Source organism: Marmota flaviventris (genome assembly GCF_047511675.1).
Source record: "Marmota flaviventris isolate mMarFla1 chromosome 8 unlocalized genomic scaffold, mMarFla1.hap1 SUPER_8_unloc_1, whole genome shotgun sequence".
Classification (NCBI taxonomy): domain Eukaryota; kingdom Metazoa; phylum Chordata; class Mammalia; order Rodentia; family Sciuridae; genus Marmota; species Marmota flaviventris.
Window position 1 is genome coordinate 149,931 of NW_027287685.1, and position 72,089 is coordinate 222,019.

A 72,089-nucleotide genomic window follows, 5' to 3' on the forward strand; every position below is an offset into this window, starting at 1 on the left:
TGAATTTGGGCAGAGAACGTGGATTTGGGCAGAGAACGTGGATTTCCCCAGAACTTGTCTTTTTTTTTTTTTTTTTTTTTTTTAGATTCAAACAGCAACTCTTTATTCCCGAACTCACACCAGCCGTCTACAATCACGTTCTGGGGAAATCCACGTTCTCTGCCCAAATCCACGTTCTCTGCCCAAATTCACCTCCACTGGGCTTCTATCTCCAAAATATACTGTCTGAATCACGTGAGAACTCAAGGGGAACTCAGGCAGCAGGATACGCCCTATTCCCAGGAGGAATAATCTTAAACCTTAAACCTGGAACCTAAACTGGGAACGCCCTAAACAGGATTATCTTAAAACCGGGAACACCCTAATCTGCCTTGGTCCTTGAGCAAGGTCACCTACATTCAATGTCGCTGCAACATGTCAGCAACATGGGGTACGCTGGCAAGGAAATTGTCATACCTACTTGGCTAATGGCTCCCAGCACCAGACTGCACTAGGTGTTGTTTTTGGTTTTTGTTTTTGGTGCCAGGGTATTGAATCCAGAGCTTGGAGCATGCTACACTGAGTTCAACCCACAGCCCCTGCCCCAAGTTTGCAGCTTCACTTTGTGGAGATGCTTGCCTGGATGTTTTGCTTTTTAAATTTTCTTTTGGAGACTTTGGCCCTGGATGGATATGTTTGGTTTGTATTGTTTCCTAATTGCACTGCAGAAAAGTTTTTCATGACTTATTTTCTTTATTTTTATTTAAATGACTTCTTCTTCTTCTGGTTGAGTGTCAGACACATGGCTTCAAGTTTCCTTAGTAACATTTGTGCAACAACAGAGCCAGGAAGGAAATGTGGTTGTCAGGTCCCCCCCCCCTTTTTTTTTTTTTTTTTGTACCTGAGATTTACTCAGGGGCACTAGACCACTGAGCCACATCCCCAGCCCTATTTTGTATTTTAGTTAGAGTCTCACTGAGTTGTCTAATGCCTGGCTACTTTGCTAAGGTTGGCTTTGAACTCTTAATCCTCCTGCCTCAACCTTCTGAGCTGTTTGGGGGCAGATGGTTCACTATTGCACCTGAGCATATGCCACCACTGTGACAGGCCCTGGCTTTGTTTTGTCAGCTTTTTCACTGTTGTGATAAAAAGATCTGAGAAGAATGATTAGAGAAGAAAACATTTATTTGGGGGCTCTCAGTTTCAGAGATGTCAGTCCACAGGTGACCAACTCCCTTGTTCTGTTGCTCTGTGCCCAAGGTGGGGCAGAACACCATGTGTGGTGGAGAAAAGCAGCACAGGTCACTGAACCAGAAAGAAGTGAGAGCAGGGGTGGAGTGTTGAGAGGGAGAGCACAAAGTAGCTCCACTTAACAAGGACAAAACCTATACCAATACCCAGGGACCCACCTCCTCCATCCTATATTTACCCCCCAGTTAATACCTATCAGAGGACTGATGCATTGATTAGGTTAAGATCTTCATAACCCAGTAATTTCACCTCCAAACTTTCTTGCATTGTTTCACACATGAGCTTTGGGGAGGGGGGTGGCAACTACTACCTAAACCATAAAAAGCCTGAAAGCAGAGCAACCTGCCATCAGGTCATAAGAGTGCAGTTTCCCCCTTCTCCTCCTGGTAGTGGGGACTGAAATCAGGGGTGCTATGACACTGAGCTACTACCAGTCCCCAGGCCTTTTTATTTTTTTGAGACAGGGTCTTGCTTGGAATTCCTACATCCATTAATTGGCTCAAGTGCCAGAACCTCTCAATAGGGTCAATAGGGAATGGAATTGAGAGTATCCACTGCATTCTGAGAAGCAAGGAGAACACTGACATAAAATAGATGATCAGCACAATGTCAAGATGTCAGGAAGTGGAAATTACAGAGATGATGATCCTTCCTTTGCGACTGCTGCAAAATGTCAGGGCATTAGATAGACCCCAGTCTCCAGCACATCCTCTTCTCCATTCAAAGTCACACTTCTCTGTGTTGCCTCTGTTGATGTGGGTTCCATTATTGAAGAATCATACACATCCCTATTGTGAATTGCAAAGTATTACTTTTCTCCATGTGTTGCACTCCACTGAAGGATAACTCTGTGTTTTCAGTATTCCAGGGAATATTTTTGTGAGTTTGTCCAAAGAAGACCTAGGCTAGGAAGTGATGACACAGACATATGTTGGGGACACTGAAATGCCATTATTTAAGACCTTAGTTTACTTTTTTGCACCTTATTTCTCAGAAGGTACAGATAGGAAAGACTATCAGTAAACAATGGAAAGGAATTATTTCCTCAAAATTATTTCTCCCTTTCCTCCTCAACTATTTTTGGTATTGACATCAATAAGACCTCTCACTGGAAGGTGAAGAATTTATGTAATATTCTTTGCTTTCACCAAGAGAATGACAGGCCCCCATTGGCAGTCTCTTTTTGTTTGGTACAGGGGATTGAACTCAGGGGCACTTAGCCACATCCCCAGTGACCCCCTCTCCACCATTTTTTAAAATATTTTATTTAGAGACAGGGCCTCACTGAGTTGCTTAGTGCCTGGCTAAGTTGCTGAGGCTGGCTTTAAACCCTTGATTCTCCTGCCTCAGCCTCCTGAGCCACTGGGATTACAGGCATGCACCATGGCACCCAGCTCCCATAGGCTCTCTTGCAAGAAAGAATTTGGAGTACAGTTCAATGATTGTTCATTAGCAATACAATAATCCAAAAACATTTAAACCTAATGTTTGGAGTATACATTTGAGTGTGAAGCTCATTTGGTAGCCAAATCTGTTGGGGATAAGTTGAGGCCATTGTTTTTAAAATCCCAGCTTACATGTACATGAGTAGGAATGCTTGGTTATAGGACACTGTCTTGTTTTATTTAGCAGAAGTACACGTATACAAGTATAGAGTCTTCACGATTTGCATCCCATGGAGCTGCAGTGGATTGGCCACTTAAAGCTGGGCAAGTATCCATTATTGCTTCATCACTCTCAACACAGGGACTTTAAAGAAGTTTTGCTAGAATTCTGGTGGGGAACCTTGTTAAGCTGGAAGTTTGCACATAAGAGTGGATGCTTAGTGGTGGTGAGGATTGTGTGGGATGGACCCTGGGCAGGTGTGCTTTGTACTCTCTCAGCCTGGAGTCCCTGAGTCAGAAACTTGGTCTACTACAAATCATTGTTGGCTGGATCCTCTCTGGTTTTTAGGGAAGCAAAAGAGACTCTCCAAAGAGGAGGAAGACACATACCAACACATGATTTGACCCTAGTTCACACAAGACCCAGGAGCCTGAGTTGACACCTCAGGTTCTTTGGTCCTCAGGGATGAATGAGTGGGACTCCTGAGACTAGAATTGGCAGGTCCAAGCAATGCAGGAGGAGGCTCAGTTACACCTAGCTGGCTACCATAATCCAAGCTGCCTGGAAACACCCCTTCATCAGGAATCTGGAGGCCACTGGCTTCAAATTCTTTATAATGCAGAATTTTTCACCCTGGAGGGTTTCCCTCTGCCACCTGTGAACACAGGTATGAAGAATCATGATCTGAACTGAACATGCTGAGGAAAGTGCCAGCATGTGCTGTGTTTTCACATGTGATGACAAGTTTTTCACCCTGAAGAAGTACAAATAATGAAATCTCCTGGGCCATCATGTGCCCAGCAAAAAGGTATAGAATTCTTACGGAAATCAGTGTGCCATGACAAAATTTGTTTAGTTTATATTCCAGTCAAGGAAGAAGGATGTTTTAATATTGTCAATATACTTCCCACTGCATTAATATTAACACTTGTGAAATCCAAAAGCACCTTGAAAAAATTCATAACAGGCATCTAGGCTTTAACAAATATCCACAGAAGCACCTGGGAATAAATGACTGATTCACCAGATTATTCTCCTGGCTCCACTAGGGCATTACCTTTATTTTCTGGACTACTTAAATGAGGAATGTCCATTTTACTGATCCAATTTGTGATGTATGACATAATGAAATGGACTTCAAACTGCTTCAATAAAACAGTTGCCAAAAGAGTTCAAGTTGTGGTGTTATAGCTTAGAGTCCATGATGATGCCCAAACCTACTTTGTTTCAGCACCCACACGGGTTCACTCAATTGCACATAGTTTCAGGCTAGGAGGAGTCCCAGCGCCTTACAGCCCAGATCTTTGTAAAGGGTTTCCTAAGAGTCTCAACTGAGCATGTGCAGGAAAATGCCCACCTGCTACTTGTCACAAGTCTTACCAGCAAGAATAGGCAGGACGTCTTCCCAGTGTTTCCCCTGCCTTCCTTGTTTGGGGGGCACTGGTCACAAGTCCCAGTGTGCCCCTTGCTTACTACAAATAGTAGACATTTCCTAGGCCTTCTGCCTGTGCCTAGTGGCTTTACAGTCACTGAGGGGCCATCCTTTGGGGTTCGGTTACCCTTCTGCCTTGAAAACTCACAGGCGGTGAAAACACAACCTGTGACAGAAAAATCGAGGTCCAGCCCTCTCAATGAAAACCTCCTGGAAGAAAAGTAGCCTTGGGAAAATAGCGATGCTAGGAACAAGAAAGTGCCTGCACAGGGAACCACCAGGTCTCCTGAGGGAGACAAGGTTTGGGGGGCACTTGGAGCTGAGCCTCAACCTGGAAATCCTCTAGGTGCTGCTTCCCCAAGGGCTGGTGAGAAACCCAGCTCCCTGTAGGACTAAGAGAGTGCAGGCACCAGAACTTGGCTGCGCACCAGCCGCCCGGAGGCCAAGCTCTATTTCCTGGCTGTTTTGCTACTGTGATTAAAAGGAGTCAACCAGCACAATTATAGAAGAGGAAGAGTTTATTTAAGGCCTCACAGTTTTCAGAGGTCTTGGTCCATGGAAGGCTGGCCTCATTCCTCTGGGCTTTGGGTGAGGCAGAGCTTCCCAGTGGCACAAGGAAGCAGCTCATGTTATAGTCTGGTGGTGGTGGTGGGGACTCCACCCGCCAGATAGGGACTTATAACCCATATCCACACCCCAAGGGAATGGCTTCCTCAGGCCACATCCCACTGGCTTCCAGTTACCACCCAGTCAATCCCTTCAGGGATCCATTCACCCATTAAATCCAGGCTAATTAAGCTCAATTCTTTCTCCTCCAAACCTCGCATTTTCTCACACCTGAGCTTTTGGGGCACACCACACCTAAACCATAACACCACCTCCAGAAGGAACAAGTCTGGAGGCAGAAAGCCCCCGGGTGACACTGAGGGAATCCCTAGGAAAAGCATAACATTTACTTAAGTACAAACAAGTAATAAAATTATTAAAACCCAATACGAAAACACAACAAAACGCACAGCAAAATTTACCAAAAGAAAAATTTCTTCAAAATGAACAAAACAGAGAGAGCCCTACAAGGAAACTGCAAACCATGGTTTGTTGCATGGTGTGATCTTGGACATCATGTCCCCGTGTGATGTATCTGAGAACTTTTCTGCCTAAACCTATATTTCCTAAGATTAAAAAGACACCAGTATTGGCGACACTCACAAGTCCCAATAGCTGGTGTTGCCTGACTTCTATGTGAGTAAAAAAATCACAGGCAGCTGCATGCAGAGTCAAAGAGGAACTCTCCATTGCAAAACCAAAGTTGTTAGGAAAAAGAAACTGTGGATAGTGCTACAGTGGCAATTGTTGAAGTGGCCATTCAGAAAAATGGCATTCGCCTATACTCACGATTGTACCCGACTTCACCCACAAAGCTGAAATGGAGTTTGCTTTCAGGAATTTGAAACTTGCTTCCACTTAAATGGCAGGTGCTGCTGCTAAACCCGAGTTCTTCGGATTAAACACGGAGGCTGGAATAAACGCTAAGAAATGGCCAATCCACCAAAAAACCCGCACACAGCAAAACTGGCTGAGTCCAGACCTAGAGAAAGTGGGCAGGAGAGAATGGTGCTCTGGGATTCCCCAAAGGACCTCAACTAGCCTTGCTGCCAGGGACAAACTTCCACTTTGGCGCTAACCATGGTGCTGTTACCTAGTATCTGGAAATCCAAAGAAAGGAGCAATACTGCCACCTAGGCTTGGTACAAATATGTGCTATGACTGGAAAACTGTCAGGCCAAACATTCACAGGACTTCATCCCAGAGTTGTCTGAACTTTTGGACCCCTTCCCTCCATTCCCTAGACTGAACTGCAAAAGTCTTACTTTTACACCTCTGACTTACCACAGGCAGATGTTTTACTTTCTCAGATTCTAAGGGAATATTTTCAGGAAAGGACAAACATGCTAAGCAAAGTATGTTCCCAGAGAAACTGATGACCCAGATCAGTTGTAGACATGCGCATATGCCTTCAAGGAAGTCCTTCAATTTTCAGCTTTGGGTTTTCAAAAAAAATTTATTCATTTTTTTTTTAAGAGTTGAACACTACAAACACAACCAGGAAGAACCAGAAGTGAAGGACAGTCCCAAATGTAATACCTGATGTCATGCACAACTTTAACGGCATCCATTGCAAAGTTCATTATTGAAATTTTGGTGAAACATGAAATTTTGGTGCAATTGAAATATCCCTTGAATTCACACACCGGCAGTTCTCTGTAACCCAATTTGCAAACTGTCACTCATAGAATTAGCAGTAGAGGTCTTCAGTTTTTTCCCCGTTCCTCTTGAACATTTTGAAAGAAGATTGAGAGTAGACAGCCATGCTTTTTTAAATATTTCAAAGAATTCACTGATGAAACTACTGTGCCCAGAACTTTTACTTATTCGTGTTCCTTCCCCCCCCACCCCCACCCCCAGTGATGGACACTTAACCCAGGCGGGGCCTCAGACTAGTGCTGGATACCACTCACCTCTATCCCCAGCCTCAGCTTGTGTTTGCTTCCTGATTGAATGGCAATCAAGTTGTGGATTTGTTCAGGTGTTCTTGTTGATTCAGTGTTGGTAGCCCTCTCTACTGGTAGCATTCCTTCCACTTGATGGGATTTGGACGTGCCAATGATTAAGAGCCTTCTGGGTGTGTCTAGTAATCATTGGCATGTGGGATAGCGACTGAAGCACAGACCCTCCCTCAAGTTGGGCAGCATCATCCAATAGGATGGTGGCTTGCTTGGAATAAATGTTGAAAGAACAAGGAAGCAGCAGCAGATGCCAGTGCTTCTCTTCTTGATGGCTGCTGCCATCACTTGAGGACATCTGACTCTTGCTTCTTCACTCCTGCAAAGTGGACTGTGCCAGGGATTGTTCAGGGAGTTTCCAGAAGCCTGGGATAGTAATTAATTCATTACTTTATTTATTTATTTATTTATTTATTTATTTATTTATTCACTGTACCAGGGTGTAATGGTCCTTTCCAATGGCCAACTTGATGAGATGAAGAGATGCAGAGGATCAAGAAGCTCATGGGTGTGTCAGTGAGGGTGTGTCTGCATGTGATTGGCATGTGGGATAGCCAATGGAAACAAAGACCCTCCTAAGCATGGGCCGCACCATCGAACAAGATGATGGCTTGGATTTTTTCCTAGACTTTTCTAAAGTTTTTTTTTTTTTTTTTTTCTAAACCTCGTCTTTGTCCCCTCTGAATAGACAGAAGTACATTAAACCAAGAACCCCTTCCTTTTCCTGTCTTTAAAATATGGAGAAATTGACTGCCAGACTCTTTCAAAGTAGGAAAATATCATTCTGTATAAATTATTTTTATTATCATATTTTTAATAATATAATATAAAATTATTGTATAGCACTTTATGTCATATATTGGTATTTTTAAATGATAAATATTTTATTTCTCATAACAATATTATTGTATATTTATATATAATAATTAATATAAAATTTTTATTTTAATGTATAATATCCTTATGGTATTTTAATGGTATAAGTTTTAAAACCTAAATTAATACAAATTAAATATAAAATATTCCATTAATATATTGTTATATCATTGTTCTATGAAACTGACATAAACATTTTTATGTTTTCACACAACCTGCTGTGAACATAACTCTCTGAACATGATATAGTCGTGGGAAGGTTTCTGCAAGATTATTTCTCTAATGGGACAGCATTTCTTCATAGTTGCGTGTATTAATTATTTAAAAGAGTATTTGAACCATGGCTTTTTATTTTTTAATTATTTTTAGTTGTAACTGGACACAATATCTTTATTTAATTAATTAATTTATTTTTATGTGGTGCTCAGTATTGAACCCAGGGCCTCGCATGTGCTAGATAAGCACTCTACCAGTGAGCTACAACCTCAGCCCCTGAATCATGGCTTTTTTTAAAAACCCTTAACACTTATTAGAATCAATGAATCTGTTGCCATAATTCCCTTACTCTATTTTCTCTAATTAATATCAGCACTCTTGCCCTTTAATTATAACTCCCATTGCATTTTTAATATTTTTTGTTTTAATTAGTTATACATGACAGTAGAAAGCACTGATGCACTTTGATATATCATACATCGATGACATAATTTCTCATCTTTTTGAGTGTATATTTTGTGGAATCATGTTGGTCATGTAGTCATATATATATACATACAGTAATAATGTCTGTTTCACTCTACTATATTTCCTATCTTCACATCCCCTCCCCTTTCCTTCCATCACTTTCCTCTACCTCATCTAAGGTAATGCTATTCTTTCCTAGAGCCTTGTCCTTATTGTGAACCAGCATCTGCATATTAGAGAAAAACTTTAGCCTTTGGTTTTGTGGGTTGGCTTATTTCATTTATTATGATATTCTCCAACTCCAACCAATTACTGGCAAATGCCATAATTTCACTCATTTTTAAACCTGAATAATATTGCATTGAGTATAAATACCACATTTTCTATATCTATTCACCTATTGAGGGACACCTATATTGGTTCCACAGTCTAGCTATTGTGAATTGAGCTGCCATAAACATTGATGTGGCTGTGTCACTATAGTATGTTGATTTTAAATCCTTTGGGTATAAACCAAGGAGTGGGAGAGCTGGGTCAAATGGTGGTTCCATTCCCAATTATCCGAGGAATCTCCATACTGCTTTCCATAGTGATTGCACCAATTTGGCATCCTTCCAGCAATGTATGAGTGTATCTTTCCCCCCACATCCTCACCAACATTTATTGTTGCCTGTATTTTTGATGGTTGCCATTCTGACAGAAGTATATGAAACCATAGAGTAGTTTTTATTTGCATTTCTCTCATTGCTAGAGATGTTGAACACTTTTTTATATATTTGGTGATCAATTATATTTCTTCTGTGAAGTGTCTGTTCAGCTGCTTAGCCCATTTATTGATTGGGTTATTTTTTTTTTTTTTTGGTAGTAAGTTTTTTGAGTTCTTTTATATCCTAGAGGTTAATGATTTATCGGAGGTGCATGTGGTAAAGATTTTCTCCTAATCTGTAAGCTCTCTCCTTACATTATTAATTGTTTCTTTGCTGAGAAGAAGTTTTTAATTTGAATTCATCCTGTTTATTGATTCTTGATTTTACTTCTTGCACATAGGAGTCTTATTATGGAAGTCAGATTGTAGGCTGACATGGTGAAGATTTGGGTCTATTTTTTCTTGTATTAGGTACAGGATCTCTGCACTAGGGCCTAAGTCTTTGATCCACTTTGAGTTGATTTTGTGCAGGGTGAGAGACAGAGGTTTAATTTCATTTTGCTATATATGAATTTCCAGTTTTATCACTGGACTAACTGTCCAGTCCAGGGAGGGAAAGTGTATGGGTGGTGCTAGCTGGGGTGGGAGGGAGGGAGAGAGGAGTTGGGTAGAAAATCGGGGCCAGGGAAGAGCTATTCCATGGCTTCACTTCTTAGCCTGTGCACAGCATTCTAGTGGCTATACCTGCTGGGTCCCTCCTGCTCCCCCTCATCCTGTAGTTGTTCATCAAGAGAGTGGCCGTGTGTGTGTCCTTGGCTGTGTAAAGGTGTCTTATACCTCTGCAATTAGGCACTTTGTGTGCTTTCTCCACTGCCCTTGGCATTGATGTTGTTTCATGAGTCCTTCCCGACCCACCTCTGAAGATGCAACTCAGATGTCTCTATACCCTGGAGCTTGGTGGCCATTCTCCCTCCTGGGTGCATTGCATTGAAAGCCTACTGTGTGCTAGGTGGCAGTTATTTGAGGGATGGGTGTAGAGATGAGTAGGTATGTCATGCACTTGTGTTGATCAGCAACCTGCAATCAGAATAACACCGGGAGACACCCAGGAACACTGTGAAAAGAGGGGTCAGTCCTGAGTGGTGTAACAGACTGGAAGAGACTGGGAGTTTGGTGAAGCCCATGCTGTAGAGTAGAACATGCCACTCTCTGTGTCCTGTGTGCTTTTGGAGAGGTACAATTTTTCAGAAAGGCCCAGAAACCTGAAAGTAGGATGTTAACAGAATGATGAAGAAACGGATCTAGTTCAAGCACAAGGTGGCATGACATTGACCCCAAGGGGGTCAAGATTAGAAAGACCCAGAATGTCAATTGTGGAATGTAGTTTTTCAAGTAGTGGAAACCTGGAAGCCATGGTCAAATTTTTGTAAAAGTGTGATTTATTGAGGGTAATTACAAACAGTAAAATTCACCCTTTTTAGTCTCTAGTTATTGATTTTGACAAATGACATCATGTACTCTCCACCAAGATCAAGGTTAACCAGTTTCATTACCCCAGAAAATCCTTTCATCTCTTGTCAAGTTCTCTCCCTGAGTCCTTGTGGTGTTTCTCTTTCCAGAATCATGCATAAATGGTGTTGTGGGCTTTCTAGTCTGGCTTCATTCACTGAGCACAACATATCTGAGATTCATCTATGTAGCTGCTCATATCAGTAGTTTATTGTCTTTTGTTTCTGTGTAGTATTGTGTTTCCCTACAGATTATTTATACATTCACCAATTGAAGGATTTTTACTTCACATCTAGTTTTTGGCAGTGTTTTTGTTGGTCTATTTTGTTTTGTTTTTGTAACAATGATTGAACCCAGATGTGCTTAACCACTGAGAAACATTCCCAGATCCCCTCAGCCCCACATCCCCCGCACCCTTATGTTTTCTTTTTGAAAAACTTTTAAAATTTTGAGAAAGGGTCTTACTAAGTTGCTTGAGGCCTTGTTAAGTTACTAAGTTACTAAGTTTGTGAGGCTTTGAGCTTGCCACCCTCTTGCCTTTGCCTCTGCCTCCCAAGCCACTGAGAGTACAGGCACGGGCCACTGTGCCCAGCCAGTTTTGGGCAGTTACAAATAAAGCTGCTACAATAACCATTGGTGCACAGACATGCGGACATAAGTTTTCATTTCTGTTGGATAAATTGTTAAGGGTGGCATTGCTGAGTCATAAGGTAAACATATGTGGGACTTTTAAGGAAACAACTGCACCATTTCTACTTTCTACCAGCAATGAATGAGAATTCCAGTTGCTCCACAACCTCACGAGCTTTTGACACTGTCATTTGTTACTATTCTTTGTTTTCAAATTGTAGCCTAATAAATAAGAAATGGTACCTCACTATGGCTCCAGTCTGTATTTTCCTAATGACTAATGATGTTCAGCATATTTTCATGTCTTCTCAGCCATGGGTATATTGTTGGTGAAATCTTTGCTCCAATCTTTTGCCCATTTAAAAAAAAGTGTTGTTTTCTTATTGGGTTTCAGGAGTTCTGTATACTGGATTCAGATGTACACTTTGTAAATATTTTCTTGAAATTCATGGCTTGTCATTTCATTTTCTTCATAGAATCTTCCAAAGAGAAGGAGTCCTTAGTGTTGCTGTTTTTCCAGCACTGGGGATTGAGACAGGGTGCTGAACCACTGTGCTTCTTCCCCAGCATTCATTGTTTTTAACTCTTAATGGAACCTCATGTCCTGTGTGAGGAACAGTTTCATTGCTTTCTTCCCCATCTGTGTGTCTTTATTGTTTTTTTCTTTGAGCTTTGACTAGGAATGATAGGAGTGGGCATCTCTGCCATGGGATTCCTTTAGTATGGCAATCACTTAATTAAAGGCTCTTTCAGCAAGACTGGTGGGCAGCATCAGTGGGGGAGGGGAAGCTGAAGACCCGGAGACAGCTGAACAACAGAGGAGCCTGTCTGCTCATCACCTCCCATCCGTTTAGTCACCAGCCCACCACTGCCATATGTGGTTCCCTCCCTCCTGTGACTCCTGTGCTTAGCCCTTATTTCTCAGCCCTGTGGTCTGCCTGTCTTCTCCTCTCTCCAGCTTCTAGTATCACCATTGAGTTTGCCTGGCAGTTTTTACCCTTCCCCCATCCTGTGGTTCTTCCAGCCGCAGGTTAGGTCATTCGCCATTGCCCTTCCTCATCTGCTCAGAGTGAGGCCCTCCAAGTCCAGGGTCCCCAAGTCTCAAGAAACCTAAATGCGGTCTGCACTTTGGGATTCTTCAAACAGGGCTCCTTTCCATTACCTGTAGCACCCATTTCAGGCACTGATCCCATGCTCCAACTATTACTCCCACCATACTCCATTCCCTGACTGCAACTCCTCCTGGAGTCACTTGATTGGTGGTTGGTGACAAAGACTCTGGTGAAGATGGTGAAGACCACATAAGTTCAAATCCCAGCTGTAGAACTGACCAGCAGGGAGACCTTGGGTCTGCTACTTAGCCCCTGGTCACTCAATTTCCTTATCTGTAGAACAGGGAATTTTGGGTTAATTTATGTAAATCACATAGAACAGTGGCTGGAACCAAGAAGTGCCCTAGGTGCTGCTGTTACTATTACTACCTTTCCTTCCCGTGGTCATCTACACATGTTTGTGCCTCTTCTTAAAAGCCATACAAATCCCACCCATGACATCCCAGGCCTCCACTCCACCTGTTGTACCTTCAGGGCCTTATTTCCTGAAAGAGTTGACCTTGTTCACTAACTCACTCTTCACTTCCTTGCCCAGGTCCACCCAGCCCTTGCTGTCAGGATGATGCTCTCATTAATGGCCAAAGCCAGCAGACATCTTCAGACTACTCTTTCTGGACTGGACACAGCCTCTGAAACCATAAGTAGCTGTCTCAGCACTTCACCCTCTGGGCTTCTCCTCTTCATGTATCTGGGTGCTGTGAGCTGGGTTGCCTACATGGTTCCCATGATACCCTCTCTCTGCTCTACCCTGGCCACTCCCCATGGTGCTCAGGGCCTTGTGTTGCAGCTGCCCTCACCACTGAAAGTAGGCTGGCCATGCTGTTTGCAGGGTGCTTTCCATTTCCAGTGCAGTGACTGGGTTTTATTTTTTTTGCTACTTGGTAATGAACCCTGGGGCACTTTACCAGTGAGATACATCCCCAGTCCCTGCTACTTTTTATTGTAAATCAGGGTCTCACTAATTTGCTGATGCTGGTCTCAAACCTGCCTCAGTGTCCCAAGTCACTGGGATTACAGGTGTGTGCCACCATGCCTGGTTGGACAGAAGCATTTTTGAGGCCCTGAAATATTTCTGATGGGGGTGCATCTCAGTGGTAGAATGTGTGCCTAGCATGTGCAAGGCCCTGAATTCTTCAATCCCCAGCACACAAAGAGGACACATCTGAATCAATGAGTGAAGCCACAAACAGAAGAATCAACATTTGAGGATAGAAAAAAAAAGAGAGAAAGGAACACAGAGAGGCCTGGTTCCCTGATCTCCCAGGATAAGGGGAAGAAGGAGAGGCAGCAGGAAGTTGGTCAAAAGATGGGGCAAGAAGAAGATGCTGCTGGATTTTGGTCCTGTGGAGTGTGAGGGTGTTTGAGACACACAATTGGAGCAGGAGCACCAGGAGTGGAGCCAGTGGGAGAGGCTGGTCTGGGTGCCTCAGAGCTGTTGGATTCCAGTTTTGTGTGATATGGTTCCATGTGGGGAAAGGAAGGTATTCAAATTTACTGCTCAGTTCTTAGAAATTTATTAATTATCATTCCTTAAGCATTTTGTATACCTTATGTACAATCAATATTTCCTATGCATGATATATATCTAATCAAACATTCTTTCTCTAAATTTAAAAATTCTGCAATTTTTTAATACTCTGACATTAATTTATTTCTTCTGGTACTAGGGATTGAACCCAGGGGTGCTTTACCACCAAAGCGGCATCCCTAATCCTTGCTATATTTTGTTTTGAGATAGGGTGTCACTAAATTGTTGAGGGCCTTACTAAGTTGTTGAGACTGGCTTTGAACTTGCGATCCTTCAGCCTCAGAATCCCAAGTGCCTGGAATTCTGTGTGTACCACTGTACCTGGTGGTATATTCATTTCTTAAGTGCTGTGAACACCATAAAGGAGGCAGAACCTCATAGAGGACAATGATTCATATTGCTTTTTGGACATATTCCAGAGCTGTTCTGGAGTGGAATTGTCTTTCCTTCAGTGGAGAAGAATGTTGGATAGAGGTGCTGGATAGAGGTGGATAGAGGTGCTGCTGGGCCACTTGCCATTATAACAGAGTATTTGCTACCTAAAGCTCATGAAGTTGGATTGAAACTCCACCTGATCTGGAAGGAGGAGGAGTCGAGGGTGATGGATGAACTCAGGGGAAAGAGAAAGTAGAATAAGGGAGAGGAGAAGACAGTGTCCAGGGAAGGACATGACCTTTGAGGTTGACCTTTCCTGCTTTGTGTACTGAAGGTCTTCAGCTCAGATTTTCCTGGAAAATCTGATTTTTGACTAGTAAAATATGTCTTGGCATCCCCTGCTGTTACTAGTCTCCCAGATAGTTAAATTCAATGAAGTAGATTTTTAGAAAAAATCAAGAGATAAAAGACTAAAGTGGGAACAGGGTGGTGACACCATCTTTGTGTTGAGCAGAGCAGCACTAGAAAGATCTTAAAAGGTACCTGGAAGGATGAGGTGAGAGGACAGGTGTTGCCAATGGAGACAGAGCAAGAATCCTGCAAATGGAAGCACAAGGGGATGAGGAGCCCTGAGAAGGCAGGAGAGGTGGGTGCTGTGTCAGCACCGTCTGGGGAAAGCTGCTCACAAGTGGGTCGTGGGAGGTCACTCTTCCTTGGAGCCTGGGAAGGCAGGAGGCCCTGGACACTCTTGGAGCCTTGCCATACTATCTACATAGTATGTGATAAGAATGGGCATTATAGTATAAAACCTTTCAACACATAGTCGTTAGCTGCAGGAAACCATTTTTAGCTTAGGAAATGGTATTCCAAATTTCAGTGTAAACTACTAGCAAAGTTCAATTCCTTTTTATGGAAACTATCTTATTTCTGTTTTCAAACTCTTCCACCACAGCCTGAGTTAAATATCTGGAGTGCTTTTTTCCCCAGTCACAAGTGTGATTACCAATATTGTCAATTCTTACAATGATCTGATGAGACACAGTCTGACATGTATCTTGCATTCATTGCAAGAGCATCACCAAGGTGATCCTGCATGATGTTGGAGTCAGTCTTGGCCATCTCCCCTGTTCCCAGTTTGGTGATGATGTCTCAGACTATCACCTATACAACAATCTTTTTTGGGGGGGGATGCACTAGGGATTTAACCAGGGAATGATTTATCCTGAGATTTGTCCCCAGTCCTATTTATTTTTTATTGAGTCAGGGTCTCATTAAGTTGTTGAGAACCTGAGTAAGTTGCTGAGCCTGGCCTCAAAATTATGATTTTCATGTCTCTGCCTCCAGAGTTGATGGAATTATAGACATGTGCCACCATGCCCAGCTATACTCTATATTTATAAACGTTGAATCATTTTTGCATTTCTGGGATTAATCCCAGAGTCAATGATACATAATATTTTTAATATGCTGCTGAATTCAGGTTGTTAATTTTATTTAAATATTTATTCTTTAGATGTAGTTGGACACAATGCCTTTATTTCATTAATTTATTTTTATGTGGTGCTGAGGATCGAACCCAGGGCCTTGCACATGCTAGGCCAGCACTCTACTGCTGAACCACAATCCAAGCCCCAGTTGTTAGGATTTTTAAAAAAGATTTTTGTATTTAATACTCATAAATAATATTAATCTTAGTTTTCCCCTGTGATGTCTTTGTTTGGCTTTGGTATCAGGGTAATATTGGTCCTGTAAAGTAAGTTGGGAATTGTTCCTTTCCCTTCTACTTCTTGGTAGAGGTTGAGAAGAAGTTGTGTCTATTTAAAGTTTTGGTAGAATTTACTAGTGAACCCATACTTTTCTTTAGAAGAGCCTACCAGCTTGTCTACCTTGTTGATTTTCCCCTTTACTACTTTTAGCTGTTTTAGATTCTTTTTAGTTTTTGGTTTTTAAGTATTTAAGTGCAATTCTAGTATCAGTTCTATTGACCTTATGAAATACTTCCTCTTGCAAGAATTCCACTTGTAAAAGTTGTCATTGCAAAAGTATTTTATATTGCAGCTGAGATTGGTGGGAAAGAAAGATGCTAGTTTGTTATAGTTGTGCTTTGTTTCTTTGTTATTAATATTTTGTATTTTTTTAGATATACACTACAGTAAAGTGTATTTTGACATATTATACATACATGGAGTATAACTCCCCATTCTGGTAGTTGTACATGATGTGTAGTTTCACTAATGTTGTGTTTATATATGAACATCGGAAAGTCATATCCAATTCATTTCACAGTCTTTCCTTTCCCATTCTTCCTGCCTTCCCTCCCTTACCCCTCATATTGTGTTCTAGCATCTGTATATCAGAGGGAACATTCAGCCTTTGATTTTCGGGGATTGGCTTATTTTACTTTTGCTTTCAAAAATATTTTTTATATATTTTTAAATTGTAGATGGACACAATACCTTTATTTAATTTATTTTTTTAATGAGGTGCTGATGATCAAACCCAGTGCCTCAGACGTACTAGGCAGTGCTCTGCCACTGAACTACAGCTCCAGCCCCTTGCTTTCATTTTTGAGATGGAGTATCACTATACTGTTCTGGCTAGCCTCCAACTTGTGGTCTTCCTGTCTGAGCCACTGAGTAGCTGGGATCATAGGCTAGCCACCATGCTTGGCTTAAGATGTGAATTTTAAATGAAAGAAGATGTTTGAGTTGACAAGTGAGTATTTTTATGTTATGATTTATACGTGTGTGTGTGGGGGGTGGTTTATTGTGGTAAGGTAGACCCAACCCAGGTCCTGCCTCACATGTGCTTGGCAAGCGATTTATCACTTACATATGACACGAGTCCTTGTATGGGGATTTGTTTACTACATAACGTCATAACTCTATGAATTCAGATGATAACAACCAAGAATTCAAAAAGCTTTTTGTATTTGAAAACTACAAAAAAATTAAAATATATGGTGCTAAGATTGATAGATTAATGAAACAAAACATCCACACACAGACACTAGAATTTAATATGCAGGATGTTTACAAGGAATGATTTGGGGATAAACACCCATGGAAGGAAGGGAAGGTGATGGGAGGATGCAAGACTGAGCAGAGCGGAGTCACCTGAGGTAGGGGCACAACAAATCTCAGGAAACCCAAAAGTCACATGGCCCTTCAAAATTGTCCTGCTTTGGGGTAGAGTGGCTGGGCCTGTATGCCTGTAGTAACCACTCCTTGGATACAATCTGTCCTTGGAAGGAGGGGAGGCAGGACCCAGATTTGCAACTGGGGTCTGTATGCCGGTAGTAACCAATCCTTGGATACAATCTGTCCTTGGAAGGAGGGGAGGCAGGACCCAGATTTGCGGCTGTCTCCCACCCACACTCCAGCAGCTGGGTGGGTAAGTTCTTCATACTGGAGGGGAATCTGGGAGGCACCTTCCAGGATCCACTCCACAGACCTTAGTGTATATGGAGAAGTCCATGTCTGTTTAAGTGTTGGTCATGAATCCTGAATTGAAATCTACTTGATAAGTGATGCTGGAAACATTGATTGTAACCATGGGTAATACACATGAATTACACTGTTATCTCATCTTACCTGACATTAATTTCAAATAGATTAAAGAATTGAAAGAAAAAAGAAACAATATACCTAATACTTATCAGCTTGAAGGTGAGGGAAATGCAAGTAAACTTAGATGATGCCAATAAAATGATTAACAGATTTGATCACATAAAAACACATTTTGCATTCAAAATTTTACACAAAATTAAAAGGCAAACAACAAAACTGAGAACATGTTTGCAGTAAACACACTGAAAACATTAACATGTATTTATTTATATTTGATTGGTTCTTTATGTTATCCTATCCTTTCCTCCTCTTTTTCTTTATTTTACTCCACCTTCTGCATTTGACAGAAATCATTTGACCTTTGAATTTCTAAGTTTGGATTTTTTCACTTAGCATGATATTCTCCATTACCATCCATTTACTGGCAAATACCATAATTTTGTTCTTTTTTTAAAAAGTGATCCTGGGGAGGAAAAACATGGCAGCGGGTGGGGAGGGAGCAATCCCGTGACTTTCTCAGCTATGCTGGCAAAGAGAGACTTCAGAACGACTGGATGATGTCTGCTCAGGAAGACCAGCAAAGTTGGGCTGAGGTGGAACCTAAGCGAGCAGTTTGAGCTTCTCAGAGGCCACAGTGTGCTTGGGCGTGGGTGAATCCAGGCCACCCTGTGTGCGGAGGTACTGGCTGGTTGATTGGCAACCCGGCGCGACTCAGCGCTACAAAGACCCTCGAGTGGAGTAGAGAAAAAAAACTTCGGATCTTTTGAGCATCTTTTGAGGTGGTGCCAACTGAGCCTCCATGGGCCAGCGGACTGAGAGCTGAGGTAGGATTTAGGAGAGGCAGACCAGACCCAGCCTTCCCATTGGACAGCCCGGCAAGGAGACCGGAATCCACCCTGGCAGAGAACTGATGTCACCAGAGTTCAGTGGATGGATTGCTCTGCAGCAAAATTGGCAACCACAAGTGTGTGACCCTCAACCCTCCCTCTCCATACAGCTGGGAAATCTCAAAAATCTCTCCCTAGCTCTCCATGAGCGTGATTATCAGAGCCGAGGGAATCAGGAGGGACACCTGACCTCCAACTCCCCCTCCCACTAGTGCTAACAGTTGAGGAGGCCTTTTTCTGCCAGCTCCCGGGGGCGTGGCTACAGGAGAGAATCAGGCAAAATAGGCTGATGGCCCCCAGCCCCCACACTCCACAACCTTGGGGTCTGAGTGAATGGCAAACAGAGAGAGTGCCCAGTTGTTCAAGAGAACAGGGCACCCAGGGGGCTGCAGGCTCGGAGTATAGCTAGTTCTGTGGAGACCACCACTGGGAAGTGGGGCCTGGCTGGCAGGAGATGCGGGAGGGGGGTTTGGAGACCAGGAAAGGCACTGGGCAACCAGGATTGGAGACCCACCCAGTGGGAGAAGAGTAGCCGCCTCACAGGGATTGTTTCCTGTGTGTTGAAGGCAGAAGCTTGGCCTGGAGGGCACAGCTCCACCTACTGGAAGAGAAGATAATCGAACTCTAATACTGCATTTATCTTTTTTTTTTTCTTTTCTTTTTATTTTTTCCCCTTTTGTTTTATTCTTCTTATTTTTCTTTCTCTCTTTCTCTTTAGTGACTTATTCCTTCTCCTTCTCCTACCTTTCCTCCCAAGCATTACGACTTCTATTATGTGTAATTTACTAAATGCTTATTGGTGAATGTTCTGAGGTGGTCTATACTGCTCCCAAGTCCCTAGCTACCCAAAAATACTCTGGTCCATTATCCTGTTTATATCCCCATTCAGTAGAGCAATCTTCCAAAGTTGCTAAGATATACCAACCCCCATACCATCACATAACCTGAACTAAACATAAACTCCTAAGACCAAACCGCAGATTGCTATATGCCTTCAGAATCTGTATGCCTTTTATGAAACGAATGAATTTGCTTTAAAGTACAATAAAACCCACCATCTTTAGACATAGTCTCCCATCACAAAGGAGATCCCAGAGATAGACAAAACTAAAACAAATCTATAGGAGTAAATAGAAACACAGCAGTCAAACACAGCTGGAAATTAATGTGAACATCATGAAAAAACAGGGGGAAAAAAGGATTACAAACAATGCAAGACATACCTGACTCAGATGGAATGGAATCTTAAAGAGGTCATTATACAGCAAATGCAAACAATGAAAGAACACTTCGACAACAAATTACATAAACAAATTCAAGAAGCAAAAGAACAACTCTACTGGGATATAGAGGTTATAAAAAAATTTAAAAAAATCCTAGAAATTAAAGAAACTATAAACCATATTAAAAACTCAAATGAGAGTAATACTAGTAGAGTAGATCAAGTAGAAGTCAGAACATCAGACAATGAAGATAAAATATATCATCTCGAACAGAGTCTAGTCAATTCAGAAAGTCTGGTAAGAAACCACGAGCAAAACATCCAAAAGATATGGGATATCATGAAAAAAAAAACAAACTTAAGATTCCTTGGGATAGAGGAAGGTGTAGTAGTCCAAACCAAAGGAATGAGGATTCTGTTGAATGAAATAATTTTAGAAATCTTTCCAGACATGAAAAATGAAACAGATGTCCAAATCCTAGAAGCCTACAGGATGCTGAACATACAAAAACCACAATAGACCAAATCCAAGATACATTATTATGAAGATATCCAACATAGAGAACAAGGAGAGAATATTAAAAGCTACCAGAGAAAGGAGGCAGATTACATTCAGGGGTAAACAAATTAGGTTAACAGCTGATTTTTCATCACAGACACTGAAAGCAAGAAGATACTGGAACAACGTATTTCAAACGCTGAAAGATAATGGGTGCCAACCAAGAATATTGTATCCAGCAAAATTAAGCTTCAGGTTTAATAACAAAATAAAAATCTTTCACAATAAACAAAAGTTAAAAGAATTCACAGCCAGAAAACAGCACTGCAAAGCATTTTGGGCAAAATAATACACGAATAGGAAATGAAAAACATCAATCAAAAACCAACAGTGGGAAGTACCTCAGTAAAGGGGGGGGGGACTAATCAAAGAGGGAAAAACAAACCAAATTAAAAATAAATAAATAAATAAATAAATCAACAAACATGACCGGAAGTACAAACCATATATCAATAGTAACCCTAAACATTAATGGCTTAAACTTACCAATAAAGCGACTTAGGCTGGTAACCTGGATTAAAAAAGAGATCCAACAATATGCTGCCTTCAGGAGACTCGTCTGATAGGAAAAGACATACACAGGCTGAAGGTGAAAGGTTGGGAAAAATCATACCACTCATATGGTCCTCGGAAGCAAGCAGGAATGGCCATCCTCATATGGAATAAAATCGACTTCAAGTCTAAGTCAATCAAAAGGGATAAAGAAGGACACTATATACTGTTAAAGGGAACCATTCACCAACAAGACATAACAATTATCAATATTTATGCACCAAACAAAGGTGCTGCTATGTTCATAAAACAAACTCTCCTCAAGTTCAAGAGTCAAATAGACTACAACACAATAATTATGGGTGACTTCAACACACCTCTCTCACCATTGGACAGATCTTCCAAACAAAAGTTGAATAAAGAAACTATAGAATACAATAACACAATTAATAACCTAGACTTAACTGACTTGTAGAGAATATATCAACCATCATCAAGTGGATATACTTTTTTCTTAGCAGCACATGGATTCTTCTCAAAAATAGACCATATATTATGCCATAGGGCAAATCTTAGAAATTATAAAGGAGTGGAGATAATACCATGCATCTTATCTGATCATAAAGGAATGAAACTGGAAATCAACAATAAAAGAAGGAAAGAAAAATCCTACATCACTTGAAGAATGAAGAATATGTTACTGAATGATCAGTGGATTAAAGAAGACATAAAGGAGGAAATCAAAAAAAAATTTAGAGATAAATGAAAACACAGTTACAACATATGGGAATCTATGGGACACAATGAAAGCAGTTCTAAGAGGAAAATTAATTGCTTGGAGTTCATTCAACAAATAAATGATCTCACACTCCATCTCAAAACCCTAGAAAAAGAAGAACAAAACAACAGCAAATTTAGTAGAAGGCAAGAAATAATTAAAATCAGAGCTGAAATCAATGAAATTGAAACAAAAGAAACAATTGAAAAAACTGACAAAACTATTAAATTAAAAAGTGATCCAGCAACTAAAAAAGAGAAACCCATACTTAGGTCAAAAATACAATGAGCCACCACTTCAGATCCACTAGGATGGCTATTATCAAATAACCAACCAACCAACAGGAGGAAACAAAAAGTATTATCAAGTATGTGGAGAAATGGGATCCCTCATGCATAGTTAATGGGAATATGAAATCGTAGGGCTACCATGGAAAACACTATGGCAATTCCTCAAAGAATTGAGCAGGTAATTCCCATATGATCCAGAAATTCCACTCCTGCAGATGAAAGCACTAAATGCAAGGACTTGAACAGGTGTTTGCATATCAATGTTCACAGCAACATTATTTATAGTAGCCAAAATGTAGAAGCAACTGCAATGTTCATTGGCAGATGAATGGATAACAAGATATGACATAGAATGGAATGTTATTTATTCTGTTCAATTATATAGAATGGACTATAATTCAGCTTTAAAAGTAATGAATTCTAACTTATGCTTCAATATGGACAAACATGAAAATACTATTATGCTAATGAAATAAACCATACCCAAAAGGATAGCTTGTATGATCTACCCATTTATCTGAGATCCCTAGAATTGTCACACTTACAGAGACAGGAAGTAGAGCAGTGTGAGTAGAGGGAAGGAGGAGGTGATGAATGGGCACAGAGTTTCTGTTGGGGTGATGAAAAAGTTCTGGAGGTGGATGGTGGTGATGGTTGCCTAACAAGGGAAAGGTACTTTATGCTGCAGAACAAGACACTTATAAATGGTTAAAATGGTAAATTCTATGTTAGGTATGTTTACCATGATAAGAAAAGAAAATCCCAGCACATCCACACCAGAATGTGTCCAATCTTGCTTCTAACTTGTGATCCTTCTGCCTCAGCCTCCTTAGTTGGTGGGATTACAGGTGTGCACCACCATGCCTGGCCATTAAAACCTTAAAATAAAAATTTAAAAAACAAAGGAAAAAAAGAAAAGGAAAAGAAAAAAGCCCAAGGTAAAATATTAAAGCACAGTCCAGGAAGAGAATCCTGTAGATGACTGAATTCCAGTGATCCCAGAAGAAAAGCCAGATTTCCCAGGTTCACCATCAGTCACTGGGAGACTGAGCACACTCTGATGAACAAGGGGTGGAAGCCAGAGGAGGTTAAGGTAGAAGTAAATAGCAAGGGCAGCAGACAATGGATGTGCATTTAAGGCTGTTGGTAAAACTCTAAACTCTTTTCTGTTCTTGTCTTGCTCCTTGCACACAGGAAAAACATTTCTTAGCTCCTTGGACTTAGATGTGGTTACTGCTTCTCCTTCTGTGGCAAGAGGAGGAAGCCTGGCTTTGAGAAGATGGTGGGCACTTCAGATTAAAGTAGCTTGTATCTCTGGGTGCCTGCACCAAGGACAGTTGCTCTAACGAGTAACTTTAGTCTATAGAAGACCTTGCCTGAATGAAGAAAGATTTGAGGCATTTCTGTGCTCAATGTGGGGCTGTTTGACATAGCAGCATAACGCAGCCTATTTTAACTAACGCAGACAGAGCCTTGCTGAGAGGATTAATAGGATGAGGAAGGGCTTTTTAAAAAAAACTACCATTATGCTATTGAAATAAACCATACCCCAAAGGATAGCTTGTATAATTTATCCATTTATCTGAGATCCCTAGAATAGTCACACTAACAGAGACAGGAAGTAGAGCAGTGGGGATAGAGGGAAGGAGGAGGTGATGAGTGGGAGAGTGAGCACACCTGAAGAACACGCAAGAATGAAAACAACCTTCCTAGTTATCATTTCTACCTCTCTATTTGTTCCTATTCCCTGAGAGAAGCCACTTGAATTGTCACACTCCCTAGGAGAGGCATTCTTAATTATAGGAAAGGCTTGAAAATTTTTGTGTACTGAGAATGATCTGCAAGAGATGGAGAAGAGGGCTTTCCTGGTCATGGAAATTTAACAGATGACAGCAGGTACACAATCCCCCCCAAAAGAGGAAAGGTTACTTTGCCTTAAGAAGAGAGACACTTCTTTCTTGGTGTCTTGGTCCATTTTGTACTTCTATAACAGAATACCTGACACTGGGAAATTTATAAAGAAGAGACATTTGTTAGGATTCTGGAGGGTGAAAGTTCAAGGTCAAGGGGCACTTATTTTGCTAGGGCCTTCCTGCTGTGCCATCCCACAGAGAACAGTCAAGAAAGTGGGAGAAAAAGATCAAGAGAGAAATAGGGTTGAAGAGAATGTACTTCTGTGATACTCAGCCCATGTATGCTATAATGGCTTTAGTCCCCTCATCACCTCTTCAAGGTCTCATGTCCCAACACTGCCATATTTGGGAATGATCTTCCAACAGCTGACTTTGGAGGACACATACAGATCACAGTACTTGGGTACAAGTAGGAAAGGAGATGAACAATGGATGAGAGCAAGAGGGAAAGAGAGCTGATGGCTTTTGTTTGTGATCTTCATTTCCTCTGGAAATAATGGTGCCCGGTTAGAGGCAGGACAAAGTGATGTGACAGGACTTGAGACACAGGGAAAATGTTTGGGGGAACTCCCAGGAAATCAGTCAATGGTGAACAAAGCAGAGAAGCCTGTGCCAATAGCTCAGCATCGATTTGTAGGGAATCTGATGTGTGAGAAACTGTGGTCTGGTGAGCAACAGATAATCCCTCCAGCCTGCTGGGAGGAGGGGTGGGCCCTGTCACTGAAGCTGGTGAGGCTGAGCTGGTAGGGCCATTGGCAGGGATATGATGAAGGAGATCACTAATCAGATGGGAATAATGACCTTTAAGTTCCCTTCCAACCTTGAGATTTTATGATTCTTTAATTCCGTGTGTTGTAGGGAACTTAACAAAATCAAATGACTTCCATCTTATTCAAATTATAGTGGCCTGCCTTTCAGCTTCCTAGAGGGAGTGGATTTAAGGACATTGAGCACTCAGAGTTGATTATGCGGATGCCACACTCTCATTCCAGGTTGGTTCTCCTAAGTACCAGGGTAATTATGAGGGCACATCTGCTCCTCATCGTGAGGACTGATGAGTTAGCTCAGTATTTATCTCTCCTGTGCAGACGTGATGGAGAAGCCTAACAGGGAGCAACATTCTGATGAATATTCTTTTGATTTGCTAATGACTTTTCAAACTCTATTATTAAAGTTACATTTTCCTTGTTGACTCTGGGTTGTTAAAGTTTTGTATCCTTTAAATTTTTTTTATAGAGCTCTTATATCTTACAAGCAGCTTTGTAAAGTTGGCAGCAAGCTAGATTGGAGATGCCCTGGATTGCCCTCACTGCAGAGGTACCACAGCCTCTCCTGATAACAGCACTGCATCTGAGTACTGTATATACCATTTGTTCTGGAAAGAGAGAGGAAGAAAAACCTTCCTAATGTCATGAGGTTGCTTCATACTGGGACCAAGCTGTGGATGACCCCAGCCTGGCTCAGAATAACCTTGCAACAAGGCTCACTTTGGAATTTTTTTTTTTATGATCACTGAACATTTTGCAATTTTATTCTACTTTCAGTGACCCCTGCCCTTGCCAACTACTTCCATCACTCAAACAACAGTCCACTTGCTGACCAGCAGAAGATGGATTTTTTTTTTAGGAGAAATGGGAGGCATCGGCTCATTAACAAGCCCTCCAGCCCCATGAGGAGAGGTTTAAGCCCTCTTCTTTCAAAAGTGGCTTGTCACTTCTCCCAAACCCTGACATGTTTCACACAGAACAGGGCCGCCAAATCTCTCCAGAATAAGAAATGCTGCCTTCAGTCCTCATCAGAAACTAGGAAATAGCAACAATGCATGAGTCCCTCATCCAGTGGGAGTCAAATGTTCTAGGAGTACAGGGATTTTTGCCCTGTTGAATACACAGTGAACTTGGGTACATTATGATAAAGAATGAAAGGGCACAACTGTTCATCAAAACCCCAATCTGCTGAAGTCAGGGCCAAAAAGAGCTCCTCATTTCTGGTGAAGGTCAGCCCCACAAATGTGGCCTGAAGTATTTCATTACACCCTCTTGACCTTCTGTTCCCTCTGAAAACATTGGGATTGAATGAGAATCTCTCTACTGATATCATCCTTGGCTGTTTTGACAATGGATGTTAAATGACTCAGTAAAAGAGCCACAATCTACATGATTCTTTAACCAGAATCATAGAAGGAGGACTGAGTAGCTAAATGGGACTAGAAAAGAGATGTATTGGAGTTCTGGTAAAACTAGAGGAACCATGACAGCCACCAAAATTAACCTTTCATGTGTTTTTTAACTATCTGTGAGATTCTCCACCAGCCTACATCCGTACAGTTATCTTAAGGAAGAGTAACTTGTGTTTGTCAAACATATCCTGGACAGACAGAAGCTAGAGTGGTGATATGAATTGCCATAAGGCCCAGGAAGAAAAAGGACCATGGGAAATGGTGAATAATATAAACTCTTCTGCAGCACATACCTGGATAAGACATTACCAGAGTTTTTAAAAATAAATGGACAAGTGCATAAGCCAGAAAGGAAGAACACCAGCACCACAAGCAAGAAGGGAATTGATAGCTGTTCCAGACATGACTGAGATTTGCCTATTCCTGGAGAATTTGGGAGGAGCTGCTGGGAGAGATTGATGATGGAGGACCATATGGTGATCATGATATCACAGCTCCTGAAACTCAGGTGTAGGGCTTCATACCCACACAGGGCTTCATGCCCTCACAGTAGCAGGAGAAGAGTCCTGGGCCCTGTAGAGGGAAGTCAGCTGGAACTAGACCTTTTAGCTGGTATGCTGGAGGTCACACCCCCAGGGAGAATATAGATTAGGAAAAGTCCTGTGCACTGGTACAGCTGGGTGACAAGGAAGCATGTCTGTGTCTGCCAGGGCTCAGGGTGAAAAATTGTCCCTTGAGAAATCAAAACTCAGGTCCTGTGTGTCATGTAAATTTAAGTTAGGATTTGTTATTCAGAAGTGTGGGAATCTCCCAAGCTTTAATATAAGATGGGTCCTGGGCTGCTATTTTCAATTTGCATGCAGAAGTAAACAAAGCAAGCTTTGGAGTAACTCTTTCACAAAGTAGGATGAAAGGAGTTTTGCAAAACACACAGCTACATTGAAGCTGAGGAGAACACACACCATGTACAAAAGAATGAGGACACAGCAAACTGAAGGACTAGAGTTCCAGAAAATCAGGGGAATAGAAAGATAGATGAAGAATGCAAGTTTGTCTACAATTAATGAAGAAAGATCTTGTCCTGGTAAAGAAGTGACTATGTACAAGAAGACTACAGTACTATTTGTAAGAGAAAGAAAAAAATGGAAACAGTCCACATTCTTCTTTAGAAGACCGATTTAATAAAAAACAAAAACACATGATCCGTCTACACAAAGCACTGTTAAGAATACTCCCTGTCTTCTGCATACCAATGTGAAGAGAAGGGTGTGTTGTTAACTGAAAAAAGCAACCAAAGAAAACAGTATATATTGTTAGTCACTTTTTATCTAAGAAAAGGGGGTAGGAAAGCAACAAAAATTTATATCTGGGTCTGTATTTATATTAACACTGAAAAATACATATAAACTAATAAATATTGTTGCCCACAGAGATTGAGGTATAGATGTTGTATGAGCAATGTGGCCAGGAGTGAGACTTTTCAATGTTTATGTTTTATGCTATTTTGATTTTTGAACCATGAGAATGAGTTATGTATACAAAACTTAAAATTTTGTTTAATGAAGGAAGAAATAAAATTCCAAAATAATAATTAAGCTTTGAAAAATTATAAGCAGATTTGAAAAAGGAGCAAATATAACTGATGGAAAAGTTGTATTTGAATTAAAAAAAAATTCTAGATGAGTTAGAAGACTAAATAAGGTTTCAGAGAAAATTAATAAAGTAGAGGGCAGTTCCAAGAAACTTACTAAAATGAAGCACAAGGAAGTTGAAAAGATGGAACTCACAGGAAACTTTAAGAATTTCAGAGATCAGAAGGGGAAGTGAAATGTAGGAGTCCAAGAAAATATAGAAACAACAAGGGCAATAAAATATTTACAGAGATAATGGCTGCATATTTTTAAGAATTAACAAACCTTACATAAAAGAAACACAGGCGATCCCAGGCAGGATAAATAAAACAAGGTCCACAGGAAGAGACATCAAAGGAAACCTCAGGATAGCAAGAACAAAGATAAAAATTTAAAAACAACTTGTGAGAAAGACAGATTGCCTACAAGGGAGAACAAGAAGGTGGAAGACTTCTGGACATTATCCTAATCATCCAGTGGAATAATAGTTCAAGGATGAGAGCAAAATAAAGACATACACAAAGTCTAATAGAAATTTCCACTCAAACCTTAAATATTTCAGAAAGAAGGAAAATCAAATGGGAAGAAAAAAGAGTAATGCAGGAAACAATGATGAGAAGGAAAAAATGGTGAACAACAACAGGAAATCTAAACAATCAATGACTATCAAATAATAGCAAGGATAGAATATTTGGAAAATCAAATGAAGTCAAACTAAAATAGTGGAAAAACTATTATTCAACATAGAAACAGAGGTAAAGTTCTAAGTAGGGCTAGAAATAAATGGTGTTTACCTTGGGACCAAAAGGTAAAGGAACATCCAAAAAGTCAAAATTAAGATAAAGGACATTTTAAAGCAATATTTTAAAACCAAAACTAAAACAAAAGTCCATGATGCACAAATATTAAAATTTCAATAAACACAAGATCAATATGACCGATTGTTTTTCCTTTTGTCTCATATTCCAATATGGCCTGACATGGTTCTGATTCTAAGGTTCTTACTTTTTTTCTGGGAAAGGCTTTAGAGTAATTAATGACCTTTACACATTGTATATCAAGTATGAGTCTTAAAAATTTTTAAGTGAAACAAATAGAATAATACAAACATAATGAAGAAACATTAAGCTGTTAAATAGGTCAATAAAGAAAAATTCACTCAGTTCAATGGAAGCTAGAAAAGAGGTGGAAAAAATCTGACAAAAAATAACACAAACAACATGATAGAAAAAAGTAAAATTACCTCAATTAATACAGTAAACATAAGTGAAATGATCCTAACCAGTTAAAAGTCAGAAGCTCTCAAATTGGATTTAAAAATAATTAAAAACCTAAAGGCAGCTATATGCTATTGATCAAAGGCAAACTAAAACACAATGGCACAGAGAGATTAAAGCAAACAAATGAAAAATACTGCATCAGGCAATTATTACTAAAAAAAAATAGTGAGCTAATAAAATGGATAGCATTTTGTCAGAATATAGGTTCCATGATAAAAAAAATAAAATCAAACTGATAGCAGATGAAACAGACTTTAAGATATAAAGCATTTTTAGGAATTGTGAGTCAGAACATAAAGTGAAGTGGGCAATTTACTGGAAAAGAAATAACATTTTTGACCTTGCATGAACCTAATAATAAAGTTCCAAACTGTATAACTCAAACTCGTCAGAATTACAATGAGAAATTGGCAAAGACACAACCAAAGTTTTTATTTTAAAACATGACCTGAATATTAAGGTGACATTGAAGGTCCTCCACAAGTCCAAGTGGGACTAGATGTTGGAAGGGACATTATGCAACTCTCCTGCCTCTAGTTAGGGGCTCCATCTTATGTGCAGGCTCAGTTGCTATGAGGGTTCCAAGGAAGCAGAGCCACCAAGACTGCCAGAGGGCTTCATCTGGCAGTCATCTCTGAAGTCACATATCCAGCTGCCATGCTCCGGGTGGCCTTTCTGGAGCCTGGGAAACACAACCAGGAAATGGTGGTACAGAAAACTAAACTGTGATCCCTGGGAACCTGGGTGTGAGATACCATCAGGAGATGAGCTGGGCACTGAGACCTGGTGGGCTCAATAATTGGAGCCATCACACAGGCCCAGTTAGCTTGGCTCTACACTGTCTAAGCAGTGCTCTGGGCAAAAGGCACATTTATGAAATGCCCCCATTCATTTCCTGCCAGAGATCCTATCTGAATCCAGGGTTCTGGCCTCCTAGAGATTTAGCAGTTCTTATAACACACTCCCTCCCACTAAGAGGCTGAGGGAGTCTTGGGGAGGAAAAATCCCCATTTGGCAAAGCCAACTCCATTGCGGCTTGTTTCCCATATATTTTCTTAAGTATATCTCTTTGCTTGCTTAAACATCTGGAATAAAGTATTCCCAATAATGTATGCCCAATTTAATCCTGCATCATTTCCTATCACATATTTAGGTTGATCTGAGAGACTGGACTTAAAAGTGCTAAAAATGATCTGAGTCACTGTAAATGCTGCTGTCACCAGTCACAAAAAAAAAGCAGCTGGATTCTGAAATTGCAGATATAAAGTTGTCTGAGATGTTTCCCCTCTCTGCTAGGTGCTCTCACTGAGACTGCTAATATTCCCAGAGGTGGAGGCAGGGTAGTGAGTAATGTCTCCGTTTTTGCAAGGTAACTTTGTAGGTAACCACTCATGTCAACCAGCTCACAGAAATGGTTAATAGCGTGTAGTATTGCTCTTGGCCACCTATCCTATAATGACAGAAGGATCAATAAAATCCAGTCATTAAAATGGGGTTGGCTAACTAGTCCCTGGCCTGGGCCTTGGGAAATCCTTCATTGTATAAATCTGGTAGAAATTCTCCAGATTCACAGTTGAGAACCAAGGTTCAGAAGTCAGAACTTTGACTGACAATCCTGAATGACCCCTGAGTTTGAGTGCTGGGATGACCATGTGCTTCCCAGCCTCAGCCTGGGTTGGGCACCAGCTGGAGGAGACAGATATTTCCCCACTTTGTCCCATGGCTTCCCTGAGGCAGCACAAGCAGCAGAGGGACCAGGATTGCAAATCCAGGGCAATGCCCTGTGGGACTGCCATGGAGGCTGGGTATTGAAATGGAGGGACAATGAGTGTTTCTGAAATTACAATATTAGGTATGGGAAAATAGACAAAATTAAACAGGCTTTCTCCAAAACAGTACCTCCAAGAAAAGTGATATCACCTGCCCAATTCTGCTTTGATCTTCCTGTATCTTGTAGCTCTATTGCTAAGTGAAGTAAGCCAACTCCAAAAACCAAAGGCCAAATGTTCTCTATGATAAGTGGATGCTGATCCATAGTGGGGTTGAGGACATAGGAAAAATGGAGGCACTTTAGTGGAGCAAAGTAGAGAAAGTAGAGTTTGGGAGGGGGCATGGTGGTAGAAATGATGGTGCAATGATATCGAAATCATTACCCTAAGGAGATGTATGACTGCACATATGGTGTGACACTACATCCTGTACAACCATAGAAATGTAAAGTTGTGCTGCAATTGTGTACAATGAATTAAAATGCATTCTGCTCTCATATATACCTAATTAAAAACAAAACAAAACAAAACAACAACAACAAAAAAAACAACTAAGGCTAGCATGGCCTGCTCCAAAGCTCAATAGACCTGGTTATTATGATTCCAGTACCACTCCTGACCTTCTCCCATGTCCCAATGCATGTCATCCCTCCTTCCTGTGCTACAACAGAAATCAATATAAAAGTTGATGGTATATTGTGACCCAAATATTACTGCATTCTCAGTAGAAACCCAACTGGCCAACAGAAATCTGAAAAAGAGGCTCAACATTCCTAATCATTAGAGAATTGCAAATTAAAACTATAATGAGACACCATCTCACAACTATTGAATAGATATTATTATAAAGACAAAAGAAGCAGGCTTGGTGGCACATGCCTTTAATCCCAGTAACTCAGGAGGCTGAGGCAAGTGGATTACAAATTCAAGATAAACCTCAGTAGTGTATTGAGACCTGGTCTCTGAATAAAATTTAAAAGTGCTACAGATATATCTCAAGGGTATCCTAGGTTCAACTCCCAGTATAAATAAAAGAAAAAGAAAGAAAGAAAAAAGAAGATTGAGGTCTGGTTAGGATGTGGAGAAACTGGAATTTGTATACAAGGTTTGAGGGAATGTAAATTAGCACAGTCATTATAGAAATCATTATGGGAAATTTCTTTAAAAATTACATATAGAGCTCACTTGGTAGAGTGCTTGCCTAGCATGCACAAGGCCCTGGGTTCGATCCCCAGCACACACCCACACACACACCCACACACAAACACACACACACACACACACAAAATAGAACTACCCTATGGTGCAAAATCCCACTGCTTGGTATATATTCAAAGGAAATGGCATCAGAGTTTAAAAGACATCTGCGTGCCCATGTTTATTTCAGCATTATTTTCATAACCAAGAAATGGAAAAAGTTGTGTCTATCGGTGGAGAAATGGGTACAGAAAATGTGGTTTAGGGGACACTATTCAGTCTTTAAGCCAATAAGAAACTCCTGTCATTGGTGTAAAATGAATGAGCCCAAAGGACATTTTACTAGGCAATATAAGGCAGGCATATGGCAAATATCACATGACCTCACCTACATGTGGGATCTAGAAAAGCTGAACTCATAGGACCTAAAAAAAGCATACTACAAGGACAAAGCCACATCAATGTTTACAGCAGCACAATTCACAATTACTAAAGTGTGGAACCAACCTAGAAGCCCTTCAGTAAACATGGATAAGAAAGAGTAGCATATATACACAAAGGAATATTACTAAGCAATAAAAGAGAATAAAATTATGGCATTTGCAGGTAAATGGGTGGAGTTGGAGAAGATAATGCTAAGTGAAGTGAGCCAATCCCCCCCCCAAGAAAATACAAATGCTGAATATTTCTCTGATATAAGCTGACTGACTCATAGTAGGGTAGGGAGGTGGAGCATGGGAAGAAAAGACAAACTCTACCTAGGGAAAAGGGGTGGGACAGGAAGGGAGGGGGCAGGAGGTTAGCAATGATGGTGGAATGTGATGGACATCATTATCTAATGTACATGTATGAAGATGCGAATTGGTGTGAACATAGTATATATAGAAGCAGAGGTATGAAAAATTGTGCGCTATATGTGTAATAGGAATTGTAATGCAGTCTGCTGTCATTCATTTTAAAATATCAAAAAAAAAAAAAAAAAAAAGAAAGAAAGAAAGAAAGAAATAGATAGCAGAGTTGTGACTGCCAGGGGCCCAAGGGTGGCTTGGCTCTGCTCTGGTGAGATGCTGGTCACAGGAGATCAAATTACACTTAGATGGGAGGGATGAGTTTCAAGGATCTAATATACGGTATAATGACAACAGTTAATAACAACATACAACAGAATGACTACAGTTGGTAATGTTATATACACTTGAAAATGATTCAGACAGTAGATTTTAAGGGTTCTCACCACAAATAAGTATATGAAAGAGTGTATATCTTCAATAGCTTGACTCAGCCATTCTTCAGTATATACATGGTTCAAAATATATTGTATGCCATAAACATGTACAAGTATCATCATCATCATCATCATCATCATCATCATCATCATCATCATCATCAGGGATTGAACCCAGGGTTGCTTATCCATTGAGTCACATCCCCAACACATTTTATTTTTTCATTTTGAGGGAAACTGGGAAGTTATTTAGTTGTGTAGATTGTTACCTCCTTCCCCAAACTGGAACTCTGTTCAAAGAAAAAGAAAGAAATAGAGATAGGATGAGCAATGAGCACTGCCTACTTCAATTAGCACTGGGCCTGAGAGTGGATAACCATCACCAAACTTCTCTCCATGCCATCTCCCCAGGAAACATAATACATGGTTTTTGTATTAGCCTGCTTTCTCTGGCTCTAACAAATTACCCAAGAATGGGTACTTTATAACGAGATGGGGTTTATTTAGCTCAGAGTACAACATTTGGCAGCCCCTGTAACTAACCTTTGGTGAGAGTGCTCACAACATGGTGAATGGCATCATGGTGAGAGGAAATGCAAGGGGTACAGGCTGCATGACCAGAAACTGGGGAGGGTGAGTCTTGTTCTTTTCATACCAACCCTCTCTCACAGAAACTAACAGGGGCCCATGAGAAGTTCATTACTCCTTTCCAAGGGCCTCATCCCCAGTGGCACAATTACCTCCCACTAGGCCCCACATCTTGCAGGTGCTACCAGCTCAACACTGCCACACCTAGGACCAAGCCTCCAGCCTATGAACATTTGGAGGACAAACCAGATCCCATCCTCACCAGCTCCAACAAAGCCACCATTGTAAAAGCAGGATTTCCCAGTCTACAAGTGTGTATGTGAAGGCAGGGGAGGGTTGCTCTCAGAGGGCACTGGAAGCAGCCAGAGCCCCCATTCCGGAACCTCTCTGATGTCATACTTGTAGTCATGGTACTCTGGGTGCCAAGCCAGGAGAAGGAGCGGTTGGCTCTCATTTGTTTGAGAGCAGGCATCAGAGCATGAGTATCTCAAATGCTTTCTGGTCCCCACCCCCACCCCCAGCCAGATCCTGGCTTTTCTTGAGACTTTGGGCTTGTTTGACTATGGCAGCACTGGTCTCTCTGAGCACAATGTTCTTCACCTTTCCGTGAGTCTCCATGCCAGCTGTCGGGTTTCTCACCAAGAGACAGACAGGAAATAGTCAGTGAGAGTGCAGAGGCAGGGAAGTGGAGGGAGGCCAGGAGGAGAAGGAGGATATTTAGTTAGAAGCACAGAGACATGGGGAGCCTGAGGCTTTTAGAGAACTGTGGGAGGCTGATAATGCTGGTGACATTTGGTGAAGGGAATGGTGTCTGTCTCTACCTGGATATTCAGATGTGCCCTTAAGGTGTGTGTCTGACCTCAGGTGAGCAGGGCCTCATGGGGGCTCTGGGTTGCCCCAGATTAGAACTGAGTCTGGCCCTGGTTTCAGATGCTGATTACTGGCCCAAAAAAGAGTGGGCTTTTCCAGTGGCCATGGGTCTTCTCTGCCTCCTCACTATGTACAGCCTCATTTCTATGAATGTATTGGACCCAGGCATCTTACACAGAGGTAAGGCCTCAGACCCCTGGGAGAGGGAGGTGGCACCCAAAGGGCTGGTGCCTACAGGGGTTATTTCTAAAGGGCTGACCCCACCTGTGACCTCAGGATCCCTTCTTATCCTGTCATCATTACTTGGGCCCTGACACTTCATTTCCCAAGTCACTGAAGTGTGAAAAAACAGAGTTCCTGGAGGTTTCCCAGTTGCTTTAGAAGAGAGGCCTGGGCAGGCTGGCATGAGAGGCCAACATGCTCTTCAAACACCATGTAGTTCACTCCTCCTGCTTCCCATTTCACACAATTCCAAGCACTGATTACTATTCCAAAAGGGGCAGCAACATACAGAGCTCTTGAGGCTGGACAGCCCCTTCTCTTTGACTGCCGCCCATCTGAATGGTCAGCTTGCTCAACAGGGACCAGGATTCCCCTGTCCACCTCCTCCCCAACTTCTTGTTGCCCAGTGATACTATGTGTTGCCCTGAGCAGCAGAGTGATACAAGGGCCTCCTCCACTGCCCAAACCTCTTTCCCTGCCATGTGCCTTCGAGCAGGACCCTGAGGCTCCCTACATGGCACAAGTGAATGGCAGGTTATGCCAAATGCTGTGATGTCCCACCTGTTATTTTCACCACCTGCCCTGAACCTTCCACTGCAAAAGCTTTGACGTCTGTGTGGAGGTGAGTGCTCCTCCTCCCTGTCCACTCACCAACCTGTCCCTGGGCACCTGGCCAGGACCAGGAACCTCACATCATGGGTGGCCAGGTATGGGTATCAGACCATGTTCCCAGAGTGCTTCAAGTGGCTCTCAGCCACTGTTGGTCACTTATATATGTCATCACCTCTGTGTCTGTAGCTGTCCAGGGAGGCTGTCCTTGCTTGCACAGGTGCTGATATGCCAAAGAGGCGAGCTCATCTGTGCTGAGCCTCGTGGAGTTGGGGAGGAAAAGCAGTGACTGGCCCCTCCCCTGGCTTGCTGATACTAGATCCTCAGCCCTTTAAGCTGACTGCTGCCATGTCCTGGGGATCTTTGCCTGTCTTGGTCTGGGTGTCCCAGTTGGAGGGTTTCCTGGATTCTGAGTGTGTTTCTCTGATGTGCCCATCCTGCTCAGGTTCACAAATGCAAATGTCTGGATGGGCGAGGATGTTTTTTCATCTTGATTCAGTGTCTGTAAAAACAGAGGTCCAGAGATGTTATATCCTGCTCCAAGTGACACCAGGCAGGTCTTGTCTCTATATACCTCACTCAGGACAGGTGGCCTGATGAGCCATGGGGTCCTAACTGTGCTCTAACCATGGAAATGCCAGGTTCTTTCTGAGATGGAACCTGTGTGTAGGGCAAGAGCAGGAGGCCTAGAGGGCTGAATTGGGGGAGGCCTCAGGATTGGGGGGTGATGGAGGCCATTCCATAGGGATCCTCAGTCCTGCCTCCTCTCCCCTAGGAGTTCGACCACCATTGCAGGTGTTTGAATAACTTCATGGGGCATCAAACATCCAGCTCTAACTGCTACTCCTCCTGTCCCTGTGCCTCTACCTGGGTGCCATGCTGGCCACCTGTGTGCTTTTCATCATGCACAGGAGGCACATGGCATTCCTGGACTATACCATGATGTATCCACACAGTCCCAAAGGCCCACACTGTGAAGAGCTGGTGTGGTGGGGAGGGAGGGGTGAACAGCCAAGGAGGGATGGGGGAGACCAAGGGCAGGGCTAGAGGGAGAAGCCACTTGGGAGGACTTTTGAAGGACATGTAGAGGGCCAGTTGAGCCAGGGATATGGGAGGGGTAGGATGCCTGTGAAGTTAAGAATCTAGGGGGGCCACAGTGCAGAGTAAAAGAAGTTAAAAAGGGACAGGTGGGAGTTATGTGGTGGAGTTAGGTTTCACTTGGGTGTACTGGACTAACTGTCCAGTCCAGGGTGTGAGAGTTGGTGGGCGGTGCTAGCTGCGGTGGGAGGGAGGGAGGGGACAACTCGGGTTGAAAGTCTGGGCCAAGGAGGAGCTATTCCATGGCTTCACTTCTTAGCCTGTGCAAAGCATCCTAGTGGCTGTACCTGCTGGGGCCCTCCTTCTCCCCCTCATCCTGCAGCTGTTCATCAAAGCTGTGGCGGTGGGCAATGCCAGGCGACCCTTTGAGAATCAGGTAAGTGGTCTGAGTGTTTGCCCTTGGCTGTGTGGAGGCATCTTGCACCTCTGCAATTAGGCATTTTCGGTGCTTTATCCACAGCCTTGGCCCTGTTGGTGCCTCAGGAGTCCTTCCAGACCTACCTATGAAGAGGCAGCTTAGATATCTCCATACCCTGGAGCTTGCTGGCCATTCTCCCTCCTGGGTGCATTGCATTGAAAGCCTACTGTGTGCTGGGTGTGCTAGGTAGTGGTTATTTGAGGGATGGGTGTAGAGGTAAGTAAGTACATCATTTACTTGTGTTGATAAACAACCTGCAATCAGAATAACACTGGGAGACACCCAGGAACACTGTGAGCGAGGGGTCATTCCTGAGTGATATAGCAGACTGGAAGAGACTGGGAGTTTTGCAAGACCCAGGCTGTAGAGTAGAACATGTCCCTCTCTGTGTCCTTGGTGTGCATTTGGAGAGGAGATAGGAAGGCATTTACTGTGAGAGGTACAATTTTGCAGAAAGGCTCAGAAACCTGAAAGTAGGGTGTTAACAGAATGATGAAGAAATGGATCCAGTTAAAGCACAAGGTGGCATGGGCAATGAGTTTGATCCCGTGGGGGTCAAGATTAGAAAGATCATCAAGCATGGTAAGTAGTTTTGAAGTAGTGAAAACCTGGGCACCATGGTAACATTTTGTAAAAATGTCATTTATTGAGGAATAATTACAAACAGTAAAATTCACCCTTTTTGTCTATAGTTAGGGATTTTGACAAATGACATTGTATACTCTCCACCAAGATCAACATTAACCAGTTCCATTACCCCAGAGAATCCATTCATCTCTGAGTCCTTGTGGTTTTTCTCTTTCCAGAATCATGTATAAATGGCATTGTGGGCTTTTTAGTCTGGCTTCATCCATTGAGCATGACACATTTTATTCCATATATGTAGTTGCTCATATTAGTTGTTTATTGTCTTTTGTTTCTGTGTAGTATTGTATTTCCCTAGAGATTATTTATACATTCACCTATTGAAGGATTTTTACTTTGTATCTAGTTTTTGGTAGTATTATTTTTGGTTTATTTTGTTTTGTTTTGTACCAGGGAGTGAACCCAGAGCTGCTTAACCTCTGAGCAACATTCCTAGCCTCACCCCTCCCCACCACCAGGACCCTTATATTTTCTTTTCGAAAATTTTTTTTAAATTTTGAGAAAGGGACTTACTAAGTTGCTTAAGGCCTTGTTAAGTTACTAAGTTACTGAGGCTTTGAACTTGCCACCCTCTTGCCTTAGCCTCCCAAGCCACTGGAATTACAGGCATGGGCCACTATGCCCCACCAGTCTTGGGCAGTTATAAATAAAGCTGCTACAACAACCATTGATGCGCAGACATGTGGACATAAGTTTTCATTTCTGTTGAGTAAATTGTTAAGGGTGGCATTGTTGAGTCATAAGGTAAACATATGTTGGACTTTTTAGGAAACAACTATCATTTCTACTTTCTACCAGCAATGAATGAGATTTCCAGTTGTTCCACATCTTCACTAGCTTTTGACACTGTCATTTGTTGCTATTCTTTTTGTTTTCAAATTGTAGCCTAATAAATGAGTAGTGGTATCTCATTAGGGCTGCAGTCTGTATTTTCCTAATGAGTAATGATGTTGAACATATTTTCATGTCTTCTCAGTCATGAGTATATTGTTGGTGAAGTGTTTGCTCCAATCTTTTGCCCATTTGAAAAAAATGTGCTGTTTTCTTATTGAGTTTCAAGAGTTATCTATATGGGATTCAGATCTACATTTTGCAAATCTTTTCTTGCAATTCATTTCATTTTCTTCATAGCATCTTCCAAAGAGCAGGAGTCCTTAGTGTTGCTGTTTTTCCAGTACTGTGGATTGAGTCAGGAATGTTGGACCACTGCGCTTCTTCCCCAGCATTCCTTGTTGTTCCCTCTGAATGGAACCTCATGTCCTGTGTGAGGAACAGTTTCATTGATTTCTTCTCCATCTGTGTGTCTTTATTGCTTTTTCTTTGAGCTTTGACTAGGAATAATAGGAGTGGGCATCTCTGCCATGGGATTCCTTTAGTATGGCAATCACTTGACTAAAGGCTCTTTCAGGAAGACTGGTGGGCAGCACCAGTGGGGGAGGGGAAGCTGCAGACCCTGAGACAGCTGAACAGACAGAGGAGCCTGTCTGCTCATCACCTTCCATCCTTTTAGTCACCAGCCCACCACTGCCATATATGGTTCCCTCCCACCTGTGACTCCTGTGCTTGGCCCTTATTCCTCAGCCCTGTGGTCTGCCTGTCTTCTCCTCTCTCCAGCTTCTAGAATATCATTGAGTTTGCCTGGAAGCCTTTTTCCTTCCTGCATCCTGTGGTTCTTCCACCCCAGGTCAGGCCATAGGCCATTTCCCTTCCTCCTCTGCTTAGAAAGAGGCCCTCCACATCCAGGATCCCCAAATCTCAAGGGACCTAAATGTGGTCTGCCTTCTGGCATTCAATAAAAAAGGCTCCCTTCCATTATTGACAGCACTAATTTCAGGCACTGATCCCATGCTCCAGCTTTCAATCCCACCATACTCCATTCCTTGACTGCAACTCCTCCTGGAGTCACTTGCTTGGTGGTTGGTGGCAAATACTCTGGTGAAAACCATGTATGTTCCAATCACAGCTCTAGAACTGATCATCAGGGAGACTTTGGGTACGCTACTTACACCTGGTCACTCAATTTACCTATCTGTAAAAAGATGGAATTGTGGGTTAATTAATGTAAACCACATAGAACAGTGGCTGGTACCAGAAAGTGCCTTATGTGCTGCTGTTACTTCACTACCATTCCTTCCCATGTTCATCTACACATGTTTGTGCCTCATCTTAAAAGCCATACAAATCCCACCCTTAATATCTCAGGCCTCCACCCCACCTGTTGTACCTTCTGGGTCCTATTCCCTGAAAGACTTGACCTTGTCCACTAGCTCACCCTTCACTGCTTGGCTCAGGTCAGTCCAGCCCTTGCTGTCAGGGTGATGCTCTCATTAATGGCCAAAGCCAGCAGACCTCTTCAGACTACTCTTTCTGGACTGGACACAGCCTCTGAAACCATAAGTAGCTGTCTCAGCACTTCACCCTCTGGGCTTCTCCTCTTCATGTACCTGGGTGCTGTGAGCTGGGTTGCCTACATGGTTCTCATGATACCCTATCTCTGCTCTACCCTGGCCATTCCCCATGGTGCTCAGGGTCTCGTGTTGCAGCTGCCCTCACCACTGAAAGGAGGCTGGCCATGCTGTCTGCAGGGTGCTTTCCACCCTCTTACTCTGCCTGGACTTTTTTTTTTTTTTAACACAGGGGAACTTTACCACTGACCTACATCCCCAGTCCCTGCTATTTTTTATTGTGAATTAGGGTCTGACTAAGTTGCTGAGGCTGGTTTCAAACCTGCCTCAGTACCTTGAGTCATTGGGATTACAGATGTGCACCATGGTGCCGTTTGAGAGAAGCATTTTTGATGCCCTGAAATACTTCTGATGGGGGTGCATCTCAGTGGTAGAGTTTGTGCTTAGTATGTGCAAGGGCCTGAATTCTTCAATCCCAGCACACAAAGAAAAGAAATCTGAATCAATGAGTGAACCAACAAAGAGAAGATTCAACATTTGGGAATAGAAGGAAGGAGAGAAAGGAATAGAAGCCTCATGCCCTAATACCCCAGGAAAAGAGGAAGAAGGAGAGGCAGCAGGAAGTTGGGCAGAAGATGGGCAAGAAGAAGATGTCACTGGATTTTGGTCCTGTGGAGTGTGAGGGTGTTTGAGACACTGGGGCCCCAGGAGTGGAGCCAGTGAGAGAGGCTGGTCTGGGTGCCTCAGAGCTGTTGAATTCTAGTTGTGTGTGATAGGATTCCATGTGGGGAGAGGAAGGTATTCAAATTTACTGATCAGTGCTTAAAAATTTATTATCATTCTCTGTAAAGCATTTTCTATACCTTATGTACAATCAATATTTTCTATACATTATATATATATATATATATATATATATATATATATATATATATATATATATATATATATATTCAAAACATTTTTCTCTAGGTTTAAAAATTCTGTAATTTTTAAAATAATCTGCCATTAATTAATTCATTTCTTCTGGTACTAGGGATTCAACTCAGGGGTGTTTTACCACCAAAGTTGCATCCACAATCCTTGCTATATTTTGTTTTGAGATAGGGTGTCACCAAATTGTTGAGGGCCTTGCTAAGTTCTTGAGGCTGGCCTTGAACTTGTGATGCTCCAAGTCCCTGGGATTACAGGTGTGTGCCACTGCACCTGGTGGTATATTTCTTAAGTGCTGTGAACACCTTAAAGGAGGCAGAACCTCATAGAGGACAATGATTCATTTGTATTGCTTTTTGGACATATTCCAGAGCTGTTCTGATGGTAGAATCTTGTTTCCTTCTGGTGGAGAATAGATCAAAGTCTTCATATATTTGCCATGGGAAAGTTGGGGGTGGATAGAGGTGCTGCTGGGCCACTTGCCATTATAACAGAGTGTTTGCTAGAGGAAGCTCTTGAAGTTGGTGTGAAACTCAACCTGATCTGGAAGGAACAGGGAGTGAGGCTGATGGATGTACTCAGCAGAAGGAGAAAGTGGAATAAGGGAGAGGAGATGCCATTCAGTGTCCAGGGAAGGAAATGACCTTTGAGCTTGACCTTTCCTGCTTTGTGTACTGAAGGCCTTCAGCCCAGATTTTCCTGGAAAAACTGATTTTTGACTAGGAAAATATGTCTGGGCATCCTCCACTGCTTTCCCAGATGGTGAAATTCAGTTAAGGTAGATTTTTAGAAAAAATCAAGAGGTAAGAGAGTAAAGTAGGAGCAGGGTGGTGACACCATCTTTGGATCAGTTGAGCAGAACAGCACTAGAAAAATCTTAAAAGGTACCTGGAAGGATGTCGTGGGAGGACAGATGTGGCCAATGGAGACGGAGCAAGGATCCTGCAAAGGGAGGCACAAGGGGATGAGGAGCCCTGAGAAGGAAGGAGAGGTGGGTGCTGGATCAGCACAGTCTGGGGAGAGCTGCTCACAAGTGGGTTGAGGGAGGTCACTCTTCCTAGGAGCCTCAGAAGGCAGGAGGCCCTGGGTCACTCTTGGGCACCCCTGTACCTAGAGCCTGGCCACAGGCCCAGGTTGAGCCCTGGCTTAACTGATCAACTTAGGGAGTGTCACTGGGAGATGGCCTTGTGTAGTCCTGCTGATTCTGAGCTCCTCTTCCCTTCCTCATCTCCCTCCATCACAATAACCCATTTGACCAGGGCTGCACCAGGAACTGTTATATCATGCTATGTGCTCCCCTGTGACCCAAGTGAGTTGGTAAACCAAGTGCTCAAGTGGTGGACCCTGCCTGGGGTTGGTGGGGTGGAGTGAAGCTAGATCTTTTTCCCTGGTCCCTGACCCCAGCTCATAGGCCCTGACACTCACTGTTCCTATCCTTTGGGGTTTTCTCCAGGGTGCTCTAGGAATTTCTGGGAATTTCATTCTTTCTTGTCATTATAGGTTCTTGACCCAAGAAATATGGTAGAGGGGAATGGCAGCTTGGATAAGGCTCCTGGATGAGAGGCCTGGGCTCTGTGCTTTCCCAGCTGAGGGGTGAGACTGGTCAAAGAGACCAGACCAAGGTGGGTAGTGACTCCTTGCATTTGGCCTATCACTTTCATGTTGGAGGCTGTATGCCTTCTAGTGGAGCAGAGGACCAACTGGGGTCCAATGGATGTGCACTACTCAGCACACCATCTTACAGACCTTTCTGGGCCCAGGTCTGCAACTCAGCCCCCCCCCCCCAAGGAGTGGCAAGTCTGCACCCTTACAGGAGGTGAGGAGTATTGGGTGTGCTTTGAAACATGGGGGTCTGTGTGTTGCACATGTGTTGGGGGAAGACCCTGATGTCAGGCTGGCCCTGAAGCTGAAACACTTGGAGCATAAGAGTGGGATTATAGACATGGAGGGTGCAGGGTCCAGGTCACAGGGCTTCAGAGCACACTAAGGTGTCCCTGGAAAGAGAAAGAGAAATGACTGAAACACTAACTTTCTGATTGGCTTTGGGCCAGTCTTTACATTTTTGGTCCCCAGTTTCCTCAGCTATTTATAAGGACTGAGACTACTTCAATAGTTTATGTTTTAAAGAAAATTGTGTTTATTTTATATTTGTGTGTGTGTGTGTGTGTGTATTAGTTGTAGATGGACACATATATTTATTTTATTTGTTTATTTTTATGTGGTGCCAAGAATTGAACCTAGTTCCTCATGCATGCTAGGCAAGCACTCTACCACTGGGCCACAACACCAGCAACCTCAGATTCTTATTTTAATGGAAATTTTTATTTGATATATGATGTGAAACATTTAGAGTGGAGCATTAGGTGTGCAATGAGGTGGGTCACCCTCAGTGCCCTCCCATGGCCCTTGCAGTGATGTGGTTCGAGCCCTCTCTCTTGTCCTGCCTCTAGGCACCCAGAGACATGAATGTGATCAGTGGGGTGAAGATTAGGGAGAGCCCTCATGTACTGACTCTGTGTTTAGCTTTCCATTAGCCCAGTGATGTATTTGGAGGCTTTCAGGGGAGGCTTGGCCTCCCATTCTCCCTTCACACCCAGCAATACCAGGACACACACAAGAAGTTCATCTCCTGCGCCCCATGTGGGTGTCTCTTGTTCCTGAGTCCTCACTCACTCTCCTGTTGAGAGAGCCAAGACCCCCATACCTGTTATATACTCATATTTTTGCTGCTTCTTATGGCTGCTGTGCCTGTCTGTTCTAGGTTCAGAGAAGTGTGTTTTCTGGGCATGAGTGGAGACTTGGAGGGGCTGGGACAGAGCCCTCCTGGAAGGGAAGATCCTTCCTGTCTCAAGATCAGGAACCAACACTGCCTGACTCTTTGACCTTGGGCAAAACATTCAGCATGTCTCTCACCCTAAAAATTTGGCAACAGTAATAATCACAGCGACTGACCTGGCTGGCTTCCTGGCAAGGGCTGGAGAGGGGTGAATACCCACCAGCCTGGATAATACCAAGTGCACCTCAAACTATTCCATAAAATAGGAAGGGAACTTGTTCATTATTAGTCCTAATAGGCTAGTATATTAGTCATAAATTACAAAGTTTCAGTTAAACATGAGTCAGTTTTGGAGATATAATGGTCAATATGGTTGTTGCAGTTAATTTACTGCATACTTGAAAACTGATAATAGAGTTGGGTACAGGGGTGCACATCTATAAGTTCAGCTACTCAAGAGGCTGAGGCAGGAGGATTACAAGTCAAGGATCAGTAACTGAAAGATAATTGTTTTATGTCTCAAAATAAAGAATAAAAACAACTGTAAAAATCATAGGGCTGTAGGTCAATGGTAACGCACCCCTGGATTCAATCCACAGAGGTGGAGAAGGAAAGAAAAATTGAAAATCAATTTTGTGGGTTTTATGTTTGAGGTGGAGTCCCAGTATGTTGGCCAGGCCAGTCTTGAACTCCTGAGGTCAATGTGCTGAGGACTCCTATGTCAATGTGCTGAGTGCTGAAAGGCAGGTGTGTACCACTGGACTGGCTAGAAAAATGATTGTAAACCAGGTTTGGTGGCACATGACTAATTCCAGCAACTCAGGAAACTGAGGCAGCAGGATCACATGCTTTAGGCCAGCCTCTGCAATTTAGCAAGACTGTATCTCAAAATAAGAAGAGCTAGGGATAAAGCTAAGTGGTAGGATGTCCTTTGGGTCAACGCCCCAGTGCTGGGGGAGGGATATACATATATACATAAATACATACCTATTCTATCATATAGAAGGATTTGCAGATTTTAGATTTCTGCTTTGGGGCTAATATGAATAAGCATGGAAACTTCTGTCCACGAGCATGCTAGGCATTCAGACACACCAGAGATATTACATTTAAATTTGGGTTATTTTCTCCCTGTTAGTTATTGGAGCACCCCACTTTTATCTTTTTTTCTATTTTCTTTGGGGGTGTGGTGGGGCTTCCTGTGATGCTCAGACTTATCTCAAATTTGTGGGCTCAAGTGATTCTCCTGTTGCTGATCTCTGATCAGGTGGAAATACAGGTACATGGCACCGCACCTGGCTGTATAATTTCATATTGATAAGGCTTTTTACATGTGACAGGAAACCCAGAATAAAAAACAGCAATTTAAGATGACTGAGCATAATGTCATAAGCTTAGCATCCCAGCAGCTCAGGAGGCTGAGGCAGAAGGATCATAAGTTTGAGATCAGCCTGGGCAGTTTAACAAGACACTATCTCAAAGTAAAAAGGGCTGGGAATGTAGCTCAGTGGTACCACGTTCCTGGCTTCAAAACCCAGTACTGCCAAAAACAAAGAATAAAAATATTAGGGCTGGGGTTGTGGCTCAGTGGTAGAACACTTGTCTAGCATGCATGAAGCCCTGGGTTCGATCCTCAGCACTATATAAAAATAAGTAAAATAAAATTATTGTGTCCATCTACAACTAAGCATATTTTTTTTAAAGAATAAACTTGAAAGCTGGGCTTGGTGACACATGCCTGTAGTTCCATCTACTCTGCAGACCCATACACAAAGATCACTTGAGTCCATGAGTTTGAGATAAGCCTGGGAAAAATGGTGAGACCTTATGTCTCAAAAAAACCCCACACTAAATAATAATAATAATAATAATAATAATAATAATAATAATAATAATAATTTGTGAATCCAAGCACTGTGGTTCACCCCTGTAATCCCAGAATCTCCAGAGGTTTAGTAGGAGGATGCATGTGTTGGGATCTTAACAAGACTCTTGTCTCCAAATTTAAAAAAGGGTTGTGGGACTGGGGATGAAGCTCAGTGGTAAAGCACCCCTGGATTCAGTCCCCAGTACAGGAGATGGGGGAGGAAATAAGGCAATCTGACTCCATAACATTAAAATCTTGGGACTAGAAGTGTAACTTTTGGTGTGTTTCCCTTGTGCTTAGCAGCTTGAGGGCCTGGGTTTAATCCCAAACACCAAAAAAAAAAAAAAAAAAAAAAAAAAAAAAAACTTTATGTATATATCCCAAATCACAAATGAAAATGATAGTTTCGCCTGTATACTTTTTGACCCAGAAATGTAATTTTTAGCATGTGTGTCCTAGGGAAACAATAGAACAGCATAGATTAAGGGTTTTGCCCCATTATTTAGAGAGCAAAATGTAGCAAAAACTCAACTCAAATATTATTAGTGGTAAATTGGTTAAAAATATGACATGACCATTTAATGTACTACTTGATTATTTTAAATGGATTTGGGGGGGGGGAACTGTCACGTATTGTTGGGCTCAGTGGAGCATGACTGTAATTCCAGCAGCTTGTTCAGCTGACTTAGGAGGTTTGCAAATTCAAAGCCAGAAACTCAGCAACTAAGGGAGGAACTAAGCAATTTAGGAGACCCTGTCTTAAAAAATAAAAAGGCTGAGGATGTGGCTCAGTGGTTGAGTGCCCCTGAGTTCAATCCCTGGTACCCATTGCCCACTCTCCCTCCAAAAAAGATATGAAACAGTAAACACTGTATAAGGTGGGTCCCTGGTTTAGAAACCCTAAATATGTATTTCCCGAAGTGCTGAAGTTGGAATGGTCCTGCCGCCCTGTGTTCTGTATTTGTCTAAAGCCTAGACCAGAACCTGACATAAGCAAGCATCTTTCTTCCTGTTTGCTGTCGCCTGACTTTTGCTCTTGGCTTAAGCCTTTTAAATTAGGAACTACTCTCGTGGGTGGTTAACAGGAGGAAATACAGGTTTTACACTTCTGTCCCTCTTCCTAAACAAACTCAGTGCTCCATTCCCAGTAATCTGTTTTGAACATTCCTGTTCATTTGCAAAATAGATATGGAAACATAGAATTCTAGAAAGCTAGACCATTTAGAATTTAGTCAAATCTAAAATTATGTGTATTGGTTTGTTTTATGTATGTTTGACATTAATCTCTGAAATCTAATTGTATTAGAGCAATTCAAACCACAACTAATTTTTGAATTTCTCTTTGTTAGGGCATGCCAGAGCAGCGGGCATGACTCCAACACAGTGAAGCAGAAACATCTAAGCTTTACTCCTCCTGGTAAGACATCAGACAGTGGTAAAACACTGAGTCACGTGGAAATTTATGAAGCACTGATAGATGAAAAGATCATTTCTGGAAAAATAAAAGGCTAAGCTATATTGTCCCTACTTTCTCCTACATAGAAATTGCTTGTTGTCAATGGTCTGGATGGCTCTTGAACATCTTCTGGAAACTGAGGATTACTTTGATCTCATAGTTTTGTTAGAAATGGAATTGGATGTTTTACATTTTTTTCCATATTTCCTATACATTATAATTAAACATGATAGTGGGACTGACACTTGTTCCATGTTGCTGCATTTACTTGGGGTGTTTCCCCTCCTCACTGCTTTAAATGATTTTCAGTTTAGAAGGAACAAGTTGGATTTATAGACATGTTTATGCTATTTACCTCTTTTATTGTTTCTCTTGCTGAGAAAAAAAACTTTTCAGTTTAAGTAAGTCCCATTTGTTGATCCTTGTTATTAACTCTTGTGCTATGGGTGTCATATTAAGGAATTTGGAGCCTGACCCCACAATATGTAGATTGTAGCCAACTTTTTCTTCTATCAGACGCTGTGTCTCTGATTTGATATCTAGCTCCTTGATCCACTTTGAGTTAACTTTTGTGCATGGTGAGAGGAGGGGATTCAGTTTCATTTTGTTGCATATGGATTTCCAGTTTTCCCAACACCATTTGTTCAAGATGCTATCCTTCCTCCATTGCATGCTTTTAGCTCCTTTATCAAATATAAGATAGTTGTAGCTTTGTGGATTAGTCTCTGTGTCCTCTATTCTGTACCATTGGTCCACCCGCCTGTTTTGGTACCAGTACCATGCTGTTTTTGTTACTATTGCTCTGTAATATAGTTTGAAATCCGGTATCGCTATACCGCCTGATTCACACTTCCTGCTTAGAAATGCTTTTGCTATTCTGGGTTTTTTATTTTTCCATATGAATTTCATGATTGCTTTATCTATTTCTACAAGAAATGCCGTTGGGATTTTGATTGGCATTGCATTAAACCTATAGAGAACTTTTGGTAATATCGCCATTTTGATGATGTTAGTTCTGCCTATCCATGAACAGGGTATATTTTTCCATCTTCTAAGATCTTCTTCTACTTCTGTTTTTAGGGTTCTGTAGTTTTCATTGTATAAATCTTTCACCCCTTTTGTGAGGTTGATTCCCAATATTTTATTTTTTTTGAGGATATTGTGAATGGAGTGTTTTTCCTCATTTCCGTTTCAAAAGTTTTGTCGCTGATATACAGAAATGCCTTTGATTTATGCGTGTTGATTTTATATCCTGCCACTTTGCTGAATTCATTTATTAGTTCTAGTAGTTTTTTTGTAGACCCTTTTGGGTCTTCTAGGTATAGAATCATGTCATCTGCAAATAGTGATAATTTAAGTTCTTCTTTTCCTATTTTTATGCCTTTAATTTCTTTCATCTGTCTAATTACTCTGGCCAGTGTTTTGAGAACTATATTGAATAGAAGTGGTGATAGAGGGCATCCCTGTCTTGTTCCAGAGTTTAGAGGGAATGCCTTCAATTTTTCTCCATTGAGAATGATGCTAGCCTGAGGCTTAGCATAGATAGCTTTTACAATGTCGAGGTAAGTTCCTGTTATCCCTAGTTTTTCTAATGTTTTGAACATAAAGGGATGCTGTACTTGGTCGAATGCTTTTTCTGCATCTATCGAGATGATCATATGGTTCTTTAAGTCTATTGATGTGGTGATTAACATTTATTGATTTCTGTATATTGAACCATCCTTGCATCCCAGGGATGAATCCTACTTGATCATGGTGCACAATTTTTTTGATGTGCCTTTGTATCTGATTCGCCAGAATTTTATTGAGGATTTTTGCATCTAGGTTCATCAGAGATATTGGTCTGTAGTTTTCTTTCTTTGAGGTGTCTTTGTCTGGTTTCGGAATCAGGGTGATGTTGGCCTCATAGAATGAATTTTGCAGAGCTCCCTCTTTTTCTATTTCCTGAAATAACTTGAAAAGTATTGGTATTAATTCTTCTTTAAAGGTTTTGTAAAACTCCGCTGTATACCCATCCGGTCCTGGGCTTTTCTTGGTTTGTAGTCTTTTGATTGCTTCTTCTATTTCATCCATTGATATTGGTCTTTTAAGTTGTGAGTATCCTCCTGACTCAGTCTGGGCAAATCATATGACTTAAGGAATTTATCGATGTCTTTACTATCTTCTATTTTATTGGAATATAGGTTTTCAAAATAATTTCTAATTGTCTTCTGTATTTCTGTAGCATCTGTTGTGATATTGCCTTTTTCATCCCGTATGTTAGTAATTTCAGTTCTCTCTCTTCTTCTCTTCATTAGCATGGCTAAGGGTCTGTCAATCTTATTTATTTTTTCGAAGAACCAACTTTTAGTTTTGTTAATTTTTTCAATAGTTTCTTTTGTTTCAATTTCGTTGATTTCTGCTCTGATTTTAATTATTTCTTGCCTTCTGCTACATTTGCTGTTGTTTTGCTCTTCCTTTTCTAGGGCTTTGAGATGAAGTGTGAGCTCATTTATTTGTTGGTTTTTCCTTTTTTTGAGGAATGACCTCCAGGCGATGAATTTCCCTCTTAAAACTGCTTTCATTGTGTCCCATAGATTCCGATATGTTGTGTCTGTATTTTCATTTATCTCTAAGAATATTTTGATTTCCTCCTTTATGTCTTCTGTAACCCATTGATCACTCAGTAACATTGTTCATTTTCCATGTGATGTAGGATTTTTCCTTCCTTCTTTTATCATTGATTTCCAGTTTCATTCCATTATGATCAGATAAAATGCATGGTATTATCTCCACCCCTTTATATTTACTGAGGGTTGCCCTATGGCATAATATATGGTCTATTTTTGAGAAGGATCCATGTGCTGCTGAGAAAAAAGTATATCCACTTGATGATGTTTGATATATTTTATATATGTCAGTTAAGTCTAGGTTATTGATTGTGATATTGAGTTCTATAGTTACTTTATTCAACTTTTGTTTGGAAGATCTGTCCAAAGGTGAGAGAGGTGTGTTGAAGTCACCCATAATTATTGTGTTGTGGTCTATTTGATTCTTGAACTTGAGGAGAATTTGTTTTATGAACATCGCAGCACCATTATTTGGTGCATAAACATTGGTAATTGTTATGTCTTGTTGGTGAATGGTTCCCTTTAACAGTATATAATGTCCTTCCTTATCCCTTTTGATTAACTTAGTCTTGAAGTCGACTTTATTCAATATGAGGATGGCCACCCCTGCTTGCTTACGAGGACCGTGTGCATGGTATATTTTTTTCCCAACCTTTTGCCTTCAGCCTGTGTATGTCTTTTCCAATCAGATGTATCTCCTGGAGGCAGCATATTGTTGGATTTGTTTTTTTAATCCATGTTACCAGCCTATGTTGCTTTATTGGAGAGTTTAAGCCATTAACGTTTAGAGTTACTATTGATATATGGTTTGTACTTCCAGCCATGTTTGATTATTTATCTTCTTCTTTTTTTTTTTTTTAATTTAGTTTGTTTCTCCATAATTAGCTTTCCCCCCTCCCTCTGTCTTTACAGAGGCACTTCCCACTGATGGTTTTGGTTATTGTTTTTCATTTCTTCCTCGTGTAGTGTTTTGCTCAAGATGCTTTGCAATGCTGGTTTTCTGGCTGCAAATTCTTTTAGCTTTTGTTTATCATGAAAGATTTTTATTTCGTTGTTGTACCTGAAGCTTAATTTTGCTGGATACAGAATTCTTGGTTGACATCCATTGTCTTTCAGTGTTTGAAATACGTTGTTCCAGGATCTTCTCGCTTTCAGCGTCTATGATGAAAAATGCGTTGTTAACCTTATTGGTTTACCCCTGAATGTAATCTGCCTCCTTTCTCTTGTAGCTTTTAATATTTTCTCTTTGTTCTGTATATTGGATATCTTCAAAACAATGTGTTTTGGCTTTGGTCTACTGTGATTTTGTGTGCTCGGTGTCCTGTATGCATCTACAATTTGTATATCCGTTTCCTTTTTTATTTCTGGAAAGTTTTCTGTAATTATTTCATTCAGCACGTTACTCATTCCCTTGGTTTGAATCTCTGTACCTTCCTCTATCCTGATGACTCATAGGTTTGGTTTTTTTATGTTATCCCATATCTCTTGGATGTTTTTCTCGTGATTTTTTACCAGCCTTTCTGAGTTGGCTAGGCTCTTTTCAAGATGATATATTTTGTCTTCATTATCTGACGTTTACTTGCTCCACTCTGTTAGTGATACTCTCAATTGAGTTTTTAATTTGGTTTATAATTTCCTTCATTTCTAGAATTATTGTTTGATTTTTTTTTATAATCTCTATCTCCTGATAAAGATGCTTAACTTCTTCTTTTATCTGTTTATGTAATTCATTTTCAATGTGTTCTTTCACTGTTTGGATTTGCTGTCTCGTATCCTCTTTAAGGTTCCATTCCATTTGTCTAAGGTATTCCTTGTGTTCTTTATATGACCATTTTTCTGCTGACTCTAGGTCCTCCTGAATATTTAGGCTGTCCTGCATTGTTTGTACTCCTTTTCTTCCTTGCTTTTTTATGCTGCTCATGTTACTTCTTGTTCTGTTTGGCTGCTGAGTTACTGTTTACTCTCATAAATTTATTTGATGCTTGGGAGGAAAGATATTAGAAGGAAGGGAAGAAGTCACTAAAGAGAATGAGAGTAGGCAGGTAGAATTCAAGGAAGGGGGAATAAGAAAATTGAAAAGAAATGAAAAGACAAAAGAAACAAAAAAAAATAGAAAATAAAGAAATGAAAAAAAGAAAAAAAATACAAAAATAATAATGATAATAAAAATGAAAATTAAAATTTAAAATAATAATAATAATAAAATTAAAAAAATTAAAAATATTAAAAAACAGTTAAAGAACAACAACAAAAAATGAAAATGAAAGAAAAAGAAAAAAAATAATAATAAATGCAGTCATAGAGTTTGATTAACTTCTCTTCCAGTAGGTGGAGCCGTGCCCACTGGGCCAAGCTTCTCCTCTCAATAGGTGGGAACCAATCACTGTGCAGCAGCTCTTCCTCCCAGACTGGGCGGGTCTCCAATCCTGAGTGTCTAGGGCCTTCTCTTTTGTTTCCTCAAGCCAGACCCCGCTCACCTGTGACGCTCACCACAATACTGGCTACACGCCAGGTCTGCTGCTCCTGGGAGCCCTGTTTTCATGAACGCTTGGGCACACTCTCCCTGTTTGCCTCCCTCAGACCCTAAGTTTGTAGAGCTTGGGGCTGAGAACCCCCAGCAAATTTGCTTGCCCTCCGGTAGCCACACCCCCGGTAGGTGGTGCAAGAGACCTCAGTTGTCAGCACTGGTTGGAGCGGTAGCCGGGAGTTCCGCGCCGCGAGTCCTGCGTCACTCCTGATTCCCTCAGTCTGGCTATCGCACTCACAGGAGACCTGGGAGGGGCCCTTAAGGTTTCCCCGCTGTGTGGAGAGAGATGGCTAGGGGATTACACACCTGTCGCGCTGGTTTCAATGAAGTTATCTCCTCCGCCCGTGACGTCAGTTGTCTGCCAAGGTGGTATCCCATGCAAATGGTGACCGTTCGTTCCTTTTGCCGGGTGACCAATGCAATGGGTGGGTCCTGACTGTCTCTCCCAATCCCCATTTAAATCCTGTGGCCACTGCCTATGAAGGCTCGGTTGGCTTTTAACTCTGTAAGTTCAGAAGGGCCGACCAGTTATTTCAGCGGGATCCTTAGTGCTGAGTCACGAGAAGCAGGCGAACCGGAGCTTGAATGCAGCCCATCTGGGTTCGGTGTGTGTGTTCTGAGGGGCCCAGACTGTTCGCCCCAGATCCACGTCAGCTCAGCATTGCCTAGTGATCCTGAGCAAACAGCATTTAGACAATTTACGGCTCCCTATGCCCACGCAGCTGAAGAGGTCAGAGACTTGATCTCTCCTCTCCCACCTCCATGTTGGATCTCCTCAGCCAGATCTCTTAAAGTGTTCCTCCTGTCTCACAGGCAACTTAACGAGGGTCTCTACTGTCTGCTTAATCATAAAACTTAAAACTTCTACATAAAAAACCCATTAATTAGAAATAATTTCACCTCTAGAAATTTAAAGGTAATAATCAAAATTAAAGAATACAAAGATTTTCTAAAGGAGATTGTTTAAATTATGAAAAGACCCACATTAAGGCACTATTCAATTTAGCCATTAGAATCATTTTATGGTCAGTTATTAGGAATGATGAAGCTGGCATATAGCTTTTGAAGGAAAAGAGTTTCAGTAGATCCAAATTGTTTTGAAATGTGACTTTTAAAAAGCTTGGGAAGGTTTAACAGGGTAGTCCACATTGGTAGTAAGATTGTCATCATTTTTCTTTATATTTTTATGAACCCCAGGTGGGTTTTTTGCTGTTGTTGATTTTATTTTCTTTAAACAAGTGTATGCAGTTATACTTCAACTCAGAAAAGATGAAGCCGCCAGGCCTGGGGGCACACACCTGTAATCTCAGCTTCTAGAGAGGCTCAGGCAGGAGGATCCCATATTTGAGCCCACCTGGGCAATTTAGAGACACTCTGTCTTAAAATAATTGAAAAGAGGCCTGGTGTATAGCTCAGCAGTGGAGCACTTATTTGCTTAGCATGTTTTTGGGTTCAATTCCTAAAAAAAATAACAATCCATAAACTTTATATACTATAACTTTGTTGAGCTGTCTTAAGAATGTCACAAGTGCTATACCCAATGGTTGCACAACTGTAATCTCAGTGACTCAGGAGGCAAAAAAAAAAAAAAAGGAGGATCACAAGTTCAAGGCCAGCCTCAAGTATTTGGTGAGACCCTATCCCTATCTCAAAAATAAAAATAAGGATTAGGAATGTAGCTGACTGGCAATGCCACCTCTGTTCAACCCTCAGTATTTCAGGCCCCCCCAAAAATGAATGTCACAGATGTTGTTCTATTTTTAGGCATTACACCTGATTGCAACAAATGGAACTCCAGAACTTCCAAATCCAGACAAACTTTCCCCAGTATTTCACGATTTCTTACATAAGTGTTTGGAAGTAGATGTGGAGAAAAGGGGTTCAGCAAAGGTATTGTTAGAGGTAAATTTCAAAATAATGCAATTTGGATAAAATATTGACTCTTTTTGAATAACCCACAGAATGTTTCCATTTCACTATTCATTGATCACTACCAATAAGGCAGCTGCTATATTTGAGGACTTCATCTGCCAGGAGTAAAAGTTTAATTTTGTGAGAGTTTGTTTTGGTATATTATCAAATATCATGTCCATTCAATGCTGGCATGAGTGTATTCATGGGCTGTTTAACTGTTGATTTTTAGAAATTAGAACAATTAAAAACAACTGTTTTCAAAACAGTTTATGAAAGTTATGGTTGTGATTATGAGACATTTGGGCAGGTATTAAAATATGGGTTGTTTAAGTCAATTGTATTCATAAGTAGTCTTCAGGCCTTAGTTGAAAGAACATGTTTTGCTTCTAAATTATGGACTTTTTGTTTCCTCTCTTTGGCAGCACCCATTTCTGAACGTGGCAAAACTGCTAGCAAGTTTAATTCCACACATCCTGGCAGCCAAGGTGGTTCTCAAGAATAGCTACTAACATGGCATCCTATTCTTTCATTTTCTGAAAGGAAAATTTTTTAAAACTATAATAAAGTGTTCATTATTGTAAAAGACTTGTAACATAAAAATTGCCATTTTAGGCATGATAAGTGACCAACTCAAAGGTATTAATTACACTCACAATATTGTACAAGCTTCTGTTTCCAGAACAGTTCTGTCACTCCAAACAGAAGCTCTACCACCATGTAAGTAATAACTCCCATTCCTCCTCCTCCACCCCTTGGCTGCCACCAGTTTTTTTTTTTTTTTTTTTTTTGTTCTAATTAGTTATACATTGATGAGGGCCACAACCAAGTTAAGATGGCGCCTGGTAGCTTGCTAGGAGGAGTGGTTTCTGAGCCAATGCCAGGGAGCCATTAAGATGGTAAGGATTCCTTAATGACTGACTGCTGTATCTAGTTTATGTTAATTAAGTTAAGCTGTGTGTAATTAGTTGGGTATATGTACCTCTGCAGTCTGGCAGAGAGGTGGTGCCTGCTACCTAGGGTACCCGCTACTTTGAGTTCCTGTTCAGTTCCCACTGAGTTCACTCACAATAAAGTAGTTCCCGCTTCAACCTTCAAGTTGCTTTCATCTCCCAGTTATTTCGCCCAGCTGGACAAGGCAATACTTGACAGTAGAATGCACTTTGACACATCATACACAAATGGTGTATAACTTCTCATTTTTCTGGTTGTACATGATGTAGAATCCCATCAGTCATGTAGTCACACATGCATATAGGGTAATAATGTCCGATTTATTCTACTCTTCTTCCTACCCCCATACCTGGCTTCCCTCCTTTCACTCCCCTCTGCCTAATCCAAATAATTCTATTCTTCCATTGCCATGCTCCTTATTGTGAATTAGTGTCAATATATCAGAGAAAACATTTAGACTTTGGTTTTGGGAATTGGCTTATTTTGCTTAGTATGATATTCTCCACTTCCATCCATTTACTGGCAGATGCCATCACTGCCTTCTTTAAAACTGAGTAATATTCCATTGTGCATAGAGACCACATTTTCTTCATCTGTTGAAGGACTCCTAGGTTTGTTCCATAGTTAAACTATTGTGAGTTGAGCTGCTTTAGAACATTGATGTGGCCACGTAACTGTTGTATGCCGATTTTAAGTCTGTTGGGAATAAAAAAGTGGGATAACTGGGTCAAATTGTGGTTTTATTCCAAGTTTTCTTAGGAATCTCCATACTGCTTTCCATAATGGTTGCACCATTTTGGAGTCCCACCAGCAATCTATGAGTGTGTCTTTTCCCCCACAATCTCGCCAACATTTCTTGTTACTTGTCTTCTTGATAATTGCCATTCTGACTAAAGTGAGATCAAATCTGATAGTTTTGATTTGTATTTCTTTAATTGCTAGAGATGTTGAACATTTTTTCACATATTGGTTGATGAACATATATCTTCTGAGAATTGTGTCTTCTGTTCTTTAGTCAATTTTTTGATGGGATTATTTGGTTTTGGGGTGTTAAGGTTTTTGAGATCTTTATATATCCTGGAAATTAGTGCTCTATCAGATGTGCATGTAGTAAAAATGTTCTGACACTCTGTAGGCTCTCTCTTCACATTATTGATCATTCCTATTGCTGAGAAAAAGCTTCTGAGTTTGAATCCATCCCATTATTGGTAAGGAATATTGTTTTATAGCCCAGAATATGACCTGTTACTGAAAGTATTATGTGCCCTAAAGGGAACGGGAGTTTTGTAGTTGTTGGGTGTTGTATTCTATAAAGTCATTTAGGCTAAGGTAGTTGATAGTTGATACTCTTGCTCAAAACTTCTATGTCTTTATTAATATTTTTGCCAAATTAATGTATTTACTGAGAGGTATCAAAATCTCCCATGATGGTTGGTAACTGTGTGTTTCTCCCTTTCATTCTGTTAATTTTTGCTTTATATATTTTAAAGCTCTGTTACTGGTTACAGGAACATTAATTATTGTCATATCTGTCATCAGAATTTCTATTTATGGTAATACTTTTCAAGTTTATTTTATCTGATATTAATTCAGCAGTTCCAACTTTTCATTCTTTATTTTTTCATTATTATTTTCCTAATTTTTAATTTTCAATATATCTGTATCTTTACATTTAAAGCACATCACTTGTAGACATGATTAGATCTTGATTTTTTTTAACCCATTCTGATAATCTCTGCATTTCAACTGGGGTTTTTAATTCATTTTGTTCAGTGTAATATTGATATATTTGGATTTAGGCCTCATATTTTGCTCTTTGTTTCCTGTTTGTACCATCTGGCCTTTGCTCTAAATCTTAAATTTTTAGCATCAACTTAGAGTCAATGTTTTTATTTAAAATGTAAGAGTATATTCTAAGTCCATACTATTATACACAGAGTTAGTTTCACATAACTATGCACACAGACTCTAAAACTAACATTGCTTCTACCACATGTCTCTTCTATTTGGGGCAGCTCTCTGAGGTCAAGGTAAATTTCCTTGCAGCTTACTAGCCCTTGGCTCAAGCCTCAAAATCTCTGGGAAGTGACACAACACAGTGAAACATCACAGGTCCCCTTTGACTTGTGAAAGCTTTCTACCATAGACAGAATTCTCTGTAACAAAGGAAAAGAGTTACAGCTAAGATTGTTTACAGATGTGGAGATTTTCCTAACCAGGTGTGAGTGTGACCCTCTTTCACCTCACTGCCCTACCTGGGGGACAGGGCTGGCAAATTTGCAGAAGCCAGGGAGCTCAAAAGCAATCCTGTTTCCTTCATTTTGAAAAATTCACATGTTAGAAGTTCTCTGGTGGGCTGAGATGACCGAGTCTGGGGTCAGCTGGCAGGAAAGTACTCCAAATAGATCCTTCCACCTCCCTAAAAGGTCCCATGGAGAGGCCAGGAGAAGCAGCATATGCAGTCAGAAAACAAAAGAGCTTAGTCTTCCCCAAGTGTGGACTCCCCCTAGTGATGACATGGAAGACAGAGATGAAGCATGGGGTCTGCTCAGGCAGGACCCTGAGATTTTATTCCTTCCCCTCTTTTCCAGCATCAAGCTCCTTCAGACTGGGAGAGCTGGAGAGAATTCTTGGGCAAACACAGTGAGAAGTCCTGAAAGAAACAGACTGCCTGTGAACTTGCCTGTGGGAGTGGTGTAGGGATTACTTAGAACACTACAAATAGTCATATTTGTCTAAAGCACATTTTAGTGTAGCAGGAGTCAAAGTCATTTTCAAAGTCAAAGAAATGTTATCAGTCTCTTCCTCATCTGCCAATCATATACCCAGACACACCCAACTCAAAGACGTATGTTCAATGCTTAGCTGCCTTTCTCCCTTCTCTTCCATCCCTCCATGCTTTGCCTTCCTCCCAGGTGGACAAGCAGCGGAAGTACTGACTGTGACCAGTGAAAGACAGGAAGGTGAGTCTGAAAGAAACTGGTGCTTTCTCTAGTAACTTGGCTTCTCCTTCAAAGAACCTTCTAAACTTCCCCCACTGCATTCCTCCCACTCAATGAAGAACAGTAAAGTTCAAATTCTGCACAGAGAAATCTTGGTGCATAAAAAAAAAAAAAAAATCTGGCCTCCCTTTTTCTTTAAGCAGTCCAAGAAAAGGATTATGCATTTGCTTGAGTTGGTCAGGTTTTGTATCAGGGCTCTGAGCTAGGAGAAATGGTGTGAGTGAAATCGCACATATTTACATTTGGTTTGTATAAGCCAGTTTCATCTGGAAAAGTGAGTACTGCTACACTAGAATTTTTTCCCCAGCATCAAAGGGGTGAAATATTTGTAGCTCAGTACCCAGGGATGTGAATTGTGCCTTCAATTTCATCATTTTATTGTTTTATTTGAGCATCTTTGTTACAATGTAAATATATGTATCTATTTTGACATAGAAGATAATCCATCCAACATTCCATCCCACACAACAGCAAAATTACATAATTTTACTCTTAACAACATCTCTATGGAACCAAGTAGAAAGTTTTTATGTTTACCCAGGGAAGAATATCAATTAAAAGTAAAATGTTCTTGAAAATGTATACACTTTTGTTGAAGCCAAATAGCACAAGGCATACCAGAGTTCTTCCTGCTGCTAAAATTATGATTTTGTTTTAAGATCAGGCAAAGTATCCAGAAATAAATTTCGATACCCTTCTTGATGTTTTGCTGAAGTAAGACTTAGTGGCATAATTGCAGGAAGACAGCCCAAAGGCAGGTCCTTCTCTAACAACACTGCCTGCTTTCCAGCTATGGGGCTGCCCTGAGCAGCACAGTGATAGAAATGGCCTCTTGTCACTGCCCAAACCTCTTCCCATGCCAGGCTCCTACAAGCGGAACCCCAAGGCAGCATACATGGCCTGAATGTATCAAAAGCCTTTTAATGCCCTGATGCCCACATTGCTCCTCCCACTGCCCACCCAGGACCTTCCACTGTCCCTGTTGTAACATCTGTGTGAAGGTGAGTACTCCTCCTCCCTGTCCAATCACCAACTCATTCCTGGGCACCTGATCAGGACCAGGAACCTCACAGCATAAGTGGGCCAGAGGTGGGTACAAGACTATCCTCCCAGACTCTTAAAAGTGGCTCCCAACCACTCTTGGTCACTTACATCTGTTATGGCTTCTGTGTCAGTATGTGTTCTGAGAGGCTGGCCTTGCTTGCACAGATGCTGACATGCAAAGGGCATCCCATCTGTGCTGAGCCTGGTGGAGTCAGGTGGAGGAAAGGCAGTGACTGTCCCATCCCCTGGCTTGCTGGTACTAGATACCTGATCTGTAGGCCAGCTGCTCCCATCTTCTGGAGGTCTTTGCCTGTCTTGATCAGGGTGTCCCAGTTGGAGGGTTTGCTGGGTTCTGAATGCTCTCTCATGTGCACACCCTGCAGGGTTCTCCAAGGGCAGAAGCATGGATGGGAAGGGTGTTCTTTACATCCTTAACCAGCATCTGAGTAAATAGCGGTTCAGAGTTATTGCATATCTGCTCCAGGTAACACCAGGCAGGTCTAGACTCTAAAGACCTCACTCATGACCAGTGACCCGATGAGCCATGGAGTCCTAACTGTGCTCTAACAATGGAAATGCCAGGTTCTCCCTGAGATGGGAGCCTGTGTGTAGGGCCAAGAGAAGGCGGTCTAGAGGACAGCTTTGGGGGAGGCCTTATTATTTGGGGATGATGGAGGCCAGGCTAGATATAATCTCGAAGCCTGCCTTCTCTCCACATAGGAGTCTGAGCACCACTGTAGGTGGGTGAACAACTGTGTGGAGCACTGTAATATCAAGCTGTTCTTGCTGCTGCTTGGTCCCGTTTGCCTGTACCTGGATGCCCTGCTGGTGACATGTGTCATCTTCCTTTTGTGTACGAGAGAGATGCCATTCTTCTTGGACAAGGCCATGGCATGTCCATTCAGTCCCCAGGGCCCACACTGGAAACAGCAGGGTTGTGTGGGTGGAGGGGTGGAGAGCCAAGAGGTGGGGTAATGGAGGGCAGGTCTAGGGGCAAAGCCCCTTGGAAGAACCTGTCAAAGACATGATCAAGTTTTGTGGGGTCAGGGAGCTAGGTGGGGTAGGCTACATACACTGTGGAGCAGAGATTCCAGCTGGGCCAGACAGAGGGGTAATGAAGGTAAAACAGGGAGAGCAGGAGGACAACGCAGCGTGGTGGAGGGAAGTTTCCGTTGGGAGTACTGGACTAACTGTCCAGTCCAAGGAGGAAGAGTGGGTGGGCGGGGCTATCTGGGGGAGGGGTCATGGAGGGCGGAGTCAAGCCCAGGGGCGGGGCCAGTGAGCAACTGTCCACAGGGATGGCTTCTTAGCACGCACACAGCTTCCTAGTGGGTATACCTTCCACAGCCGCCTTACTGCCATTCATCTTGGGGCTGTTGATCCAAGCTCTAGAGGTGAGCACTGCTGGGCGCACCAGGGATAGGTAAGTGGGGCTTGGGGCCTGTGTCAGGATACACGGCTGCGCAGAGTCAACTTGTACCTCTTCCTCCCGCCACTCTCTGTGTGTTCTCCAATGCCCTTGGCCTTGGTGGTGCCTTATTAGTCCTTCCACACCCACCTCTTCAGATGCAGCTCAGATATCTCCTTCTCCTGGAGCTCGCTTGTCCTGCTCCCTCTTGGGTGCATTGCTTCCAGAGCCTACTGTGCGCTAGGTGTGTGCTACGCTGTGGGTTATTTGAGGCATGGGTACAGAGATGAGTAAGTACATGGTGCACTTGTGTTGATGAGCAACCTGCAATCACAATAACACAGGAGACACCCAGGAACACTCTAAGCAGGATTGGTCCTGAGTGGTGAAGAGGAGTGAAAGGAACTGAGAGTGTGGCAAGATCGCATTGTAGATTAGGAAGTGCCACTCTCCCCGACATAGGTATGGACAAATGGGCATGACCTGTGTAGGGCACAGTAGTGTAAAAAGGCACAGGATCCCAAAAGTAGGATGTTTAGGGAATGATGAAGATATGGCTCTAAGATATGGCATGGAAAGTGAAGTTGACCCTCTGGGGCTCAGGATTAAAAAGGTCCAGAAACTCAAGTGTAGAATTTAGTTTGGATAAAGAAAAAACCTGGCAGCCACATTAGATTTTTTTTTTAAGTTGTTTCTTGAGGAATAATTTACACACAGTAAAATTCGCCCTTTTTCATCTACAATTAAGTATTTTGACAAGTGGATACTGTCCTGCACTCTCCATCATGATCAAGGATAGACCAGAAAGTCCTTTCATCATCTTCTCTTATCGGCTTCACTCCCTACATCCTTCTGGTTTTTCTTTTTTGAGAATCACATATAAATGGAGTCTTTGCCTTTTAAGTTTGGCTTCACTCATTTTGTACAATGCATTTGAGATCCATCCCTGTGTTGCTCCAATCAGTATTTTATTTCCTTTTATTGTTGTGTCATATTGTATGGATGCCCTGCACATTATTTATACATTCACCCATTGAAGGATAGTTCATTTATCTGTTTTTCCACAGTATTTTTGTTTTGTATTATTTTGTTTGTACCAGGGATTGAGCCCAGGGGAGCTTAACCACTGAGCTACATCCCTAGCTCCTCTGCCCCTTCATGTTTTCCCTTAAATTTCTTTTGTTTGTTTTTGAGTCAGGGTCTTACTAAGGTGCTTAGGGCCTTGCTAAGTTGTTGAGTCTTCCATTGAATTTGCAATCCTACATCCTAGGCTTCTCAAGCTGCTAGTATTCAGACATGGGCCATTGTGCCCAACTAGTGTTTTACACTTATAATTAAAACTTCTGCAAACATCGGTATACAGGAAATTGTCAAATTTGTCTTCCAAAACCAATATACCCTTCTTATTTAATGCCAGCAAAGTATGAGGATTCCAATTGCTCCACATCCTCACCAACTTTTGACATTGTCATTTGTTCTTTTGTCTTGTCTTTTTATTGGAGCCTGTTTAATAAATGAGTAGTGGTATCTCCTGAAGAATCCAGGTTGTGTATGATGCTGTGCATATTTGCATGTCTTCTTGGCCATCGGCATGTCTTTGGTAATGTGTTTCCTCTGATCTTTTGCCCATGGTGGGATTACTCCAGAGCTGTCCTGAGTGGGAATGCTAGTTCTTTCTAGTGAGAACAGTGAAGATCAAAGTCTTCATGTGTGGGCCATGGGAGAGTTGCGGGTGGACACATTTGCTGCTGGGCCACTTCTCATTGTGACAGAATATCGCTAGATAAAGCTTATGAAGTGGGTGAGATGCAGCCTGGTCTGGGGAGAAGAGAGTGGTGAAGCCAATGAATGAAGTTGTGGAAAGGAGAAAATAGAATAAGGGAGAGGACAAGCCAGTCAATGTCCAGGGGAGGACTTGATCTTTAGGCTTGAAATTTACTGCTTTGTTTACTTCAGCCCAGATTTTCCTGGGTCATGTTTTTTGTTTTTTGGTTTTTTTGTTGGTTTGTTGGTTTGACTAGAAAATTATCACGGGGCATTGCTGATACCCCTGCTCTCCCAGGTAGTGAAATTCAATGAAGGCACATGTTTAGGAAAAAATGAGAAGTGAGAAAGTGAGGTAGGAGGGGGGTGGTGACATGTCTTTAGAGCAGTTGTTCACCCTAAGGAAGAGCTGATAAAGTATCTGGAAGGAGGACAGGTGTGGCCAATGGAGACAGAGCAAGGATGCTGCACAAGGAGGCACAAGGGAATGAGGTGCCCTGAGAAGGTAGGAAGAGTGGGTGCGGTGTCAGCCATGTCTGGGGAGAGCTGCTCATAAGTGGTCAGGGAGATCGCTCTTCCTAGGAGTCTGTGAAGCCAGGATGCCCTGGGTCACTCGTGGGCTTCCCTGGTTTTGGAGCCATGTTTCAGGCCTGAGTTGAGTCCTGGCTTAGCTGGCCAACTTAGGGATGGTCACTGGAAAATTGCCTTATCCAGTGCTATTGTTCCTGAGGTCCCCTTCCATTCTCCATGCCCCTCCAGGACCACTTTCTTCAGGACACAACCCCTTTGACCAGGGCTATGTCAGCAATTGCTATGTGACCCTCTGCAAACCACTGGGATCCAAGTGAGTTGGTAAACCAGAGGCTCAAGTGGTGGACCCTGGGGCTGGAAGGGTGGGGGTGAAGCTGGTCATTTCCCATGCTCCCTTGCCCCTGCTTCCAGGCCCTGACACTCAACTGTTCCTTTTTATGAGGGTTTTTCCCAGGGCCCTCCAGGACCCTCTGGGAATTTCTTTTTTCTTCCCTTTCTCTGTTCTTCCCCAACAAATAAGGTAAGGGAAACTACAGCCTGGCTGGGAGCCCTGGGCACTGTGTATTCCAGGCTGAGGAGTGAGGGTGGTCAGGGAGACCAGGCCAAGTTGGGTATTGATCCCTTGCTTTTGATTCGTCACTCCTCAGGTCCATGTCAAAAGCTGTGTGGCTCCAGAGGGAGGAGGGGACTGAATGGAAGCCAAAGGATGTGATCAGTCATGCACATACTCCCCAGCACACCATCATACAGACCTCCCTGGGCCCAACTTTCACAGAATGGATTTTGACTCCCATGGGCAGGGCTCCCCAGGGAGTGGGGAGGCTGCAATTATCTAGGAGACAAGGAGAGGCAGTGTGCATTGGGAGAGGGCTGACTATGTGTTATACAGTGGCCTGGTGGGGGCCCCCTGGGGCTCAGGCCACAAGTCTACAGAGGTAATGTTTCTCAGGATCCATGGGGGATCTAGTATTCCCAAGGATACCCAAATCTCTAGCTACTCAAGACCTTTACATAAAATGGCAAAATATTTAAATATAAACCACATAAAACTTCATGTACAGGTTAAATAAACTCTAGGTGATTTATAATACCTCATACAATATAAATGTTATATATATACAGTTGTTGTACTGTGTTTTCCAGGAAAAATAATTAGGAAAAAAAATTATACATATGTTGATCCACAAAATTATTTTTCTCCAAGGCATGTGATTCATATTTGATTGAAAGTATGGATACCAAACCTGCAGATATGGTCAGACAAGTTTATTTCAGGACTTCAACAACAGCCTGGACACCCCAGAGCATCCTGACTGAGAATGAAAGTTTTGGGGAAATAAAGGTTTATCTCTTGTCCCAGGGAGCTTGTGGACCAGCAGAGAAGACAGGCTGAGGGCTACATTGGAGAAGAGTCAGTGCTTGGTCTTCATGGGTCAGTCCGTTTGTTCATCTGTCCACACATGTATTCCAAAGGCCAGCTGCCTGTCAGGCCCTGGAAGATCTGTGCAGGTGGCTGTGCCCTCAGGATCCCAGCCACAGCTCAGCATCCCCTATCCTAAGGGTTGAGGTGGTAGGTTTCAGATCAGTTTAGGGCACTTTCATGGCAAGGACAGTCTTACAAGATGATCTTTTCAAATTTTTCATTTTTTCTTACCTCAGATGAGGAGACCAAGGTTCGCACAAAGGGAAGGGCACAAACTCCCAGCTGGAGATTCATTTTGGATAATCTTAAGTAGCCCTTTAGTCCTCCATGTCACCCGTATCTCCTAACAGGATCTGAGAAGGGTTTTTTACAACCTTTGCACAGCTCTTCTTAACAAGTCACATAAGCACCCTTGTGGCCTGTTCTGTTCTAAAGGCCCAGTCACATTGCCAGTAAGGCATGGATTTACCTACCCATATTGAAGTGATCATCTTTCCTTACCACCAATAAGACATTACATGGGTCTTTGAATGTCTCAGCTATTGTTCTATGCTTCTGGGGACTAAGACCCTATGCCTGCTTAAATAGAGAGGATCAGGAACTTATCAGGTTCCCTGAGCAGCTGTGGGCCCTTCCCACTGCATGGTCACCCTGGGGCCCTGCCTTTCTCCCCCAGAGGGAAATAGAGCCTCTGGACCAGCAAGGGCAACTGATGGCCTTGGCCAGCCTCTCTGGGGCTTACTATGTAGAGGAGGAAATCATCTTCACCACTGAGGCCAGCAAGCTAGCCACCTTCCAGGAAGCTCAAGTGTTCCTCATGGCTGCCAGGTGGTATGCGGGTGGCAGTGTGTGGGGTCACCAAACTCAGGTGTTCCTTATGATATGTCACCTGACCTTTGACAGTCCTAAAAGAGAAAGGATCTGGGCCTTGCACATCCCCTTTCTGGGTCATTTGCTGCACCTTCTTTGTCCAAGTCCTGCTTGAACCTTAGTTTCTGAAGAGCAGTAAGGTCCCAGGAAGCCTTTCCTAAAGCTCAGAGAAACCAGGGCTTTGGGCAAAAGCCCACTTGCTCATCAGCTGGTGAAGAAGAATGGGTTTCTCTCTTCAGTTCCAGACAGGATGTCCACCCTGGCAGGCCCAATGGCCTCTGAAGCTCTCTTACAGAAAACTGACTGCAAATGACCCCTTTCCACTTGCTGCTTCACCTCTTCCCTCTGCTGTCTGCCTGAGCACTCCGAGTCATTCCACATCTTACGTATCTTAGTGTAATTAGTGCTATAACAAGTTACCTCAGGCTGGGAATTTTTGTTCACAGTAACAGCATCTGGAAGTCCAAGATCAAAGTGCCAGCAGGCTCACTGTCTGGTGAGCCTATCTCTGACTCATAAATGGCACATTCCAGGGATATCTTCACGTGTTGGAAGGGTGAACACACTACCTTGGGCCTTTTTTACATGGGCACAAATCTGTCCTTGTGGCCTAATTGCCTTCTGAGTACTCTACTTCTCTGTATCACAGCAATAGGAATTAGATTTCCACAATTTTTAGAGCAACATAAATATTCAAAACATCTCATCCTTTTGACATAAAATCAGAATCTAGGTGTATTCATCAGCTTTCTGTCCCTGATGAATATTCCAGGAGCAATTAACCTATGAAGAGAACAAAGTCATTGTGGCTCCTGGTTTGGGAGATTCTAGTACATGGTCAGATGGCCCCATTATTCTGTGCCTCCCATGAGGGCGCTGATGGTAATGACAGGCTTCACAAGATCTCATGACCCCAGAATCAAAGAATAAGACTGTAAATGGAAGAGACTAGGGTCCTAAGTCTCCTTCTTGGGCAAATCCCCAAGGACCTAACACCTCCCACTAGGCCCTACCTCCACTAGTTTCCATCACCTCCCAATAGTGCCAAACTGGGGACCAGTTCTTTACCATATGGACCTTTGTGGGCCACTCATTCAATTACAGCACCAGGAACTAATCTGATGTCCCACAGACTTTCTTTGGAACCAACCTCTTTTACTTGATTTACTTATATTGATTACTCTCAGGTACTTTGGAAGTTCTGGGCTGTGTGCAAGCTATAACACAGAGGGAGGGAGAACTCAGACTGTGGCTACAGGCTCAGTTGCTGTGTGACTGGCACTCCTGCCAGTGGGAGGAGGGGGGCCAGAGGGCAGCTGTCACTAGGCACTGTCTGGATGTCAGGCCCACACATTGCCTCATGGGTCAAAATGTGGACAGTTGCAACAGGAAACATGGGCCACAAAACGATGGTCAGTAGAAACAGCATGAAGCTGAGATGTGGGAAAATAGGATACAATGAGCTCTAGAAAACAGAGTTCATTCAGGAGGGCAAACTGAATTAGGTCAACTAGGGGAAAATCAAACTGCAGCAGCCCTGTGGCCAGACCCTGTGCTGAATGCACCACATACATCACATGGAATCCTCAGAAACCCAATTTGCAGATGAGGAAAGAGCATCTCAGGCTTTATGTGTCTTTCCCACATCACAGAGCTCAAGCCAGGATTGCAACTCATGTGCATCTGGGTTCATCTGCATCATGTGATTCTGCAAATCATGGCATGGGAAGAGGTTCTTGTTTCTGCCAGTTTCCTTTTTATCAAGGAAGATCAGGCCTTGAGTCTAGCCTTCAAACACAGTGATGTTTGTTTAGCACTTACCAGGTATGATAATCCAGTATGTGTTTGTTGGTATTCTGGAAACTGTTGGCTATTCCAGCCAGTCTTCTCTGGTATACTTGTTGAAATCTCAGCCCATATTTGCCTTGCTCACATAATGGTATGGAATTGGAGGGAACTGGAAGTCACATGATTGATGTAGCAATTCTGATCTTATAGAGGATTAGCAGCATGTCCTTGGAAAAGTCATTTTTCTTGTCCTAGAAGGAAAGTACCCAGGCATCAAGGAGCATGCTCAAAAATGCTCACAGCACCTCTGAATGAGAGCAGGAACAACTGAAGACCACCCAAAGTAACAGCAATGAACCACAGTGACCTGTGGCATAGCCATCCTCCAAGTTGGTGCCCAGCCACCCCCAGTCTGGTATTGCCCCAGGTGGTAAACCAGGGCCAATCTAAATAATGAATAGCACATGGCAAAAGAAATGGCATATCACATTGTCAAGACAATGGCTTCCATCTTGAGATATTTTTCTCCTCCTTTCTCTCTGATCACTTGCTCTGGGGAAGCTGCCTTATCATGAACAGTACTGGAGAGAGCCATTGTGGACGGAGAAGAGCCCACCTGCCACCAGCTATGGGAGTGACCCACACGGGAGCCAAATTTCTACACAAGCCTCCCAGTGACTGGAGCCTCTTCAGAAGAATTCAGCCCCAGCCCACAGCTCAGCTGCAACCTCACCAAGGCCCTGATCCACAACCACAGGGACAAGCTGCTCCAGGATTATTGTCTCAGAAATAGTGTGAGATAATACATTTTTGTTGTTTTCAGATGCTAACTTTTAAGGGGAAATTTGATACACAGTAATAGGTCACAAATATTCCACATGCTATAGAGCATTATGTAAAAGTGAAAACAGTGAGGTAAGTCTGGTGTGCTGATAGGGACAAATGTTTGGTTAAGAGAAAGTAATAATTGCAGAAAAGCACATATAGCCATTTGTCTTATGCCAAATAACATCACGACAGACTGTGCCTTGTATTTATTTTTATATGCATGTATACCACTCATTAATAACTCATTATGATACACTGACAATTAATACTAGGTTAACTCAGTAAGGAAATTGGAGGAGGAAAGTGCCGAAGGGGATTTTCATTTTTATTCCCTATGGGGAACACCAGCCCTGCCCCTCTCCTGGGTCCCTTTCTTGCTGGAACCTTGACACCTGGCAGTGGACATGGGACTTGCACCAACCTAGCCCTGAGGGATCCCATCCCTTCCTCCCCTACTCTCTCTCCATGCATGCTGTCCCTACGACAACACAGCTGTTCCTAATCCTGAGCCTTTGCACTCCAGTCCCCGGGCCTGGCCTCTTGCCTGAGCCCATGACTACTTTCCTCATGTTGAGTGGCATAGTGTGGCATCACTGTGAGTCTGGTCTGACCTGGGGGCCCCTTGCTTGGGCCCCCGGGTGTGCTTCCCTTGGTGACCTTTGCACCTGCCTCTGTCTCCTGCTCCTCATGCAGCCCCTTTCTTCCCTTCCCCTTGATCTTTCCTCTGGTGCCCCTGGGTCTCCTACTCCTTGAGTCCCTCAATCTGGATGGGTTGGGTTGTCCTTTGCCTGGGCTCCTGGCTTAGATCCTGGCTGTCGCCCCTCTCTGCACTCACCATGAATCCCAGCTGTGCCCTCCAAATGCTCTCCTCTTCCCCTTAACTTTCCAGGCCTGGTCCCTGGTTCTGGATTCTCAACTGGGCAAGGGCACCTTATGGGAAACAGAGCCCGGCCCTCACCTGGGCCCCTTGCTCTCCGTGGGCCATTAGTCCTGCACCCAGAACCCTGACATCTGGCAGTGGCCCTGGGACTGGAGGCTAGCTACCCCCTGCTGGATCATCTGTCTTCCCTCCCCAGCCTTGTCCACTTTCCTGAACCCCCTGGCCCAGCCCTGGCCCTTGGCTCTCCATTCCCTGGCCTGGTTCCTTGCTTGAGCCTCTGGTGGCCCTTCTTGCTCCTTGAGTCCCTGGGCTTTGACTGCTGGCCCCTGGCTGGGGCCCCTTTCCTGCTCCCCTTGTTTTCCCTGTAGTGTATAACACTAGTGCCAGGCCACCTTCCGGACACCTGCCCTTCCCTGCTCTCCCTCGGCATGGGCCCTCCTCTAGGTCCCTAACCTGGGCTCCTTACTGGGTTCCTGGCCCCCACCCACATTTGTTTGCAGGCCCATCGGGCTGTGCCTACCTTAGGCCCTCCTAACGTCCATGTCCCTTTCGGGCCCCTTTTCTCAATCCCCTTCCCAGGATGCTCACTGGGGCCAGGCCGCTGGTATCCTGGCCCTGCCCACACCCTCTGCTTCCCCTGCTTCACCATAGTTTGGGCTCCTGGAATGGGTCCTGGAAACCCACTGACCCCTCTACAAGTCCAAACGCCAGGTATCCCCTCACAGTGCCCTCCTTTGGCCCTCTGGTCCAGGTCCCTCTCTGAGGATCTACTCACCTGGGACAGAGGAGTGGAATTGACTGGACTCTGCACCCTGAATGCTCCCTATGAGAAACAGCAGCCCTGCCCCTCCTCTGGATCACCTTCATTGCTGGAACCTTGACACCTGGCAATGGACATGGGAATTGCGCCAACCTAGCCATGAGCCTCTTGCCTTTCATGCTGCCCCTACCCCAACCCAGCCCTCTCTAACCCTTAGCTTTGGGCTCCAGTCCCCAGCCCTGGCCTCTCGCCTGAGCCCCCGATTGCATTCCTCATGTTGTGTGGTGAAGCATGGCATCACTTTGTGTCTGGTCTGACCTGGGGGACCCTCACTTGAGCCCCTTAGTGTGCTCCCTCGGTGCCCCTTGCACATCCCTCTGTCTCCTTTTCCTGGCACAACCCCTTTCTTCCCTTCCCCTTGCACTTTCCTCTGGCGCTCTCAGGTCTCCTGCTCCTTGGTTCTCTCATCCTGGGTTGATGGGGTCAGTCCCTTGCCTGGGCTCCTGTCTTGGATCCTGGCTCTCCACCCTCTGCACACCCACAGTGACCCCAAGCCGTGCACTCCGGATGCCCTCCTCCTGGCTCCCTTCCATTTCCAGGCACCATTTGCCTTGTCCCTGGTTCTGTATTCTCATCTGGGCAAGGGTGCCTTATGGGAAACATAGCCCTGCACCTCACCTGGGCCCCTTGCTTTCCCTGGGCCCTTGGTCCTGCACCGGCAACCCAGACAACTGGCAGTTGCCCTGGGCCTGGGGGCTAGTTCAACCCTGCCGGATCCTCTGCGTTCCCTCTACAGTTTTGTCCACTTTCCTGAGCCCTCTTTCCCAGCTCTGGCCCTTGGCTCTACATTCCCTCGTCTGGCTCCTTGGTTGAGCCTCTGATGGCCTTTCTTGCTGCTTGAGAACCTGAGCCTTGACTGTGGGCCTCTTGCTGGGGCCGCTTCCCTGGTCCCCTTGGCTTCCCTGTAATGCAGAACACTAGTGCCAGGCCACCATCCTGGCCCCGCCCTTCCCTGCTCTCCCAAGGCATGGGCCCTCCTCTAGGTTCCTAACCTGGGCTCCTTGTTGGGTTCCTGGCCCCCATCCCACCCACTGGAGTCTCTGGTCCTTCAGGTTGTGCCCTCCTTGGGCCTTCCTGAGTGTCCCTGTCTCTGCCGGGCCCATTTTCCTGAACCTCTTCCCAGGATGCTTACCTGGGCCAGGGGACTGGACCTGGGCTCTTGGTCCTGCAGGCTCCCTTTGAGAAAACGTAGTCCTGCCCCTTGCCTGGGCCCTTTGACCTCCCTCAGCTTGGTCCCTGCTCCTGAAACCTGATATCCAGCAGTGGACCTGGGCTTTGAGTCTTTCTCCCTGTGAGCCACCACCTCCCCTTTCTCCCCTCCCTCCTCTCCCTAGCCCTAGGGAGCAGCCTTTCTCTGCTCTCCCCAGGCATGGGCTGTCCTCTATGTCACTAACCTGGGCTCCTTGCTGGGTTCTTGGCCCCCATTCCATCCACAGGAACCTCTGGCCCTTCAGGCTGTGCCCTGCATGGGCCCTCCTGTGTGTCCCTGTCTGCCTGGCCCTTTCCCGAACCCCTTCCCCGGATGCTTACCACTTGAACTAGTGGCCAAGACTCTCCATTCCTGAGCATGGCTCCTTGCTTGAGCCTCCGGCCACCCTTCTCGAACACCCTGTTCCTGTCCCTTGATTATAGACCCATTTTTCTGGCCCCTGCTATGTCTTCCATCTTTTCTCCTTGTACTGTGGTATCCTGGCACTGCCTGGACCCTCCGCTACCCCTACCTCTCCTTAGCCTGGGTTCCTCCAATGGGTTCTGGCTCCCCACCGACCAGCCCCCATCCACCTCTGAATGCCAGTTAGCCCCTCACAGTGCCCTCTTTTGACCCTCCTTTGGTCCAGGTTCCTGTCTGAAGATCTACTCACCTGGGCAGAGGAGTGGAATTGGCTGGCCTTTGTACCCTCCATGCTCTCTATGGGAAACCCAGCCTTGCCCCTGGCCTGAGTCCTCTAGGCCAATGGAACCGTGATGCCTGGCAGTGAAGATGCGACTTGCGCAGACCTAGCCCTGAGTGATTCTCTCCCTTCCGAACCCTACCCTCTGGCCTTGCATGCTCCCCCTCCTTCAACCTAGACCTTTCTAACCCTGACCCTTCCAGCTCTAGTCCCCAGGTTGGCCACTCACCTGAGGCCCTGACCGTGTACCTCCTGTAGCGTGGCACAGCTTGGGGTCCTTTGTGTCGGGTCTGACTTAGGGGCTCCTTGTTGGGGTCTCCTAGGGCGATCCCCTCGTTAACCTTTGCGCCTCCTTCTTGCTCCTGGTCCTTATGCAGCCCCTTCCTCCCCTTCCTCTTGCCCTTTCCCCTGGCACTCGCCAGTCTCTTGCTCCTTGGGTCCCTCTTTCCAATTGGGTCATATGGGTCTCTTGCCTGGGCTCCTGGCTTGGATCCTGGCTCTCACCCCTCTCTGCACCCACCCCACCCCCTGCCGTGCCCTCCAGTCACCCTACTCCTGAGCCCCTTTCCTTTTCAGACCTCCTTTTCCCTGTTCCTGGTCCTCGATGCTCACCTGGGCCAGGTTGCCTCTTGAGAAACATAGCCCTGCCCTTTGCCTGGACCCCTTGCTCTCCCTAGACCCTTGGTCCTGCACCAGAAACCCTGACACCTGGCAGTGGCCCTGTGTTAGGGTCTGTAAACAAGTCAAGATGGCGCCTGGCATTTTGCAG